General features: G+C 36.2%; 4 protein-coding genes across 5 annotated transcripts; 3 read left to right on the top strand and 1 right to left on the bottom strand.

Annotated features, from left to right (window-relative positions):
* Positions 1–38,901: 38,901 nt before the first annotated feature.
* Positions 38,902–43,428, bottom strand: LOC134743998 (C-type mannose receptor 2-like). The gene is made up of 7 exons (XM_063677630.1): positions 43,280–43,428; positions 42,779–42,892; positions 41,526–41,666; positions 41,204–41,398; positions 40,410–40,543; positions 39,921–40,041; positions 38,902–39,092 (listed from the first exon to the last, which is right to left on the bottom strand). Exons 1-7 carry the CDS (start codon positions 43,335–43,337, stop codon positions 38,902–38,904), a joined length of 954 nt encoding a protein of 317 aa, XP_063533700.1. The 5' UTR covers positions 43,338–43,428.
* A 716-nt stretch (positions 43,429–44,144) lies between these two features.
* On the top strand, positions 44,145–51,670 carry LOC134743905 (uncharacterized). Its single transcript, XM_063677540.1, has 4 exons — positions 44,145–44,222; positions 47,136–47,253; positions 49,691–49,859; positions 51,416–51,670. The coding sequence occupies exons 1-4, from the start codon at positions 44,167–44,169 to the stop codon at positions 51,595–51,597; spliced, it is 525 nt and encodes a 174-aa protein (XP_063533610.1). The 5' UTR covers positions 44,145–44,166; the 3' UTR covers positions 51,598–51,670.
* A 1,804-nt stretch (positions 51,671–53,474) lies between these two features.
* On the top strand, positions 53,475–57,075 carry LOC134743904 (hemolymph lipopolysaccharide-binding protein-like). Its single transcript, XM_063677539.1, has 6 exons — positions 53,475–53,593; positions 54,200–54,313; positions 54,656–54,793; positions 55,545–55,736; positions 56,181–56,435; positions 56,867–57,075. The coding sequence occupies exons 1-6, from the start codon at positions 53,539–53,541 to the stop codon at positions 57,061–57,063; spliced, it is 951 nt and encodes a 316-aa protein (XP_063533609.1). The 5' UTR covers positions 53,475–53,538; the 3' UTR covers positions 57,064–57,075.
* An 11,541-nt stretch (positions 57,076–68,616) lies between these two features.
* LOC134743903 (uncharacterized) lies at positions 68,617–71,282 on the top strand. Of its 2 annotated transcripts, none has more exons than XM_063677536.1 (6): positions 68,617–68,849; positions 69,058–69,240; positions 69,755–69,793; positions 69,871–70,227; positions 70,516–70,659; positions 71,096–71,282. In XM_063677536.1, exons 1-6 carry the CDS (start codon positions 68,813–68,815, stop codon positions 71,239–71,241), a joined length of 906 nt encoding a protein of 301 aa, XP_063533606.1. In that variant the 5' UTR covers positions 68,617–68,812; the 3' UTR covers positions 71,242–71,282. The 2 variants fall into 2 exon arrangements, with proteins under 2 accessions (XP_063533606.1, XP_063533607.1); XM_063677537.1 differs by having other exon boundaries at positions 68,619–68,849; positions 69,871–70,200.
* Positions 71,283–72,089: the final 807 nt, after the last annotated feature.

Raw genomic sequence — 72,089 nt, 5'->3', positions numbered from 1 at the left:
TTAAATTACGCCGCTAAACTTGGCTATTAATATTCACCTTATAAAATAAAGTTATTAAGAACCTCAGACTACTAACGAGACAAAATCACTTCAGAGGAAAAAAGCTTATGCGACATAGTAACTTGTATTAAGATATCTCTTTCGTTATAAATATCGCGGGTGCAAAGCTTCAAAGACTTGGGAAGCTTGATTGAATGCTAGTCCATCATGGCATCTGTTCAATAAGTAAACCTCTAAAGGAGTTAAGTTATTGATTATTTATATTATGAGCTAAATGAAGCGGTGATAATGTATTTTAGATGACGACACACGGCTGTCAATTGCGCCCAGCAGTTTGTATATCGTGGGCAGTTCCCAATCCCTTGAACCGTGGATTTCAAGGGATTGGGGCAATTACCTATTATCAATACCCCAGGACAATGATAATTCACCGTACATTGGTCTAACAAGTAAACATTAACGATATGTACCGTCGCTACCTACCGATTCAGAAATGTACAGGAAATTATCAGTGCCAAGTGTCGATTGTTAAGTTCGTGGAATAGGCCATAAAGCAGGCTTATTTCCCGGCCAAAGCAGGCATCGAAATCCAGCGGGGAAATGTAGGCACTGGCAGTTATGGGTTTCCTTCCGCGCGAGTGATTTATCACACTGACGCTGCATCCGGAAACCGCATCAATGTGATACCGCATCGCCTACGTAGTACGCTGCGTAACCGCCTAACGCAGCGTACTACGTAGGCGAACAACACGCGAACGCGAAGCGGCACGGCGCGGAGCGAGGTGAATCAATCCTTTGATATCTAATAGAAGTGTCTTACGTGGACGATCTCGTTGCGAATGCGAACGCCTTGGGCCCGCCGCGCCGCTTCGCTTCTTGAGTGTTCGCCTAAGTACGTAAGCAATATTTGGGATCTGGAGGCTGATTGTGTGTGCTGACTGTGCTGGGTGTAATGTATCAAATGTATGAGGTAGTTTTAAGTTACTTGTGAAAATAGGTGGAGGGTACTTCATTCATCGGTCTTGTCGAACTAACTTTTTAGTACGGACGTGATGTTTCGCTGTTACTCCTGAAACAGGATTTCCCACATCTGAGGTAGGTACGGACTTTTCAGTGGCGAATATAAAGGAATTTACTTGCGAGTGTAACAATTAATCAGTATTATTTATTATTAAGTTGTTTTTAATCTTTCATGTTAATTATTTATTTTATTTAAATAAAATTTTTGTATGTTTCCATTATAATGTGTTTCACGTTCACGTAGGTATAGTAAGAATATAATAATTTATGATAATATTACACATATCTTCTATCACATATCTTCACAAGTAAATGGGAACAAGGCCTAGCAGCAGGATGATGAATATTGCACGTATCTTGAAATAAATATAAAGAGCACTAAATTAAGTGTAATAATATTGAAATACCTATTGACATTTTACTTACTTATTTACTTTAGAATAATTCCAAATATGCTCACAGCATCAACCGCCCCCTGTTTTCGCTCAGAATGATTGATTACTGGAAAGGTGCAAAGCCTTAACAGCACAGCCCGCCGAACAACCACTATGCCGGGCAAATCGGGCAACCATTCAACAATCATTTGCGTTAGGACTGAAGATGTTTTCAGGTAATTTAGTGCAGGACTCGAGCTTGGCTTACTGCAATACCTTCAGATAGTGTAGTCACCACTGTCACCAGTTATAGTTTAACTAAATATCTAACCGTATTGAACTTTTCTACATAGGTATATTTCGTTCATGAAATTACATTATTAATTTATTATTTGTAACATTATTTACTAGATGTATAGTTGTGTACTGAATAACCATTCAATAGTCACTTGCGTTAGGATTGGTGATGACGAACGGTGATTTAGTAAAAAAAATAGTTGAGCTTGGCTTACTGCACTACCTACCGCTACAGTGTTACTAAGCACTGGGGGCCTAGTCACGATGACATTCGAGATCTATAAACGCTAATTAAAAAGTAAAAATTATAACTTGTGATATTATTTAGATACTGAATTTTTCTACATAAGTTTCCTTCATGACATTATATTATATTACAACTATTTATGAAATAATTTAATCTATAAATACAATAATAAGATTTATAAACTATTAATATATTATTATTCAAATATATTGTTTGTTGTATGTATGCTAGTTTTAAGGTATTTATCTATGAGCCACTAGTTGCCAAAATAAAGTTTATTTTATTTATTTCCAAATATGCAAGTTTACAGCTCTAAACCAGCACTTACATACTACAATAAATCATATTATTAAATTACATTATATTAATTCACGCGTGTCAAACTATAATTTAAATCGTTTCTTAAACTACCAATTGTACTCAGTCATATTATTAAATTACATTATAAATAATTCAAATTGTAGATTAAACCTTATTCCTAAAATTATCAAGTTTATATAAATCAATCATTGTTAATGGGATTATTTTTGTTCGATATGTTAAATTACGTGCACTGTATTTTAATAATTTTTTAAGACGAGAAACGAGAAGTTCTATCGCGAAACTTAGAGGATAGGCTGGTTCAACTGTTAGAAGCACTCACCTTGCTGAGCTGTAGATGATGGATCAGCTCTCGGCGATGACTGGCTTAGGATCCTCAGACTCGCGGCTTGCCCGGACTTACCTTGAACCCGAGTTACCTTCACCAGCGTCGACGCCGCAATAAGCAGGATCAGCACTTCTCCAATTGAGCAGCCTTCCACAATGTTCCCACACGATTTGCACATAAAAATTAACCTTTTACGTAAACGATACTATATTATTCCACGAGATAATTTAGCGCTGCAAAATGCGCGATCCGACATGACACGTTAACAAACGAGAAGGGAGGAAATCCTTTTTTTTTTAGTTTAAAACGATAGAGTACACATGTATAAATCAAATGAAATTAAAATTAATTTCATTTCATTTCATTTTCATTATTTAATCTCTAAAGATCTGTTTAGGGACCGGTGGGAGCGTTTAGCTCTTTTTACAAATACATACAAACCATTTAGGTATTCAAATTAATATTTATTTACAATCAACGTAAATAAATATTAATATATATGCTACTTGTGGGACGCTGCGCCGGTCGTCAGAAAGATCACCATCATAAAGTCATTAAATTTATCGCATTTTTGATGATACTTACCTACAACAAATCACAAATGTCAACAGTATCAAAAACCGAGCTTGAATACCGCCCCACCGCCCCAGGCTAAAAATAAATCACTCTGACACGTCAAAAGCAGAGCAAATCACTATACGAGTAATCCATTCTTTCATTCAAAAAGCATTGTGTTCTTTTATATTGTCACGTACAGTCGCACGTTTTAGCCGTGTTATTTTTATCCAGACTACCTCTCATACGTTTACTTAGACTTTACTAAGCTTTTCATGCCAGGATCCACACTTCTCATTTGCTTTCTATGCCGTTTTATACCAAAATAACCGATCTTTTACTTCTGGAACTCAGCTTTTATATAATATTAAATACCTGCCCTTTCATGAAATATTTAACGACTATCTTGCTCTGAATATCTGACGCTTATGCCGATTATTCTTGATGATACATCGTAAAACTATTGTTTGAGAGGAACGGTATACGGCAAGGCGAAGTATTGAGCTAGCTGCCAGTTGTTGTAAACTTTTTATAAATAGGTACTTAGGTATCTATATTCCTTCACTACTATTAGAAGTGTTAGAAAAAAAATATTTTTAGAAAATTGTTTTTATTTCAAGTAGAAACAGTACTATATAAATTATAAACTGAAATAAATGACATATACTAAGAAAAAGTGACCAAGGCTGGAATCGAACCAGCGTCTTCTGCTCAGCGTCTTCATCGTCAAGTATATGCATTTCTTACTGAAGGCTTATCGCGCTCGCATGGTCGTCTGAAACCGCCCGCATGGTTATATGAAAATATTTAATGCCCTTCCTGAAAATATACAACCCCTGCCTCTAAATAAATTCAAAGCCCAAATATATACATGGCTAAAAAATCAGGTGTTTTACTCTTTAAATGAGTTCCTCCAAATGTAGTAATATTAACTTAACTAACTTAGCGGTTTCACTCACGTGTATTTAGTCACTTGCGCGACATGTTTCGGAGAGCCTAGGTCTCCATTTTCAAGCACTAACAGTGCCTGAGTAGCGGTCATGACGGATTAGTGTTAGCGGTTAGTGTAGCGGTCACGTACGTGACGCCCATCCGTCGTGACCGCTACTCACTCAGGCACTGTTAGTGCTTAAACATGTCGCGCGAGTGACTAAATACACGTGAGTGAAACCGCGAAGTTAGTTAAGTTAATATGTCTCACGATAGTTTAAATTCGAGTAGTAATATTAAGTAGAAATTATAGTTTTAAGTAAACAATGTAATAGATTAAGACCACCTACTACTAAAGGGCTACACTGACTATCAGTCCGCCGGACGATATCGGTCTGTCTGTTGTTCGAAACTGTCAAATTTTTGTCAGGCCGATATCGTCCGGCGGACTGATAGTCAGTGGGCCCCTTTATAGCTTTAAGATAACATGTCCAATATCACATGTAAAGTTTGTAATTTTATGAATCAATAAATTATCATATCACATTGTTGTACCATATTTTATGCAAATAAAAGAATTTTATTTATTTTTACTGGCCTGGTTTTTGCCCTTGTTCTGATCATTATATTTTAAAAAATTAATGCTTGGCAAGGACTCGAATAAGTTACAGAAAGCTCGGTGCGGCTCGGTGAGTACTCGGCTTGGGTCGGACCCGAACCTACGTAGACTAGCGTGAGTAAAATTTTAGACTCGTTGATATTTCTTTCACGAGCGAGCGATTCAACTTGAACGTTTGGTTGGAAAACTTTCTTTAAATTATACCTACGGAAAAGTAAAGTGATATTATTAAAAAGGGCCTGAGCGGGATAAGAATATTTTTCATACAGCTATATAATAATATTACATGCTGCAGCCAACTGATTTAAGTATAGGACATTACTATTTATAACCTGGATATGTTCGAGTGAAAAATTGGTGATAAATATGATGAGTGATTATTTAATTTTGGGTTGCTTACCTAGTGCCCACGCCGGCTGCTAAGCCCACGTCACATTACGAATTCATGTCAGTTTGACTGTACATTTTTGTTATCTAATGGATAGGTACATTAATCCTTACCTACCCCCTATTTTGATCATCTCAATAACGAAATCCTGTACCTGTCAATTTTCTTGATAAAATAATTGACAGAATGAATGTGGCGGCGAACGCCACTCCATTTATCAAGGAAATCATAAGGAAATAGACATCTGATTGCAGTTCACATCTCAACATTTGACGGCGGTAACAGATAGCTGTATTTGCAAATTGAACTAAAACTTGACGATATAGTGTTATATATGGTTATGGTTATGGTTATGTAGGTAGATGCATAATGCTCCACTAAGGAAATTTTGAATATTTTTTACAGTTCATTATTAAATATTCAGACGAATTGAATATTAAGAAGAACATCTTATCTGAAGTAACATATTTTATCGGTAAAACAACTTTATGAAATGTTGTTTTATATAAAACGAAGTTATGAATAAGGAGCATAAGATATTTATTGTTTGGGGTATTTTTGCCCCTACCTATAGTTTACTTAGGGGTGCAAAGTTACCCCATTGTGCGCCAAATTAATAGGCCCTGCCAAAAAAGATAGATTAATTTTATGACTAACGTAGCAATTCAAATACAATTTTGTTTATCTGCGTATACAGGGTGATCAATCACAATGAGTCAGTATGGAGAAGTCAGAAACTATTAGAGATAGCGAAATCTGTTCTTAGGAACCATGGCGTCGATTTTAGATTTAATAATAATGACATTCAAACTTTTTTTTAACTCTCATACATAACCGGGATTCGAACCTGGTCAATATTCTTTATGTAATCGGGTGTAGTATTTGTTTGTATAATTGATCCTGAAATGTAGAAAAAATTGAATGCCAAGGGATAACGCGAGAGGGATAGTAACTTTATTGCATGCAAAGTTTGGGCTGCACTACTCATTACTTTATTATTAATTTGTCTATACATATGTCGGTATTTCATGGGCCTGAATAGCCCCACAGACTTTGACAGTCATTTCCGATTTTAAACTGTAGTAAAATAGTATAAGTAACGTTAACTTACGTACGTTTTTCAAGATAAACATGTCAAAATCAATTGAATGTTGTACCTGACTACCTAGCCAGTATTAGATTATTTTAAACCAGGTCACTCACGTATAAAAATAATCTAATATGTTTGAGTCTCACGGGAGTTTTATAGTTAAAATTGCAAGGCAGTATTATACCGAATGACCTCTTGTCAGGGTTTCGTTCCCTCTGACCACTTCGAAAAGCACGTTCACTGGCGTCACCTAACTCAGGGAAACGTGGGGTCATCCTATCAGAAACCCGTCTTGACTGACAGCTAGTTTACTCGACGCCGAGATCCGTAGGAAAGACGCCTAATCAGAGACCCTGCTTATAGTGGTTCGTCTACGGCGATATGTTAGGTAATCGTTATGAATGAATGCTGTCTACTCCTATTGCTCGCGCGAATTGAGTTATCGGATAAACTAGCTTAAAGTTGAATATTCATAGCAATAGTATACTTGTCTCTTGTGTAACCCTTTGATTCGCCCTAGTTATTTACGCTGTAGGAATGTAACCCAGAGCATAGGTATCGTACCTCCATCACTAGCGGACGTATTCACCGCACGGACTCCCAATTTAAAAGGGTTCAAAAAGCGTTTTTCATGCCTATATTTTATGGAACAAGGCGAGAGCAACGCGAACGCGACTGCATTTACAATTTGTGAATTCTTTTGCTCCGTACCTATTATTTTAATAAATATATTAAATATTTTAGATCTCTTATTTTTTACTCATGTTTTACGCTTCGTATTTTAAAAATGATTTGTCCCTAATTTAATTAAATACACGTCCACAATCAGTTTATCTAATTCTGCCCATTGTAGCTCTAATGCCTGTCAGCTAAACGTCACCAAACACCCGTCTAACATTATATTCCATACATTTTACTCACTCCGGTCTGGAGTCCATATCCACCGTAAGATAACATGAAAAGGGCTCTTATGCCCCCGAGAATTATAATAATTATCTCTCTCATACGTTTTGTTACAGATTTCCAGCTCCAGGCAAACAGACATTTGTAATTCCCTAATTCACGTTCCTGAATTTAAGAGGGCTTTGATGAAAATTAACTTTAATGGTTGGTATTAAGACGGTTTTTACTTTAGCAAGCGTGAGATAGAGAATAACTAGACGATTTACCAGATCGTTTCATCTTTAAATCCACCCTTCTACTATTCGGTAATATATCATGCAATTGCCTTCGAATTAAGGCTTGGATTATTATAAATCCTAATACAGTGTTATTGTTAGTAGTAGGTACAAAGTTTAGCCAGACTCTGTGTGATAAATAAATTGGTCATACTAAACGAGTTTTATTTGGACCAATCCCCAAGCCACAAAAAAGTAAAAATATCGAAAATATCGACATCTTAGCGACATTAGCGGTAATTAATTAATTATGCAATTGAGTGCTTTCCACGAAGTCAAGGGCTTTATTCATATAATATATAGGTATAATGTACCTATATATTATATGAATACGTGTTATACTGGTTAGTATAGGAGTCCCATACAACAGTGATACTGGGGCGATCCACGGGTTAGAAATTCATTTGCTTTGACTGGAGTCGGGTAGCAGTGTCACTTTCTAGTTTATTATTATGCATAGCATTGCATGCTGAAGTTGAATAAGTAGGTATGACCTGGATACTTCATAGGAGAACAATTCCCTAAAAAGTATCCAAGAGATTAACCCTTTTAACGGATTTTTAAGCCTATAGTTTTTTCGGGTCCGAAACAATCTGTAAGTGTTCTGTAAGTAAGGTACTTGGACGTATCCTATATAGTAGTATTTAAGAGCGCTATTACATTTCGGCGTTGATCGAGTTTAGGTATTTTACGCGCGAGCTCAGTATGACGATCCCTTCTACCACGTTTTCCCTCTCGCTCGCACTACAATCATGGATGAAACAATCTTGATCCTTCGTGAAGCATATTGAAAACAATTATAACGACACTAACTGTACTTAAATTTTAAAATCCTAATTATTGTTATTTGGTACGAAAATACTAAATCCAGTGCAAATGTACTTACTTTTGTATTATAAAATAATTATTTTATACTAGAAAGAAATTATACTCGCTTGTTTACATGTTTCGTCATTTGGTACAGGGTAACCGTACAGCTTGGAGCTTGGGTAGCGATTTTAGCTATATGTAGCAGTGTTGGCCGTAATTGTTAATTTTAATTAACCATTGATCAATTGCATTAACCATTAGTTCCGCCATTAACCAATTGCATTACGCACCAATTGCATTAAAGTTAATTCAAATTAAATTTTTGAGATGTTAATGGCCATTAAAGTTTAAAAAAAATTAATTAGAATTACTCTCAATTGCATTAACGTTTAATAAAATTAAATTCGTGATATTTAAACATGAGACAGCAAAATGACCCTGACTGAACCCTGGCAGTTGTAGCAGTACCTACTACCTAGTGGAATTCAGGTTTGGTGCAACCATGGTGCAATATAGACATACGGGGTTTTGGTCATTTGAATCGTCTTGATGAGCACTTCGGAGAGCCGTACCCATGATATAGCTGATGCTGAACCCTGGCAGTACATAGTGGAACTAAGGTTTGGTGCAACATAGGCATGCTTTAGGTACAAACAATATTTTTCCTTTTTTAATTGGTAACGCATTGGACCGGCAATCCAAGGATGTGGGTTCGAGTCCCACGTTGACCAGAGTTGATCATTGTTGATTTTTTCATTGTGATTGACATCTGTATATACAATTTATACAAACAATATATGTATGCCCGCGGTTAATAATTTGCTTGTCCCTCACACTGCTACGCTCGGCGAAAGGCTCCACACATAAAACTCAGATAGGACTTAGCTACGCGTAGGTAACCAGAAAGCAAACAAATGGGAGTAACTTTTCTTTTAAGGCGTGAAATACGCCTTTACAATTCTATCTTCCATATATTTCACGAGATTACTAACAAAACACTGACGACAAAAATGCTGCCTAAAATATCGCCGTTGTAAGGCTGAAGGGTGAGATTGGGATAAATAATAGGTCTAAATTTCAGTCTCGGTATTCTTATGCAGTGTCTCTAACATGGGGACCCAAGGACCGATTTTGCTTTCATTTCATTACAATCGAACTTTATATAAAATCAGAACTAGCGACACCATTATGTGCCCTAAATAGTTATACATATGTAGTTTAATTGAAAAAAAAAAACAAATTAAATGCCACAATTTTGACCTGAGCTTGTTTGGCCTTAGGTACAGTCACTATCAAAAGTAGCGTATGAAAAAACGCGCCAAAAATATCTGCTAACCTCGAATACTTTACGAAATAAAGATATATTTCTACAGTTCGCGTTCAAAATGGTAATGGAATGGATGGTATGGTTATTAATGGTATGCTTAGTATAATCTAATGGCGTTATTCATAAACGCACCACATGCCTCGATTAAATTACCTAATCGTTTGTCATCTGTAATTTTGAGTTATGCTTTTGTAAGTAAGTGACAACACATAAATTTAATTAATAACTGAGGCTTGTAAAGTTTTATGAATAAGCGGGTAATTGTTCTACATATCTCTTTTTGCTAAGCTGCATGCATCAAATAAAGGAAAAACTCAACGTCGTGTCGTATCAGGCTGTCAAAGAGAAGGCAGAGGACCGCGAAACATGGAAATTGCTCCACCGACAAACTTACTCTTGATGATCATATGCAATGTATATGTCTAAGCATAGTCTGATACGCTACTTTTGATGTTGACTGTACGACCAATAAATATATTAATATATTAATTATAATATATTTATTAGATGTAAAAGTTAGTTATCTTTGATTTCCCACTCCAGGCACTTAGAATATAAGCTATAACTTAAAAGAAAGACGTCGATGTAATTGAGTTAAAAAGAGCACAATAGTAATTTTCTCATTTTCTGAATTAGTGCACAGAGTAGAAACGAGACGCTGAAGCTCTAGCTTTTATTTAAAACTTCTGCATTATATTTTTGAAGAATATTAGCATACAATACTTTTAGTACCGTGTTCAGTTTAGTACCGTAACGTAAGCAATACAACTATCTTCTTTGGGTTTTTTTCAGTTTGTACGTAACCCTTGATGCGTCAGTTAAACGAACTTGCACTTGTTTTTGTTAGTTTTGTATTTACCTAATACAGACCTACTAAGAAAAGGGATGCAATACTTAATTTGTATTGCCGGGAAAGTACAGACTAGTAAATTTTCGTAACTGTAGTCTGAAATTAGGCTATAGATATTGCCACGGTATTGCCCACAAATTAAGTTTACAACCGCTTGTCAAGCAACATTTTATAAGATTGGTAATGTGTGAAATCAACAAAAGAAATAACCAAGTGGGCTATTCATCATGTTGGACGCCTCGCTTCGACTGGGCAATAAACTGTAATTTTTGGGTAAAGATCACAGAGAAGAAACGTAGTTTCGTAGTCTTACAAAAATTTGCTTCTTGCCAAATTACTGAATACATTTTTCTATTGTTCGTTTGATATGTTTACTTAAATTACTTACGTATCTTACATACACAGGATACATATACTGTATGTATTGTGGATTATTTTTAATGGTTCTACAGTATCCAAAATCAGTCATTTTTATTTATTGACAAAACAAAAAAGATGAAATAACAGTAAAAATAGCCCGAAACCTAACTGAGACTCGTGCCCTCCGAGGAATTTCATCTAACAACATAAGTACATACTTACTCGGGACTTTGAGGTATTTTAGGGATTACTTGGGAACGCTTACTTTTGTAAGTATTACCTGAAATATCCATTAAAACTTTCTCTTTGTGATATATTGCTGTTGCATTTGATTACGTGACGTGACAAATACTTAAGTCTAAACAATTACAAACCGACTGGTTTTTAAAATTTTTATACGAAAATAAAATTATTTCTTGAGCAACACAGTCTTTTCGTTAATTATAAGTTTTCATGTCCCACTTTCCGGCTCCAAGACCATGAGGAATACGCGATTGCTTCCCATTGAAGATGAGCCTACAACTATAAAGCTAGGTTTAGACGAAGCTAGTGCTAGCAGCTTTGTGATTGGCCTCGTAAACAGTTTTTTAAGACAAGCCAGCGCTGGCTGCCAGTACTAGCGGCAATATAAGTAGAGCGCTTGTCTATTCGTGCCAGTACTGGCTTGTGTGAGGACTGGCGCCAGTGTTACTGCATTCGTCTAAACGTAGCTTTACGCCCAGAACATGAGACTTCTTGGGCAGCATACCCTCCTTAGATATTTTAGAATAGCTTACAGTTTTTATCGAACATGATACGTGAAGTCTTCTTATGAATAAAGAGGAGTTTTAACTTTGATGATTGTCACCTTACAATTGTAACCTGAGAATTGACAATGACAATGCGCCATACATTTCTGGCCCAACAAGTAAATATGTATTGACGCTAAACGTGCTGTCCTCACATGTCGACCCGGAAATGTACAGAAAATTGACAGTGTTCTGATACTGACAATTTTCTGTCAAGGGTTGCATAATGCATATATGGTATTTAGGCCACTAATCTCAACATGACGACCATGACTAGCTACACTGGCAACTCTGTAACATAAATAATAAGGAAAAAAAAAACTGAATTTTTCATAATGTCATTGTTTGGTCACATGTGGCAGTGAGTCTTGAAGATTCCTGTGAAGTTCTCATGTTAGTTTTTGTTAAGAACTAGGTACCTATTAAAAGGTTTTATTATTATTTTTGTATATCTTAATGACAGACAACAAGGAAGTAGTAAAACTATTGGTAACAATATTCGTGTATCGCAAACGTACATGTACCGTAATCACAAACGGTTCTAATTAGCAAACTTTCCCCTTACAGATCAGTGTTATTTTATCCCATCTGCCTCGCATTATCTTCTGCTTTATTCTATATAAACCAGAAATGTATCATATTCCATATCTATTGAAAACGTGACTTGAGAGCAAAGGGTTAGGTGTAGAACATACGGAGGGACGCGATGTCGGGCTGGGCGGCGTAAGACGAGCAGTGTTTCTTACCCGAGCGCCACGAAAAAAACGTTCAGAGCAAATTTGCTCGACGACGAAGTTTGCAGGTACTTTGTTAGGCTGTTCTGTTCTCTATCTTATATTATTGAGCGTTAGCAAAGGTCATTCTTTCAGCTTGGGCAAACATGCTTTCGTATGTCCAGATTTTCTCCTCTGTAGGTCGCATTTCTCAACCGACTCGTGAAATTTTGTGAGCAAGATAGATTATTTCTGTCGTTTCGTTTTTTTGGAAAATGTTTTGGCGGAAATTAGCCTAAAGGACTTAAATGTCAGTAGGGTCTATATATGCCACTTAAGACCATTGTGAGTTCGCTGTGATAATGACTCAACGTATTTTTTATTGTTTCATTTTTTAAGCTTATGAAGCATATCGCGAGGTCTACAGCTCACATAGCCACTAATACTAAGTGGGTAGATAAGATAAAATTAATTAAAGTAGCGCGGCGTCACAGCGCATCGTGTATTCTGCGCCTTTTATATGTATGATTTACGATGGGACGACGCGGGAAGGACAAAATCTTATTCTAAATTAATAGGATTGAACATCGCTTGGATCCTGTTGGCGTATAGGACGTTTAGATTGTATAGAAGCTAATTTATTGGCCTTGTTGTATGAGGAAATAAGCTGTATGACATGTATAGTATTAGATTTATCGGTTATAAGGGTATCTGAGACCGCAGTATTACTTCCCACCAGTGATGTAAGGGGTTACTTAGGGTATGTCCTTACAGAAGCGACAACGCAACGCGACAAAGTCATAGTGACAATAAATATCAGCTGTCACTGTCATTATCCTATGTATTTACATGGATATGTTCGTAAAAATATAGATATACTATTGCATGTACCTTTTCATATAATCTATGTATTACGTCTACTCTCGAACGCATTTTTTAACCAATTGAAGCGTAAAGAACAAACTCCAAGGGGCATAAAATGGCTCAAATAGGCCACAAGCTCTTATAAACAGAAGTTCGGATTGTTTAGACTAACTTCTAAGACCGCTTACATAATTCAGAAAATTTAGGTTGTTTGAAAAAAAAATATGTGCATTCCCGTTGCCAGGGAGATTTTGGGATTATACTGAGCAACCTTTACCACGAAACCAACCCCGATATCGCGAAAAAAAATTTGGCTGTTTCATACATTTTGGCTTGTCCATTTTCTATGGGAGGGTCAAATATTTTTTCGCGATTTCGTGGTTGGTCCCATAGTAAAAGTTGCTCAGTATAATCCCAAAACTTCCCTGGCAACGGGAATGCACATATTTTTTGGCCATTTGGTGGTCTGTGATCTAGGGTTTTGTATAGTCTTAGAACAGCGTTCAAAACATATAGCTTTCGCACTGTCATGTGATCACTCATCTTGTACAGTTCACTTGTGGGAAATCTGTAAGGCTTTGAGTACATCACTTTCAACAGACGGCGTTGTCCCCGTTCCACTTCCAGGAACTTCGTTGTGGTTGCCCAGACAGTTGTGCAATAGCAGATAATAGACTGATATATATTTGGTTAAGTATTTTTTGATTGCTAATATTTCTAAGAATTCTAAATATCCAGGTGTTTCCTTATTCTGTTGTTAATATAATCAATGTGGGTATTCCATGAGTCTTTGGTCCAACTTAATGCCCAGATATTTACTTAATTGAGCTCACTTTTGCAATTTCTTGGCAATTACACGGTAGACCACGCTCGATTACAGGAGTGGATTTTAAACATTAGGTTACTGTCTGGCTGGGTACTGTTATATGTTAGTGAAACACATATAATTAGTTCTACTGACATTGAGCGTAAGAAGATTCGTTCTTAGCCAGGGTGAAACCAGGGTAATTCTGCACTCTCGAGCACTGATTTTCATGTGATCCCTTCGAAAATTATTACAGTGTTATCTGCGTAAGAAACAATATGGCCATGTTGAATTTTGAGATTTGTCAAATAATTTATATAAAACAGAACAGCGTTGGCCCCAAAATGCTCCCTTGGGGGACACCGAAAGTGATGGCAGTTTCGCGGCTAGTAAAGTCCCCTATTCAAACTTTTCGTGTTCGCCCATGTAGATAGTCACTTAGCAATTTTAATGGGTGTCCTCTGATTCCGATACGTTCCATTTTTCGTACAAGAGTGGGGAGAGAAACCGCATCAAACGCTTTTTTAAGGCCTAAAAACAGCTAAACATTTTTTTTCGAATATCAATTTTATCAGTTATCAGAGTAGAAAGTGAGAGTATCACATCTTCATTATTAAATTTAATATTTTAATACCTATTATGAGTTAGGTATATAGTATTCTAATTATACATAAAAGTTAAAGTATTTTCATCACACTTGCTCGAAAAATATCTTATTTCATGCAGGTGTACTGAAGGGTAAAGATCTATATTGTTCCCGCGGGAGTTATGGATTGTGAAAAAAAAAGCTATAACTCCCTAGGGAGCTACAGCTTTCTTTTTTAATATGTCACTAATTCATACGAACCAAGTAGGTTGAAGAAGAGGGTTTTCGATGGCTTTAGAAAAGGTGGACAAATTAATGAGAAACACCACCACCACACTCCACACCACCACCAGACCACCAGATTTTACCACCAATTGTACCACATTTTAATGCGAACTAACGTAAAACGGATAAATAAACAAACATGCATGCTATGCATTTAAATATGGAATAGAAAAAGAACTTAAACTAAAACATAGACTTAAACTAAAATGATATCAAAACTATATACAGATATATACGACCTTAACATAGATTATAAGTAAAATGCTTTGTTTAAAGTCAAGGTATAAGGGAGTATTATTTTTAAAATACTGACGTTTATAATTTAACATTTTTGGTTGTGTTTAAAAATATTTAATTTGATTAATGTAATAGCCGTTTAAAATATTTTTACACAAATCGTGGCTGAATGCCGAAGGTCTGCCTTCGATGCCTAAACTGTCAAGAAATGATAATATGGCGGACGAATGTTTGAGAAGTCACCGTATTTAATCATTATTTCTCTTAAAAATTAAGTTTTTTCTTCGCAAGTGTGATGAAAAACATTTTGTTTAACCCCGGAGTAGAGATATAGTAAACTCGAGTCTTTAATTCCTTCTAGCCTGCGGCTGTCAAGAATTATAGACCTCGTTTACAAAATCTCGATTACCCCCCTCGTTGCACAATTGTATCGATATGATAGCTGTCACCATATCCAAGTTATGTGATAAATATTAACTGTTTACATAAGATACAAGTTGCTACGTTACCAACCATTTATTCCATATATTATATATTATAACCTATATTATAGGTTTTAAGTAATACTACTGTTATCTAGTTTGCTTCGGGAACAGCGACATCTTTGAAGTAATTTGAACAACAAAGTAAACATATATCGGCTCGAACATTATGTCATATGTGTTTAAGTCATAATCGTATCTTACGCACCTCATGTCTTCCTTAAGAATGACGCAGCTCAGTTTAAAAATCAGTTCCAGTGTTCAAATTAACAGCAACATTCATAAATCTAATCATTGTTATCTTTGCGATAAGATCTACTACGTATTTGTCATTTAACAGTATGGTCGAAAGAATAGTAACAATATGAAATCTGAGTATCTAAAAGACCAAGGGTTTCTAAGATACAATAATCCTAAAAAATACAACCAAAGCCTATTTTGTTGTGCCTACCTGTTTGACAAAATTAAACAGATTAGCTATAAAATACAGTACCATCGCCATTTGCAGTTCCTTGGGCGAAGCGGTCCACACCAAAAGAGAGTAGGTTCGTAGTAATTTTGTTAATACAATACGCCTTTTTGATTACAGCTTCGTTTTATGGGACCATCACTCAGGGTGACTTAAATTAATTAACACTGGATTACTATAGACTTTGAACGACAGGGCGGCCACTCTTGTGGAATGAAACATTTGATGCTGAAATAAATTTTGTCGCGTACGGATTAAATATCCTGTCGCTCTAATTTAATAAAATTTCTTTGAAAGTTTGACGGCACTTGCACACTTTGCACAGAGCTAGCTTAGAAGAACTCATTACCTGATCCTAAATTAAAGTGACAAGTGAATCTGTAAAAGTGCAGTCGCAATAATAAAGTCCCGGAAAGCTTGAGTTTGAAATTAATTCGCACTGGATTAGTGCTTTTATTATTCCCTGTTGTTTAAGTTTTATTTAGTTGCTGGCTCTAATAACCTCTTTTTTAAATGACGGTGGATGACAAGCGTACGATCATCGATCATTTATGGTTATACCCTGCGTTAGGGTTTAGTGTAGAACAGCATGATTCGTGGCCTTTCAGCTCTCAAACATAGGTTATGGTTAAAACGAAAATATCACTTTTCTAACCCGCGAAATAACAGTACTAGTTAAAATAACAAAACTAACTTAATTAAGTTTTGTACTTTTTGTGGTTTGTTATATTTATTTGCGTGATATAGTGATAGAAGTTACAAGAGATGGGATAAGATTGAAAATGGTCGAGTAAGTGACGATAATACCACCAGTGTAATATTTTTCTCATTGCACGCGACTTTGCGGTTCAAGTATGGAATTATGGATTGACTACTGAGAGACTGAAAACAACTAAATGGCAGTTGAAATAATATTACCAGCCCTAAAAATATTACACACATGATTTGGAATAACTGAGGAGTTTTGTCACCCCTGTTTTCAACATACCCCAAAGCACTAACATATTCCGTGTTGTATTTATATAGTCTAGTCTGCTTTGATATTGCCTGTTCCTTAATGATTGTGTTAATAAAGAAATTAACGACTTAATTTCCATATTCCTAAGAAGCCATTTGTTAAAAAAATAGTGCCGCTTGGAATCTTATTAGGTAATTTTCCCCGTGAGAGTTTAAAACGCAATAAATTGCACGCTTAGTGTGTCCTATTCTAAAAACAGTGAAAAATGTCCATAACATGGTTGTGATTGTTTCATTTCTGTAATCGCCCAAAATAAAACCGGCATTCTAAACTTGTTAAATTTATTTAAAACTCATAATTTAGGTCGATTTTCCTCGACATGTTTTGATCCGTTACACGGTTACAGGATCCTAGACAAGAACACAAACGGTAGCAAAGATGCGATGAAGACTTATTACGTGAGTCGCCCGGTATACTTCCTACACATATTTATACCTTTAAACGAGAAATTCTTATATATATGTAAGTAAGTATATATATATATGCGCGTTTTCCGAGGGATAAGCCCTAGCTAGATCGATTTTTCGCCCCCGAAACCACCCATATAGCAAATTTCATCGAAATCGTTAGAGCCGTTTCCGAGACCCCCGAAATATATAAATATGGGTGGGTATATGGATGGTTTCGGGCTCCTAGATATACTTAAATTGATAAACAGATACAAAGCAAGGAAATCACTGATTTAAACTTTCACGATTTTTACTCATTATTATTCACAACGACGGGACTTAATCGCGTAAAATAAGTTTTAAATTTACCTTCGACGTTTCGAGGACGGCGTTGTCCCCGTGGTCTCGGAGAAGACTGGCTAAAGTTGACATCAACATCTTCTAGGCGCGCGAGTTTTTCGAACTACCCGCACTTGGTATTGTTTATTAACTTGAACGTTTTGCGCACTAGGGATGTCACCGGGTCGACACACAACACTCACAATATTCGATTTTTCAACTTTCGATATTTGTTTTCGCTTACACTTACTAATGACTGGGTTCCATGTGGATGAGATCCTAAATTTTCGACTCGATTGAAATTTCTATGTTTTTTTATTTCAATGGCTTCACAGATTTTCCTACTATAAAACCAACGATCTGTAGAAAGTATTCTAGGGTTGTGAAGCTCAATCCAGTGGTTTGGCCCTGACTCTAGTAAATGCTCAGCAACGGCAGACTTCCGCCGTCCTCGAAACGTCGGAGGTAAATTTAAAACTTATTTTACGCGATTAAGTCCCGTCGTTGTGAATAATAAAAGCAAGGAAATGTTTAAACATTCGTAATTTGGTACTAATTCAGTAAATGAATAATAAAAAGGAAATGTCTCGATAGCGCTAAACAGCAAGCTTCACATAATAAAAATAATTGCTTTTGCATTTTAGGTGATAACGATTTTATATTTTTTTTTGGCATTGCTTCGAGAATAACCCCCAACATGATAAGTGCAGCGAAAAGAAATTCATTTTTGCTCAACGTTGTTCACTTAGCTGGTGTACCTTTTACGCTTAAAAGCTTGTTTTACAACTTCAGAAGCTGTTCTGTTAACAATATCTTAGGTGATGTTTGAAAGGTTAAAAGGGAAGGATATCGTTTTACATTACGGTGCATTAAAGAATTTCGTTCGAATTCAATAATTTTTTCACGCCAACGTTCCGAAATATAAACTGAAACTACTTAAAAAACACAATTTCATAAAATAATTTGATTAGGGAACAAATCAAATTATAGTTGTTCCGAAGTAAGGATGACTCACGTTAGACCGGGCCATGTCCGGGCCGGAGTGGTGCTTTTCATAGAAAACGAAGCGCCGGAAACTCCGGCCCGGGCACGGCCCGGTCTAACGTGAGTCATCCTTTATGGTAAGTAATAATCAAATAACTAAGTTGTACAGTCAATTATGATTTATTTCCTCGCGGTAGGCATGTAAAGGATTATAAATTATGAAACAAAGAGCAATATGAGGACTTATGTCTCTAAATGTGTCTCAAACTAACTTACCTATATATATATTGCTTACTTTCCAACTTCTTCAACAATAGGTAATTAATAAATGAATATTTGGGGACAATCTTAAGCCCGGTTTACAAGTCTGACGTGCCGTGTTGTGTTAGAGAACTTATAAATCTTTTTAAAACACACTTGATTTGAGAATCCCTCTTGTGACCAATTTAACCCTTAAGGCTTATTCCACGCGAAAAAATAATTTAAACTGAATATTTATTTTAAATATTTCTAATGTTTGTTTTGCTTGTGCTTTTCTTTTGTTGCCAGGTTGTTCATGGCTCGAACAAATGATTTGATGGTTTTTTATCAGATAATTAGGACGTTTGATTATGCTATGTTAATAACCATAAGAAAACAGATTGAAACTTGTAGAAATACTTAGGTATGTCTAAAATAAAGTATAGACAGCAATAATATCAAAGACGGCTACCATTGCAAATACGAGTAGGTATACACACTTTCTTGTCCTATTCGTACTCAGAAGAGTATTAACTGACCGACCACGTGACAATCAAATGCTAAAAGCATCCCTCTACCATGTGAATAGTGTTTTTATAGATTTGCATAACTACTTGCATAAGCTTCTTTGTAGAATTGCTTTAGAACGGGTGAAAATCGTGTGTCGTATCCTTTACGGGGTGGGTCGCTAGACGATCCCGCGGGACGTGAATTTTGGATAAAACCACATGAAACTCACACAAACTCCGCGCAAGTTTACATTTTGTTAACATTCAAAAACACCCGGAAAGTTGTTGGAAAATCATCAAACGTTATTCAGCCGTATCGATCGGTAAATTGAGATGTTTGCAGTCGACTTTATTCTTGATTTGAACTTGATTGAAGCATTGTAATTCACAAATCGGGGTATATTTTGATTGTGCTTCTCTTTTTTCTTTAAAAATAACTGTGCTAAATTTTTGTTATAGTTATTAAATATTAAGCATGTTAATTAATTAATTCCTTTCGCGCTAGGGGGCTTGTTAAGTTGGCAAAGAATAGGTACAATCTTGGCATTACTTACTCATTATGACATCATATCGCTTTGTTTAGTCCGGGCAGAGTGCGTTGATTTCAAGTTAATAGACAATTTGTTAAATCCCAATGTATCGTAAAAATTGACGGTAACATCGTCCGTTTCGCACTATTGCAACGCTGAAGTTTTACTTTAACACATTCACTGCCATCGACCCGCTAGGCGGGTTCTCTGCTCGTAGGCGCCGCTTTTTGCTACATAGTATGGGTTCCCTGTTATATACGAACGTAGCGCGTAGCTCGCCCTTGCAGTGAATGGGTTAATTTATCTAGGCATTTGATCTATTATTAAATTTGTTCGGTAGGCCCAGCGAATTATAAACTTTTCTTTTTATAATTTGACTGTATATTTTAGTGACAAATAATGTGGTATAATAATAATAAAATAAAAATAATAATAAAAATAATATAAAGCTTTTAAAAATCTGAGCCAAATTGCAGACCAGTAAACAGGAAAAGCGGTTTAAACTTGATGAAATTCGTACAGCGTAAATGACTCATTTGTCTTTAATGGTTGGTCGTTAGCAAGAGTGCCGAAAAATAAATGTTTTAATAGCGGCAAAATGTCACACCGCTCACAAATAGGAGATTTTTTAAGGGACAGTAATAAAAACAAAATTCCCATTTATCCTCCTATTGTTATCTACTGTTGTACGTAAAGTCAGCGCGGTAGTCTAAAGGACCATGGTAGAATATACTTAAATATCAGTATATTAGCTTTGTTTTGGTTTTAGTTTAAATGTTGCGTCTATCATTTCATTTAGAACACCCGACAAGTCAATGGCCTTGTCAGCGGACGTGCGAGTCAGTTAATACACTAAAGCCCCTAACCCGGGGTTAAGCGGTTAAACCTGAAGTTACCATGGTTACCAGTACAATTTGACACTGGGTTGACAGTTTAACCGCTTAAACTCGGGTTAGTGGGATAGTGCAAGTAGCCTTAATAAGATGTTTGTAGTTACTTAGGTAATAATACATATAATCTGTGAAAGGGCACAACATGAAGATAATATTTCCCTTATCCCATTTACTTTCATTCCTCAAAGGTCAGCTATAGAAAAAAAAACCTTAATTCCTGGCCCCAATGCCATATAAAGTTCACTACTCCCATAAACTCAAATATTTTACACACTAATTAACAAACAGAAAAAAAACATTAAGCGAAAACTGCAAATGGGCACTGGAAGTTAAACATAAATGCAAAAACGTTATAGTCTCTACCTATCGTTTATTTTTATTCCAAGTAAAAACCTGTTTGAAAACAATTTTACCTAATATATAGGTAGATCTTAACTTAATACTTACATAAATAGTTTAAATATGAATATTAATGTCAATGACCAGTAAGCTACAAATAAACTAAAATGTATACAGTAATAACATTTTTCTCCAAACAGATCCTTGATCCTACAATCAAAAGAAGTCTGTGAGTTGCTGCTTGCTTACTTGCCCACTATGATGTATTTCGCCAAATTATCTATGGCTGGGGTCAATAGGGACAAGACTTAAGATGTGATTTACCTGACAATTTCTTAAAAAAAATACATACACAAATTGTAACATAGGGCGGTCGCGGGTACACCTAGTACAAAACATATAAAATTCGATCTTACAAGTATGATGTCATTTACAAGAGTGGTGTCTTTATATGGAGACCAGCCATAATTATTATTACCTTGTCTCTAGTGGAAAATAAGTGAATCTAATTACAGCTTGCCCGAAGATGCACGGTCGACATAGTACAAGCTAAATTGCCTCTATAAATAAAGTAAATTCACTTCTTGTGTCTCAGGTGAGGACACTACCTTAGGTCAAAAATAACTAAAAATATATATACCATGGTATGTAATATTCTTTTTAAAACTTTATTGCACAGAAAAAATATACAGTGACAAAAGGCGGACTTAATGCTACATGGCATTCTCTACCAGTCAACCTTTAGGACAAACAGAGAAGCATAGTTGGTGCGGGGTATGTAAATAACACTAAAACTAGATGCTTTAAATTAATAGGCACAAATATAAATGTGAAAAGATAAAATAAAATAAAAAATATATATATTAGTATGTACTTGTATTATTTTATTCCCCGAATTAAATATTTTTTGTGCTCTTCTTTTTATCCTGTTACCCTCTGCTGGGCTGTATTTTTTTGCAACCGTATTAAAAATATTAAGTAATAATTAATTTTAACTAACACATAATTTTATAACGTCCTCCACATCATTGGGCTCTGCCCAAATTGTATTATAAATTTGACCAAGCCTAACAACATTTTCGTAAGTAGGAGTTTGAAGCAAATATGAAAAGGTTACATCAACAGTTTCCTTATTTATCTCCCTTATGGAAATATCTTTTAAATTTTTTATCGCAACCTCTCATCCGAAATTCACTAAAATATTCAACTAAAGTGTTTATTTAATACTTTTTGTCCCACCCGCATCGTTTTTCCCGTTCGTTATGTGTTCCTTTGAGCACATGCTCGCAAAGTGCTTTTCCAGCGTGTAACAAGTAAAATTGAATACAGATAGGTAATGCTCATACCATGTTCTGTGACGGGAGAACTCGATTTGAGATACTTTATGCAACGTCGACAATGTTTTCGTGAACATCGCTTAAGCGAAATGTTAATAATTCACGATAAAATTGCATAGCACTACAGTACACACCTACTTACTAGCTATGTACTTGGTAGCTTGGTACACCTCTTCATTTAAGAAAGATGGACTTGACCCACAGGCCCCGCGCTAGGCCAGGGAGAGTTGTGGAACTTTTTCAAATATACATGTACGAGTTAGCAAGGGTCAGTAATATATACCAACTTTTTATATAAAATTCTCAAGATATACGCACACTGTAAAATTTTGATTAATATATGTTTTGCATTGTACAAAATCTGAATTATATAATGATAAAATGTATAATTTGTTTTTAAATAACGCTCAATGTTCATAATTTCATGAGGTGTAAAAGTTAAATGTCATAAAATTAGATAATCGAACGCTCAAAAACCATTATTATCAGTAATGATAATGTTCGAAACGCCTAGCATTATTTTATTATTTGATGTTTAGCTAGAGTTACTATAAGTAGTAATATAGTACTTATACTATGCAATAATTTTTGTCATTGAGAAACTATTTTTTTTAATTTTATTTATTTATTTCAACCACTAAAAATAAAAAAAATAAAGTTAGTTAACCGTTGAACAATATCATTCTATATAACTGTTTATTCGCAATTCAACCTAAGACACACACTCAGTACACAGTTATTCAATAAATATTATCTTATCTTATCTTAAGACTCCTCCTCGCTTCGCTCGTCGTCGTACCTTACGGGGGCCTTAAGTTTACAATGTAATACTTAAATATAAATTTGTCCTTTAGGTAAAATATATATAAACATCGCTATTAAAATGATGCGCTACCGTGGAGTCACGGGACAGGCCTAGCCTAGTGTGATCCACTAAATCGATGTAAATGTAACTGATTTTAAAAATAAAATTTTACTTTACTTTACTTTACCTGCATTAGCATAGAACAACCGGCAGAAGGTACTTATTTAGTTTGTTACTTGTACGAGTATGATCATAATATGTTGATCTGGAAGGTATTTCTGTCTTGTAATTATAATGTTATATATATGTAAGATATTTTAAATATTTTTATTTGTAATAATTACTGTTATGTATGTTATATAAAAGATAATTAGCCAATACAAACTTAATGTGATATATTAATATTGTATACAAAGTATGTTAGATAATTTCTACCATATATATTATATATATATTTTTTTTCTTTGGTATTCCTACCGTGTGTTATATGTTGTGAATGATATTAAAATTAGATTATATCAAATGTTAGTATATTTTATAAGACGCACCCAGTTAGCAAATAAGCAGTTAAACGATTTCTAATAACAAATAATCAAACCCTACCTAAAATAGTTTACCTATAATTCAATAAGTTTTTTATTAAATTACGTAGAATATTACTCAAACTACGCAGAAGATTCTTTAATCAACGATAATTGAGTCAAAGCTAAATTTTCCTTTAATGCTTGCAGCCGAGCGTGCAGCGTTGAACGGTGAATATAGCTGGTCGAGGATTTTCATGAAAGGAATAAGATAACTGAGTGTTTTTGCTGATTCCTTGATTAAGCTGACGCTAGACTTTCATGCGAATGTAAATATTCCCAGAATTTTAATACTATGGCGCATGGCACACTGCGTCCGATTCGCACGTCGCTCCGACGCCGTTTATGAGTTATCGCTAAAAGTCTTCCCTTCTTATTTTATTTTAAAGCCTGGCAACCCTTATTTGTGACCGAATTGTCGCAGGCAACCCTATACTACTATATTCGCAGTAAAATTAACATCATTTTGATATATAATTCAAGCGTCAGACAGATGAGTGCAATTATCGATATAAACTTTCCTGTTTAAACACGGCAACCATATAATAGTGACCGTAAAAAGAAAGGCAACCTAATTGATTCATGTTGTACAAGTTGTATACTTTTCATTGGAATTTATTTCGTTCGTCAGACAAGTCGGTGAAATTTGAAGATGTTTTTTTCAAAAATTTATTAAAAAATTAGCCTAGACCATATTTCTTTAGGCAAGGCAAATTTATTTATGTTCAGGAACATATTTTCTTCCGTAAAATATAAGTTTCATCCGTCAGACGTATCGGTGGAGGTCGACCACGTATCTTAGGCTACGAGATAAAGGGTCTTGACGGAGGTCAGACGGACGGACGAACGGACAACAATACTGATCCTATAAGGATCCTTTTTTTCTTTTGAGGTACGGAATGACGATGACTTTCGCTACCTAGAACTAGTAGGTAAATAATTAACTCTTGTAGGCGCATGGCATACTCACTGCATCCGATTCGCACAGCGCTCCGCATATTCTCCGCACATATAACGTATCTCCTACTATCGAGAACGCGTGGAGATATCGAGTTGAAATTAAAACCATATACTCAGGTCTACAGTCCCTTAAAGCTGTAAAAAAATCAAACTTCTAAGATAGCGTGAAAAAAATAAGGCCGTATACGCCGCAAAACACGTATTGTTTTGTTTTTCGATTTTCACTTTATTATAAGAGTTAGGAGCTTTTAAACATTTGTGTGAAACCTGTTTTTCGCTCCAACTTATAATAATTAAAAAAATCGAAAAAAAAAACATACGGTCGGGCATATGATTAAAATACATCAAATTGTGTAACATGTTAAATAAAAATATTTTCAATAACGTTAATATCCAGAGAGAGAAATGGGGAATACGTTTGTATGGAAAACCAATTTTGAGGTGGTCGTCCCCTTTCATCTTAAAGGTCCTAATTCTAACATCCATTAGTATAAAAGTAATTAACGAGTTCGTTGTGACAAAGCATATTTAATTGTAATTGATTAAAATTCTGTATGTAGGTACATACTACAATGTGAAGCATTTTTAGGGTTCCGTACCCAAAGGAGGAGTTCTGTTTGTCTGTCTGTCTGTCTGTCTGTCCGTCTGTCTGTCACGTTTTTTGCGTAATGGTACGGAACCCTTCGTGCGCGAGTCCGACTCGCACTTGGCCGGTTTTATACTATGTTTTCAATCCTACCTTTATGTACCAGTATACCAATCATTTTATAAAAAGGCCAATTATATTGCCATAAAATTTCCAACAAAGGAGACTGAATACTGTAGGTAATTCGGTTTTGTATCTCAATGGGATTAATTTACATTAATGATAAAATTTTCAAGAAGTATTGGCAAAGGTTTTATAAATAATATGATATAAAAATTCCGTGGACGGGTTTATTTATTTGAATATCTGAAATAAGCAAAATATTGATGAACGTAGGTATAACCGTCCTGTAAAATAAAAAATATATTTAAATGTTTAATCGTGTCTAAGTTATGTATAATTTTCTCATCACGTCTAAGATTTCATCTTGAAAAATATACGTTGTACTTAAGTATCTTTGATTTATGAAAGTTAAACGAAATCTCACCCCTCCGTCATTACGATTTTAATGTGTCCCAAATTGCGTAAAACTCCTCGCCCGCATGTTACCATGAGAGATAATATTTCGTTCGTCATGGCTTCGGTTATGAGATGTTTTTTGAGGCCTACCTACGTGATTTTATTAGAAAAGCGCAGCTATGATTCTTATTTCGAATAAAGCCTTTCTAAAAGATAGATTAGATGTAATCTTTCCTCTGGGAAACAAGCAGTTTGAAACTTAGGAGCAAGCTCTTGGCAAGATTACATCACCGTTGATGTACCTTGGGTGCCTAGCCAAGGTGACAATCACTTGAGCTACGACAAGGAAACGCTTGGGGTCTCTATCAGTCTTCCATATTAGCGCGACAGTGACAGATGCGTTTCATTCGCTATACGGAGCGTAAATGATTGGCATGTTGGCTACGCACTCTGTGTGTATTGTACAGCATCTCCTTTTGCTCTAGATATTTTTTATACCTTTTGTACAATAACCACTTAAAAAATGTCTACGTATCATGTAGACGGAGAGTCAGAAAGCTTCTAACGAGGTGGATCGACGATCTTATCAAAATCATAGGCAAAATCAAAATCAAAGGAAACCTTAGAATGGAATGAGCCAATTTAGGATCGGTTGAGATACTTTGTTATTATTTATTATTAAACGTAACCATTACCATTATATTAGCTATTTGTAGCTAATATAATGGTTAATGGTTACTGCTGTGAATTCTGAATTTTTAAACAGTTATTTATTTTGTTATAGGTAATTTAAACCAAACAGTTACCTACTAATAATGGTAATAAGATTTGATCCCGAATTATATTTTGATTTATCTTTTCTTGTAACAACTAACATATCTATTTATATAGGTATATTATGTATATTTTTTGAAATAAATAAATAAAATTAATTTAATAAATAAATATCAATTAAAAAATAACATTTCAAATGGCTCCAGAGAAAACATATAATTATAGCTGGACTCTAAGTGGACACTTACCTACTGCTAGCCGCCGATCCTTTTTCAACATCAACATATTCTTCATATTCGCCTTTTGTATATTAAGTTGTTCTTTTGTGCAATAAAGTTTAAATAAATAAATATCTGTTTCAATAATGGTATCGGTGAAAATTAAGTTGTGAATTAAACAGATACAGTCTACATTAGTTTAATCAAGAAAATTGTTTTATAATCCGACATAAAGGAAGCAAAAGAGTTGTAGCACTACTTAAAGTAAGGCTTTTGTGTATCGTCAAAAGATTCGAATTCGCTTGAGCCCGTGTTACTTTGGAATTGAGATAATTAAGACGACAACTTAGGTTAAAATTTGACAAAGGTCCCCGGGGTTGAGGGATAAGGGCGCTAAACTGTATGTAATCGTTTTTTTAAATGTTTTGCTCTTGTTTCGTTTTGTTATTTCAAAAGGGTTTTCACTTTATAGGGTAGGTAATGAAGGCAATCACAGTACTTATTGAGATTTTTAATTTTCTGATAGAATCGCTCTTGTATTCGACAAATGGGGTAGGGAATTATTCTGCTAAGCAAATTGTTTTTATTTTTATATTTGTTACCGTAATAACCCGTTTTTAGTGAAAACGCGTTTTCCCTAGTTAAAACAAGTTTTTTTCGTATCGCCTCAGTGATAACGCGTTTTCACTAATTGAAACTAGTTTTCCATAAGGCCTCGGTAAAATCTAGTTTTTAAGTGAGATTTTTTAGTCAAAACTAGTTTTCGCAAAGTCCCTCGGTATATACTAGTCTATTCACTAGCTAACTAGTTTTGTCCAGAGAAAACGCGTTTTCACTAGTTAAAACTAGTTTTCACGGTATTCTGCCAAAGTCAAGAGATAGGTGTGACAACTATTTGGTTACAGTTAACCTAACACGCTCCTCCTTGCTTCGCTCGTCGTAAAAACGCATTTTCCCTAGTCAACACTGGTTTTAACTAAAATTAATTTTTAATAATTAGTGAATAGTAGTTTTCATTAAGGACTGACACACGCAGCGTCCCATAAAAGTAGTTTTCATTAAGGACTGACTAACGCAGTGTCCCATAAAAGACACCGACCTTTTTGCAACTAACCTATTTTTGATAAAAAAAAAATAATCTTTTTGACATTTCTATACGGCTTATACACATATCAAGTTGCACTTTTGGACCATGGTTATAGGTATATATCTTTTTAATGATATCCTACATTTCCTATTGCATTAACGTATTTAAAGTAAGCGGCAAGAGAAATACATACATTATTGCGATTGCAACTTTTTATTTATATAAAATATTCCTTGCAGTAGCTAAACGCAGCCGTCGGGCTCGGTTAGTATTTGGAGGCTTTTTTAAAGCACCAATAGGAGCGCTCCACATAGTTTGTATCGCGGCCAATAGAGGCACCTAAATTTAAACCACCTTTTTGCTGTTCAATTTTGCTAAATCACTCTTTCATCAGCCTCCATACCATAACCACCACTTTTTGCATTTAACCGTTAGTCAAAAAACCCTTTGTAACCAGTACCTATTGATCAGTTTACTTCAAATCAAAGTCTTTTTATTTGAGTCGTCGAGACCTGCACGGCGGCTACTTACATATGGTCCTTCGAACCAGAGCCGGCTACAAACATCATCTGTGGAAATTTCAACTTTCTAGCTATCACGGTTCATGAGACGAACAGTGGAGTCTTAGTCTGTAGTTATAGGGAACCGTAACAGAATAAACGTGTTATAACGGGTCAAGGTTGTATTTCAACAGACAGTTAACTAATGTAAAAAGGACGACGTGACAAAGGATTTAATAAAAGTTACGAAGGCATTGGCATAACTCTTATTGTAAACATGATAAGGTCGAATTTCAAAATTTTTTGTGGGTGACATATTTATAAATGAACTTAGGAAGACATTGAGGAATCCCTTATGAGATTATGGTAAAGCTGATTTATACTTAAAATAATTGGAAACTGTCTTGATCCTTTGTACCTAGCTTTGTTGCTGTGAGAGTCCTGTACCTTTGAAGTCATGTTAAAGGAAATTATTCAGCCCTTTAGTATCCTTTTAATTTTAAAAGATATTCTCGAAACGAGTGTCGTTCTTTTGGTCATTGCAAAAAATCTTTTGTGGCAAAAAAATTCCTTACATTTTATAGATAAATTAAACACCAAAAGGCGTGTTCCCGGAAAAAATCTACAGAATAAATAAATTAGGTTTCAAGTAAAAATACTGTTTTAAAGATTTACATTATGTATTGAGATAGGTGCTCTTCTCTTAGCGAATTTTGTTTTTATCTGGTTTTGAAATATTTATCAGCTACAGCAACTTAAATTCGTATCAATGTTTACGAGTAGTTGTTATTTTTTACCCTATTTTATTGTTAGGTATGAGAGTTTTTAATACCAAGTTGGTGACAAACAAGCCCACAACCTGTTTAGTGGAAAGCGGTCACCGCGTACCTACCTACTATGGATGCCTGCAATCTCAGAAGAAGTGATGCATGTATAGTCCTTTTGCGGTGAACCCAGTTCATTCCACAACTAAACGTGCTGCCGACTTGAACGGTGCGGTGGTGACTAGAAAGCTGCCGTAAGCATCTTGTCAAACATATTTTCTGGGAAAAATAATGCATTGTAGTAGTGATAGAATACGCATATGGAGCCAAAATCTCTCCAAACTAATGGTGGTGGTAATGGTTCTTTTGAAACATAGATCTGAGTACAGATTCAAGTTTTTTTCTTACTTTGTTTAACCGATAATTATCTACAAATATTTTAGATATGGTGAGAATACGGCTGAGATCTAAAGGATTCTTGACTTATCATAATGTAGTTGACAGTGTTCATAAACTACGGTTGAGAATAATATTAAATAGTCGCTTAAAGGTATATACTCATCATATCATCGGTAAAATCTTGTAACAATCACAGTTAAGTACTTATAACGATATATAGATGGCAGCACCAGTCTCTCTTGCTACTACTTATAACGACTTGAAATGTGGCGAACGACGCGCGGAGACGTGAGATCTTGAAGACATTTTACGTTTAATCCACTCAGATTGACATAGGTAACGTGATACCAGTAGGCTTAGTTCAGTATCCTTTAGGTGTGGTGAGGGTTGGCCTGAGCTAGTCATGAGTATGACCAACGTTATGGTGGGACGTCAGAAGAGGACTAATCAGGCAGAAATAGCACTAGTGTCAAACTAAATGGTTAGGTGATATTGGAGTGCATATAAAATAAATATTTTGATTTTGGTTCCGGACTTCCCCTACGCTTTATGCGTATGTGGCGTCGTGGTATAATGGTTAATACCTAAATACCGAATTGAGAGTACCTACTGGCCTTTCACAACAGCTGTAGGCACATGTAGAAATGATATCTTCACAATTTACAATCACACAGGCGCATATTTACATCTTGGAATATCTCGTGTGATTTCGATCGCATCTCGAAGGGCGATTAATAGCAACGCTTTCGATTACTTGAAAATCTTCGTTTAAAAGTGAATGAGAGTGCTACATGCAAGATACCTATTTTGTCGTATTTAATACCTACTAGGCTACCCATTGCTAGGCGAATATCCAATATTAATAATATTTTTTATATTTATGCGAAAAATAATTTCACAACAGACGATTATAACATACGGAGTGCTTTATTATTTAGGAATCATTTAGACGGCGCGAGAACTCGCATGCGAGTTTCATTACCTTCCTACATTGCGCTATTTGATCGGTCGGCGAAATTGGATGTTACCTCATTAGTTCACGCGCCGTCTAAATGAGCCTTTACGATATCTGTATCTCGCATACGACTCTCGAATTCAATGAGCATTAGGTACACGAAGTGAGGCAGTTATAATCCTTTCGAGATGCGATGTCGCACGTGTAGTTTACATGATAATATTCCTATTTTGGTATTCCGAGGCGAGACATTCGTACCGTGGAAATGGCCGTTAAGATAAAAGCGCTTTTTTTTCCCATGCGGGCACTTAGTGCACAGAATAAGTAATAGTACCTATTAATAGTATTATCATACAGAACGGTCACGCACCGCCCCGCCCCGACTCGAATTACCTCGCCCCGCGACACCAGATTGCTGGCTTTTCGCCGGCCGCTCAGTTCGGTTAGCGTGGCGGTCACGCGATGACGGAATGTTCAAAATGCCGATGTATTGTGCGATGTATGGGTGCCTATCAAATTGGAGAACTAAAGAAGTTTTTTTTTAAATATGTACTTAATAATACTTATACCTATGTGTAGTGTACCTAATACGTTTTCTACAATCACATTCATTCAAACTACAATTTGTCGAAAACGCAAATGTACGTCAATATAACAAAGTGTAAAAGGTGTGATAATATTTCTACCTAGTACCTACCTACCGATTTCAACAACCTGTTCGTTGAACTTGTGAATGTTAGCTAACCGTCAACTACCTATAGGTAGTTACATAGATATTATTCCTTCATAAATATTTTGTTTTTTGTGTTACACTTTTATCATATCTAAAAAAATAGAATATCTATATATAATCGTTTAAATTAATAAAAACAATAATGCAAACACCTATTTATAATAATTCTGCTTTCAAAGTAGATACAGTCTCAGAATAATAACTAAAGCAAGCTTTAGTTATTATTCTGAGGATACAGTTGAGTGTAAGATTATAAACCGACCAAGGGCCAATTGCTCCGTGAACGGTAGATTGCCCATACAATTTCGTTTGTTTACGCATAGAGTAACTTATACTAGAGCGGTACTGTCATAGTAAATTTTGTAACCCCAGTAAATTCACTGCCATCTGTCGACACACTTTAAAACTAAAAATGAAGATTTATAAAAATACGATAGAATGTATTTAAATATAGATAAATGATTTTTTTTATTTGCATTAATTATTTTTATGATTTTGACCCATGTTCTTTCACTGATATGCGTTAAAATTGTTAAATAACAAACGAAACCGTCAACGCCATCTATTCGACTGTAGGCCAAAACTAGTAGCGCCCTCTGAACGAGAATCAAATTTTCTTGATTTTCGAGGCACGTTTTTTCCTTAGACTGTATCTATCTATTACGGAGTTATATCTATCATTGGTTTACGTTTCGGTCGGGTTATCCTGCGTGTGCACGGCCGGCCGCGGCCCGCTCGTGTCACTTCGGCAGGCCCCGAGAATGTTCGGCTCCGCCTGTGCCGTATGTCAGCGCCGCACGAGGGCTGTGTGTGTTGTATTTGAAACTTTAATAGTGTTTGATGTTGTTACTTCTTGGAAAAAGATAAACTAATTAAATGTTACACTTTTAGTTTTCAATTAAGAGCATTGTCCTGCAAATTACAACATGTAGGTACATTTCTTTCACATTTTGTGCAAATAATCCGAGGAACTCAAACCATGATTGGAAATATGAACGCTGCGCTGTATTCTCATAAATATGACGGGCATAAATGGGAAGAATAGAACCGCGTAATGTAAATTTTGCGAACTTAAAAATGGTTTCTTTAACTAAATAAACTAAACTAATAAAAATATTTCTATTCCTTAGTTAGATATTTACATTACGAGTATTATGACAACGCTCCGTGAACTCAAAAACATAGATAAGTGGCAGCCCTAAGCAGCTTACGCACACAAAGACGCGTGTACAAACGTGCCGTTCACACATATAAACGCAAGCGAGTTTTGATGTATGGCGTGTCCGCCCTGCTTAGTGCCAAAATTACATGGAACTTATTGTCGTGCCGTGTCGTATCTATTGAAATAAAGTAAACATAGAAATATATTTTAATTCCTCTTATAATATGTCTCTAGTAATATATGTATGAGTTTAAATTCACTCTGACTAAAAATATGAATATCTCAGTTCTGCAGTGGAATTCGACTTGGTGCCTATATAATTAAATGAAGTAGATTTGAAGACCTATTTAAATTTTTGTTGGTTTTGGGGCCATTTTGACGCATGGTCATTATCGAAATTTGACGAAAAAAAATCGACAACTCAATAAATGTCGGCCCAATTATAACTAACAAGAAATTTTTTATAACAGAAATTAGCTTCTTGAAAGAAATATGGTATAGTTCTATTTGAAGAGGACTTGATCATTAACGCTATGGTAGAGTGGTACGTTATTTATACTACGTAACAATTTCATAAAAGTTTGCAGTTTAAAAGAACACGTGGATGCAGTCCAACTAGTTGGCTTGACGAAATCCGCATACTTTGAACATTATGTAGCAAATCGCACTTAACGATGCCAAAAACGGGGACAAATGGTGGGACACCGCCAGACGAAAGATCATGCAATGTCAGGGGAATCACAATTCTCATCAATGAGTATAACGACGCGAGGCAGAGGAATTTTGATAAAGTACCGCCGTGAGACCTTTTGGGCATTAACGCAAAACATAGATCTTACTTACTTACTAGATAGGTAAACCGCACATATCTACTCACGGTTACCACAAATTGGCGCGCGATTTCTAATTTAGTTTATGAGAGGATTTGGTTTCAGTTGCGTTCATTTCTAGGAGACATATATATCTCAATTCTAGGATGAAATTTCTAAGACAAGATAGGATTTCTAGCTTGTAACTGTGTAAATATGGTTCGCGGCGTAGTATTTTACAAATTGATGAGCGTATGACTGGTGACTGTGAGTTTCCGTATATACTTTTAAAGGTTTATTCAAAGCCTCGACCTCTACCCGAAGAAATAGCTGTGGTTAGGGTGTCCCATCGACTATTGAAACTTGCAATGTTTGCAAAACAATAAGGTTCAAATTTGCCTGTCACTAGAAGCTGAATCAATCACTGTCAACCCTTCTGTGACATGTTAATGCACTGTCCTCGGGCATTGACAGCTTGCCATTTGTTATCTGGCCCGTGAGTGCCCTTTTAGTTGCTAATCAAGCCATTTTCAGCTTACTATGAACATTGAACTATTATTACTAAAATATAGAACCGGCACAGAGAACCAGTATTTTGCGCCATAAGTTGCTGCTTTTTTGGCATCAAACCATAGAAGCGGAGCGTGAATCTCGCGACCTAAACGCGTAAGCGCCATGAATTTTACGGCGCTTACGACGTTTCGGTCGCGTGGTTGTGATTGCGACAATTTTATTGCTTGGTATGACGTCTCTATAGTAATAATAACCCAGTGACCACGAACCATGGAATTTATTCAGTGAATTTTTATTATCAATTAGGTACCTACGTCGTGAAATTATTTATATCAATGATCACTTCAAATGATCTTCTTTATTACCGTCAACCCTAATAAAATTGATAAATGCGATATCTCTCTTTGATCGTAGATACAGCGCGGTTATCCTCAAAATCCTGTGTTTGAAATTAATTGCGATCTTTTTGTACGTAAAATTTATGCAGGGGTCCGGACATTAGACCACACTTATAATTTGTTGCTATCGGTACCACTGAGCTTAAGAGGAAAGTGGACCGCTTCTCCATACAAATGGTGACCCAATTTCCTGTCCTTTAAAAACCGGCCAAGTGCGAGTCGGACTTGCGCACTAAGGGTTCCGTACCATAAAGTACAATTACACAAAAAACGGCAAAAAAATCACGTTTGTTGTATGGGAGCCCCACATAAATATTTATTTAATTCTGTTTTTAGTATTTGTTGTTATAGCGGCAACAGAAATACATCGTCTGTGAAAATTTCAACTGTCTATTATCACGGTTCATGAAATACAGCCTGGTGACAGACAGAAGGACGTCTGTCACAGGACAGACACAGACAGACAGACATACAGACAGACTGACAGACAGATAGACAGACAGGCAAACAGACGGATAGTGGAGTCTTAGTATTAGGGTCCCGTTTTTACCCGTTGGGTACGGAACCCTAAAAAGGACTGTCTACTTTTTTACGGAGAAGCGGTGTGATCCATTATCCTTTTAACCAATTCACCTATAACCCTATACAAATCCAACTCTTTACTGTCGTTATATTACTTATATATCAGGGGCTGTAACCGCTGTTTTCCATAACCCTCTTTTTCATTTTCTTGCATTCGTTTTATACACTATACATAGGTGTGTACATAGGTATGTGTCGCCGATCGTATCCTACCGGCTTGTTCGCCCGTTCGTCTATACATAGCTAATTAACCTACAATTCCTAATTACCCAGTCTCTATTTGTATAACATTAGCGGGGCACATTGCTCGTAGGACCGATGGCCGATGGGGCAGAAAGGTTATTTCTGAGTGGCGACAGCGAACTGGAAAGCGCAGCAGGAAAAGACCCACAACAATATGGTCCAACGATCTGGTTAAGGTCGCAGGGACCCGATGGATGAAAGCAGCGCAAGGCCGGTCGTTGTGGAGATCCCCATACCTAAGTTTCCGGGCGTCTATAAAACGGCTCACTGAAAGTGACTGTAAATAATGTAGTATTTAAAATGCTTCACATGAGATAATTTGCTCGGCAAGGGTATGAATAATGTAATAATGTCCCTGTTCTGTTGTATTTAGGACCACGAGCGTAAACTTACGGGCAGGATATACGAATGAGCTTTCTACGTGTTCTTTGATGTTGGAAAGTAATACTGTTCTTTCATTATGTTAGGTAGACCATAAATGGACTGGGTATATACAAAGCGACCTCAATAAAATATAAGATGAAGATGGAGGTACTTATATTACTTTGACTTTATAAGAGCCAAACTAAAATAGTATTTAAAAGGGTAAATCAATAAATTACATTATAGGTAGGCACTCGTATTTATGTTGAAAAAAATAAGGACAAGGGTAAGGGCGTTTCTTTGTGTGTTTATCACGAATATTTGTTCCTGATTCCTGAGCTATGGATATTATCTATGTATGTATTTATATCTATCTATGAAAGTATGTTTATCATAAGTAATAATTATGTACATCAACTAGTACCCATAGGCATTGCTAGGTCAATCTGTGTAACATTACTTTAATCTAATTTTATGTTTTCTTTTGTATTATGTAATGTCTTGTTTGTTTGTGCTTACGAATAAAATCTCATTCTATTCTATTCTATTCTATTGTCCCCAAATATTTATTACTATTTATTAATTAATAATTTTTATTCAATACTCGGACCCAGAAAAAGTATTAATAGAGTTGTAAATGGGCGTTGATATTTGATATTTAAATGAAACCAGGCTAAAACCAGGTATAAAATACTAATCCATATTCTGATGGTGCCATTACTGTGTAGGTATGGTAACTTACTTCTTGCCAGCGTCCCGCGAATGGTTGAAGATGGACCTTGTTAAAATCTACTTTGCTTTAAAATGTTCCCATTTTTCAAAGTTGAACAAAACTTTCTATCGTAAAACATTGCCATTATTAATGTATCAGATTGAAGAAACTTTTTTGCAGGCAATCCCGTTTTATCTATTAAATTTTACCCATTTATTTTGCATAAACCTCAAAACTGACTGACAATGTGCGTAGGTGTTATAAAGGTTACTCTTGTCATTGCTGGAAAGGTGAACAAAACAGGCTAGAAGTTATTTTTTTTAAATCTCGTAATAATAAAAGCCTAAAAATAGGTACCTAAGTAAAACCGTTGTAAAAGTACTGGTGGCTGTAGGTGTAGACCTTGCTAGTCTGTCTTTGCATTTGAGCTTATAACTGAATAAATGTGTGGCATCCGCACTATTGAAATTTTTTCAAAAACTGGAAAAAAAACAACATTCAACGTTCACAAAATTTTACGAAGATCGGTTGCAAAATGCGACCGGGGAAGAGAACTGCCAAACTTAAGAAAACATTTGTGGTATTTTCTATAAAAAGGGACCTTATTGTCGATGGCGCTTACGCCATTATTAACGATGCTCCGTTATAAATACAATGCCGCGCGACGCTGTGCTGCGTAAGAGCCATCGACAATAAGGTCCCTTTTCATAGAAAATGCCCCATTTTTGCCCAAACTGAACCGGACACTTCGCTGGCGCTTCACGCATGCTCGGTCGATTATACCTTGTTTTTTTGCCCGTTTTGTTACTTACGAGTACAACTAACAAACACAAACAAACAAAACTATTTATTACCTATGGTGTAACATGTGTGTGTGCGTGACGCAGTAACATTAAAATTAAACTGATGCCTTTTACATTTATGTATTCTAAAAATGCTTCCTACTTTAACTTGTGAGAGTAAACTGCTACAAAATGAGCTGTAAAGCGAAACCGTAAATTGCTGTCAGTACTTCATTCATGCATTATTCACATTATCCTGTTTTCAAACTTTTAGGAAAACCTTTTTTACGCCTCGTAACCTACAACAGTTCAAAGTAATACAGTGGTTCCACTTGATTGTGTATTTTTCTGTTAATATTACATTTTAATAATGTTATAATTTAATTCAGCATAATTTTCACATTTGAAGGAAAAACTTTATCAGTAAGTATCACGTCCTAATTTTGCTCCAGATGACGATTTAAAGTGTCTTATCCTTATATGTATAATAATAGTGGACTGTTAAAATAATAAGCTCTAGACATAAAAGGAGCGTTTTCCCTTGTAAGTATTATCCAATGCAAATTTTCCTATTCTTCGAATTAATTTGGAAAAGGATTTCTGTTCCCATTGAGTGGTACATCTGTGTTACCACTATGTTGTAAGCCAAACTTTTAATTGCTCACGGCCCTGCGCGTGAAGCCATCCAGTTAATAAATCGAAAAAAAAAAACCTGTTTAGCTTCATCATATCGTACTATGAAATTTTCAAGCAAAAAAACTCTCGCAATTTTTTGTTAGAGTGACATCGCTGCAGCTGCGGTGTGCAACATCGAGATGCAATGTAAGTGACACCAAAACAAATGTATTCGTATAGGTACTACGTGCTGCTAATGAAATCTATGGTATAATTTGAATTTGAAAAAAAAAAACTAACCAATACTTTATTCTATCAAAATATACAACAGCATCAAAGCCGGATTAAGCTTGTCGAGGCCCCTACTAGGCAGTGCAAAGCTCGGGGGCAACAACCGTTTCAAGATGATCAAGTATTATTAATTGAAGAAATATGAGGAAAAATAAACATTCACAAATTTTATCGACTTTATGTGCTTTTAGTTCGATAAATGCAGTAATATAGCAACATCACAAGCACGACAAAGGTAACTGGGTAAAGGTATTCCGGGTTGTTAAAGACTTAAGAAATAGATAACTGATAATATAGGTTTCATTATATGCTGTTACAGCATATATTAATTGCGCGTGGTTTAAATTTTAGTGTTCATATTTATCTATATCACGAACACTACGGAAGTTTTAGTGAGATGATAAAACAATGTTGACAACAGGAAGCAAGGTTGATTCATGCTAATGTAATATTGTAGGTAATGAATGAGAAGTTTTATCATTTATTTTTGCAGATTAGTTAACATACATATAATTGCTCATTTCCGTTCACCAGTTTAATCTAGCTTCGAGTAAATAATATAAATATTTGATGTTGTAGAGTTGGACCAACCTAACTCTGCACGGACTTTGCAATGACCAAGTCATGGCATTTACACACTTTGTTTTTTATGTCAGTACAGTTTAGGTGCAGTAGCTTCAGAGAACGGAGTTTTTGAAAAGTCGTTTTTTTTAATTATCAATCTTTAGGCCTTTCGCTTGATAGAAATAACGAACATAAGTCTAAAAATGCACTTTATAAAATTATAATAAATATTGCAAAAAACTAAAAATACGAAAATTATTTCTAAAAATGAGCAATAATATGCTTGAGGGAACTCAGTGATTACTTTTATTATTACTAACACACACAAAAAATTAACATTCAAAAACATCACATTTACGCTCAGTGAGTGAGATAAGAACACGAACCTACTGGGCCTAAACATACTCTCTTTCAATACCTAATAGAGGATTATTATACTCGGTTCCAATAAATAATAACTAAGAATAAAATAATTCTGTTCATATTTAAAAACCATCATCACTATCATCAGCCAGTAAGCTGCCCGGTTTCTTCTCGCAGATGAAGGGACACGGCCGTTCACACCAAATGTCGTCGAGCTGGCCATTGTTGAACATGGCTCCGCAAAACTGGGAGCTGTAGTTGTCCGGCTGACCGCCTGCCCACTTATCGTAGCCCGCCTCTTTTAAAGTTTGTCCTAGAAATTAACCAGCATTATAGAGGCTGAGCACTAAGTGGTCACCGCTGACAAACAATGTAGCAGAGTGTAAGCAGACGAATATCCAAATTATGATACGCTTGTCTGTCAGAATGTTTCAAGCAGATAATTAGCCAAAATTGTGTAGGTATCTCGTTGTCACGCCGCATTAAAAGATCAAAAGTAATGAATCATATTACGCGCCAAATATATCTACCATTCTCTGATAGCTTAACAAAAAGGTTGTATGTAAAACAAGAAGGCTGTTTAGGCGGGTATACTTTACAATGCGAACTGTAGGGATATATCTCTATTTGGAAACATTGAACTATTATTACTAACGTATAGAACCGACACAGAGAACCAGTATTTTTCGCTATGAGTTGCTGCCGTTTTGGCATCAAACCATAGAAGCGGAGCGTGAATCTAGCGATCTAAACGCGTAAGCGCCATGAATTTTACTGCGCTTACGACGTTTTGGTCGCATGGTACAGGTTGTGATTGCGACAATTTCATTGTTTGGTATGTCGTCTCTGTAATTAACTCAGTGTTTGGAAAATAATTTCAGGATAGTTTTGGAGTGTTGTTTCATCCGCTACTATTGATGCTGACTGTACAAATTTGGAAACTTTAAACAACGACAAAGCACACCTCCAAACCGGGAAGCAATTCTCGAATTGTTTTTCTATCAAACACAAAGATGGCTAAATATCGGACTAACAACTGTGCGATTCATTTTTTTACCAAATAATGCGTGTTGTTCGTTGGAAGTGAATGATATTCATTCTGTCATTGACATTTGACTAACAATTAGTAGACCTTACTAACCGTGAATAGTCATCCACATCCCGTGTTCTTCCCAATCAGTATGGCCTATGTGAACCACGTTCTTGACGAAGTTACCAGGCATGGTCCCGGGCGGGTACTGTGCATATTTTTCCCTGAGGACCTGAACACGGTTAAATACATATGTATAAGTACAAAAAATATCTTCAGAAAATTCTGACCTTTTGCATATAACTTTGGTAGGTACCTACTAACTGGATCACTACAGCTGCCACACGCAAGTAAACACACTAAAGAAACTTTTATTAGATGATGATGTGTGAGTGATGACAATACTAGCGACCCAAAAGTGACATATTGTACTTCTAAAGCACAAAAATATAACTTTTTTTTTAATACTTTGTCAGTATAAAAATGAGTTCTATTTTTCGTGCCGACAATTTTTCTAAGTGACACAAATCTTTCTTTTTGGTAGAAAGTGAATATTCTGTATTCTAGACCTTTATAAATATATACATTATAAGATCTAACCTGAGCCTCGGTCTCGCTGTTAATAATGGCAAGATGGCCGCCTTCCCCAGAGCACGCCGAAAACGCGCGCGGCCAAGTTTGAGGCTCTGTATGAAACTTGTAGCAGCTGCCTGTACGGGTGTCCAAGGCGTAACCTGCAAAAATATTGAATATATAGGTACTTTGTCTCATATTTCGCCTTCCCTGGACCCATGGAAGCTATAGCCCATTATGAAAAATTACTTTTCACGAAAATTACAATTAGGTTATCTAAAGTGAACAATGTTCACACGCGGACCGATATGAGTAAAGTCTAGTGCCCTAATAACAACAGTCTATAAAATCAAACAATGTTATTCCTGGTTTCATTCATTAAAATTCCGAGAAAGTTATTATGTAAGTATATACTAGTTATTAGAACCATCTATTATTTGAACTTTCGTTTCAAACCTTTATAATATCATTGCTATAATCGTATATCACTATGAAATAAAAACTAATAACAACCGGAGCGAATAACAGACCGGATTTGAAATAAAATGAATAGACGGTATTTTTAAACTTTGAGAATGTCCATTGTTAAAATCGCAGACAGTTTAAGAAAGATCCTGTCTTCTTTAAATCTTTCTATAGGAAATAAATTTGTTTTGTGGCCTAATAGAAGTTAGAGAATGAAGTCATTCTCTAACTTTTTACCTTGGATGAATTAAATAGATTGGAATTTAAAAATATAAGCTGGATACTTCTGTCAAATCTTGTAAGTTGTACCTACGAAAGTAAAATTAGATGAACCTACAACATTATGGTTAACTCACTGTTATCAATAGTCCCACAGTTGTTAACCGCCATGTTGGGCAGCTTCTTCTTGTAGCAAACATATGGGAAGACGTCTGAACAGTTAACGTCCGCCATGGTGCCGTTGGGCAGCATGAGGAGACAGTCTTCATTGTTATCTGCGTTGTCTGGCTCATCGGGTGCCCAGTTGATTGCGATCCGATTCAATGGGGTACCTTAGAATATAATATAATGATTGATCAAGTTAGGTATAGATAAAAGATACTAATTAAATAGCTCAATCGTCCTCTGACACTCGTGTCTGAAAAAAGCAATGAAAAATAGAAATACTCGTAAGTTTACCGTCAATTGAATTGTAATCTCCTTTAGAGTACGTAGCATGTATCCCAGTAAACACTCCACAAGTTACTACTTGGTTGTTCATTAATATGTTCTGCATGGCATGATGGAGGTTTTCCGTTTCTGGTGAAGCTAGCGCGGCACCTGATGACAAAATACAGTAGACATCACAGCCTAGCTATCACAAAGTAATATGGCGATGAACGCAACGCGCGAAAAGGACTACCCTAACTTTTTTAAGATGTTCGTTTAGCTATCGAGTTGATTCGGCTTTCTGCAAGCTTGCTTAAGAGTCACACGAAGTCGCCACTAAAAAGCCTAGTACCAGACATATGTTACTTGATATTCATGTTAAATTTTATGTTATTTCAGAATTTAGTTTTAAAATGAGAGCGTAACTTGGATGGTCGATACGTTGTACGGCACAGCGAAAGTGGTAAGCTTTGAAAAAGGGGGTTTGAAGAGAAGGTAGTTTATCTTTTACGCGACTTGTATGATTTGTACCAGAAATACCGATCGGTGAATCGGTAGGTACTCAACAGCCAAGCGTCGATCTTATCCGTGGATAAGCCGAGCGAATTGGAGGATAAGACGCGGAAAGTATGGCAAGCCAGTGGTAATCGAATGCTGTGAACGCCACGTTCCGAGTAAAATAGATGGACTAATTCTTGTATTATATTTTTTTCATTTGACCGTCACGATAAGTCGACGACAAGTTTTTAGAAGAAATGAAAGTAAAGTACTTAGTTAATTTTACGAAAATATAAATAAATAAATAAATATTATAGGACATTATTACACAAATTAACTAAGCCCCACAGTAAGCTCAATAAGGCTTGTGTTGTGGATACAGACAACGATATATATAATATATAAATATTCATAAATACCTACTCAAATACATAGAAAACACCCACACTCACAACAAATACACTCGGGTACAAATATCTGTACTCCTCACGCAAATAAATACCCTTACCGCGATACCATCGGCATCATTAAGACAGGGTCACTGTCCCTACCCACTAGGCCAGAGCAGAGCGGTCGTCAAAAGTCAAAATAATTTACTACCATATTGTTTGCATTTAAAAGAATGGTGGAGTAGCTAAAATTTACATTATTATTTGAGTAATACGAGTAGGACAGGTACTACATATATTATGCAAACTATAACTGTATTCAACTGTATTTAGACTGTTTAGTCTAGGGATTATTAGAGTGGGTGGAAGAAAGCAAAAATTAGATTGTGGGCGTACCTTCTCTAAAGCATCTTAGTCTGGCATCCCGCCACGTTGCTGGTATTTGGTGAAGCTTCATCCAGCCTTCTGCCTCCTGGTAGAAGTCGTAGTCAAACCGGAATAAGTTGCCATCTGTCAAAATAAGATTACTTAATGTTTATGCGACCTACCAGAAACAGAATACCAGACAAAATTGATTATCACCACAAAGTCTGGAGCCACTTGCAAAGTGCTCAGGCGAAAGGGGTTAATAAGGGTAACTACCCATTAAATATAACTACTACTGCTTATTCTCTATGTTCTATTGTTATAAGAAATATGGTCCAATTTTCGCATTTTTATTTCAGCTGATCACCCAAATCAGAACACAATTCCACGAACATAGGTACGTAATTGACGCTTGAATATTTTAATTATTTAGTTGATAAATTGCACCTCATTGTGTTTCTATCATTTTACTGCATACATTTCAAACTTCATCCACACTTCATTATATTGTATGAAAAAAAAAATACTTACGCGCTACAACTACTACGGACAAACAAAAAGCTAGGGAAATAACACTAAACAAAATCATTTTGTACTGTATGACTTCACCAATTTTATTATGTTGTTTTAATTAATTAAAAATATTATGTTATTGATAAAGTTATGATTGTAAGTTTTTTATTCCAGGTTTAATGTCACGATCTTTTCAAGCCGACACATGCACGGTTAGTGAAATATTTTATATAGCGCAAATATTTACGACTATTCATTTAACAGGATGCTGCTTATCCTCCTTATCTCGTTATTTTTTCAGCATTTTGTGGACTTAAATACCTATGTGCGTTGACTATGCATAGCCCACACCAGAAAAATATAACCTATATCATAGAGTAACCTATACTAGAGCGGTACTGTCATAGTAAATTTTGTAACCCCAGTAAATTCACTGCCATCTGTCGACACACTTTAAAACTAAAAATGAATATTTATAAAAATACGATAGAATGTATTTAAATATAGATAAATGATTTTTTTTATTTGCATTAATTATTTTTATGATTTTGACCCATGTTCTTTCACTGATATGCGTTAAAATTGTTAAATAACAAACGAAACCGTCAACGACATCTATACGACTGTAGGCCAAAACTAGTAGCGCCCTCTGAACGAGAATCAAATTTTCTTGATTTTCGAGGCACGTTTTTTCCTTAGACTGTATCCATCTATTACGGAGTTATATCTATCTTTGCCTATATCTTTTTAACGTAATTTATACCTAACGTTTAGTGATATCTAAGTTACTCTATGGTTTAGTGTCATTTTGACATTACATAAAAAATGCATTGTCAAAGTGCAATATTATTACAAAATCATGACTGTTAGTAATACCTATTAAATGTGAGAATACGCTAAACAAAATGATTACATTGCCAAAAACCAAGAGGGATCCGAAAAAGGTCGAGGGTCTTTGCAAGTACGCACCTAATCAATTTTAAATAGAAATAGAAATAGTTTATTCGTGGCACATTATAACACAAGAAGAACCAAAAGCAAACTTACACATAACATCTTAATTACAACACACACATCATCACATCATTACATCTTAATCATAACATTTTAATTTATCTCGTGTGCTTTGGAGTATAGTAAATGACGCGCAATTCCGGAAATGTATCTAAAAATAATAACAATATGAAGGTAAGTATTTCATAAGGTAAAAGCAGACTTCTTCCAATTAATCCAAAGAGAATTATTTATAATCATGAATCCATTAGGTTCGTACAGTCGCAGCAAAGATATCTTACAGAACAAAACTAATACCTTCTAACAAATATTTGCACTAGTCAAAAGAATCAACAAGGATTTTAAAATAAATAAAATAAATAAATAAATAAAAAGGCATTTATTGTCGCAGTAAAAAAAAACCGTAGTAGGCTTAAATTACAGCAGTAAGTATACAAGTATTTTACGTACTTTTACTAACTTTTTTCCCAAAATTTTGGTCACATCTTTGCTCCCAAGCATGACGTGAAGTGTACTAATTAAAAACCGGACAAGTGCGAGTCGGACTCGCGCACGAAGGGTTCCGTACCATTACGGAAAAAACAGCAAAAAAATCACGTTTGTTGTATGGGAGCCCCATTTAAATATTTATATTATTCTGTTTTTAGTATTTGTTGTTATAGCGGCAACAGAAATACATCATCTGCGAAAATTTCAACTGTCTAGCTATCACGGTTCAAGAGATACAGCCTGGTGACAGACGGACAGACAGACGGACAGACGGACGGACAGACAGACAGCGGAGTCTTAGTAATAGGGTCCTGTTTTTATCCTTTGGGTACGGAACCCTAAAAACTAGTGACATCTAGTCATCAGAACCATGAAATATTTCGGTGGGCCATCTCGCTCATATGGCCATCTACCCCGGAATTACCCTACCCAATCACCAACAGATTTTGTATGACCAAGTTCGTCTGAGGCGATAACTCTTAGAGTGGTTAAGGGAGATGATCGTGAAGCACCATGAACGTTAGGTGCCGTTCCGTTGGTGGAATTAGTTTCTTGTTTACATTACTGTAAGGTCCCTATGTGGAAGATCAAAGTTCATTAGTCGTTACAAAGGTTAAAACTTATGTCAACATAAAAATACTTATATTTGTTATCTTATCATTACTAAACCGATGTAAAATGGTCAAAATTACTAATTTAAATGGAAATCGGTACCTATTTCATTAAGTCGGTACTTTGACCAAAAACAACTTTTAAGGCAAGAAGTTGATTTAAGCGTTACACTTCTTTGTGTAAGATATTATTTATGGCAGTACTAGTACTTATACCGGAACAGACTTGGCTGGTTTTTATTCATATTGACTTAATTTTCCTGTAAGTGCATTAGTAGGTAATATCCGTTGCCGACATCATAGAGTCGCATCCTTTATGTTAAAATATTACGATAGGAAATCGCGACCCCTTTTGGCCCTTTTATATGAAGAGATACATACAATACAAGTACAGGTTCTACGAAAAGGAAAGGTTAACCCTCAATGTCATTTATTGTCAAAAAATGCTATTTCAATTCTGTCTGATATTTAATGAATATGGATAAAGTTTTAGGATATATTTTCACACATAAAAAAAATATCTAAAAAAAATGTAAAAATATTACTATCAGTAAGTATCTATCATTGTTGACTGTACTCGGCCACATACTGTCTTCTTCTTCTTCTCAAGAGTTTCAAGACAAATCCAACGAGCACAAACTCAATGAGGTAGTTAGCGATGATTAATTACTGCGTACAGCTGGACGAGAAAACGTGGAAATAAAATAAAATGGAACACTAGTTGTCTTGCTACAAGTGCTACAACAATCAAATTAAATGAGTTTTCGTTACAAAATTAGAAATAAGAGTCAAAATAAATAAACAAAAACATAGTTCTAGGTTGATGTTGAACGCAAACACGCGCATAAATAAGCGGGTTTGTAGGATAGAAATGTTATAATTTCAGCTGTCACTTAAGCCTTAGGCCTTAAGGTGACCTGAGAGTTCATTGATTCATTTGTTTATTGATTTCAGTGGTTGCCTATATTATTGCCTTACGAATAATAATCGTACACTTAATTCTCAGTAACGGATTAATGCTGAGCAAATTTGAAACCTTTGTAGGCGCGAGACTTAAAAATAATAATAATAGTTCTAACTCTAACTCTATTCGGAAAGGAATTTTGGTGGGTTCGGGTGAACGAATTCAGTAGGTCAATTACGGACGCTCGGCATTGCCCCATATAGTACAAAAATCGGGCCTTTAATTTGTTAATTAAAATTAAACTATTTTACGTTTGTTTAAAATGGACCTAATTTTTGCCGCGCAGTATGTACGTTTTTAAAATTTAAGTTTAATCCTGGTTCAATTAAATACATACATACATACATATAATCACGCCTATTTCCCGGAGGGGTAGGCAGAGACTACGGATTTCCACTTGCTACGATCCTGACATACCTCTTTCGCTTCCTTCACTTTCATAACATTCCTCATACACGTGTATGAGGAATGTTCAATTAAATAAAGAGAAATTATTAATCTTGATTGTTGTAGTTTAAAGTACGATAATTTACCTTTCAGAAGAAGATAATACAGTTAACCTACAAATATGTACTATCTTTTGATTTATTCCAAAATCCTTATTAGGTGTTCGTAATTACCCCTTTGATACGTACGGTTTTTGGACGTCACTTACTGCTGTGTGTGCATGGTGAGCTGGTGAGGCCAATTTGTACTCGCAAGTATTAAATCTGCTTACATGGATAGATATATATATATAGTATATACCCTATCCATATAGTATTATTATTAGAGTATCTATATATTCCTTTCACAGGTGCCGTCCCATATGCAAGAGTAGAAGACGAGAATGGAAGGGTCAAGTCCAGTTGACTTCGGAAGAACTTCTCCTGGAGAGGAAGCCGATTCCTGAATGCTTCCGGCGACGTCCTAGAGTGAGGACCAATCATGCATCCTTCATTAGGGTTTCGTACCCAAAGGGTAAAAACGGGACCCTATTACTAAGACTCCACTGTCTCTCTGTCTGTCTGGCACCAGGCTGTATCTCATGAACCGTGATAGCTAGACAGTTGAAATTTTCACAGATGATGTATTTCTGTTGCCACTATAACAACAGGTACGGAACCGTCGGTGGGCGAGTCCGACTTGCACTTGTCCGCTTTTTTTAGAATTCAAAATTTTCGACCGATATCAAAAAAAGGAGACAATTTTTTTTCTCGAAGATGGCTAGACCGAAATAAAAAATCATTTTTTGTTTAAAAGGGTCGTATAGTACATATAGTTCTTCACAGTGGGCCCATTGTCATTAGGTGCTGGCGTCCTGGATGGGAGATTTGATGATAGGATTTCGGAGAATGTGCCTAAGGGATCCCTTCAAATATTATAGCCACATAACAGCTATATACGCCTACTATTCGGGGCATCGTAGGCGTATATAGCTGTTATCTTAGGGAAATTTGGAATCCCTAGCAACCTTACTCACCACATCAATCACCATACACGTAAGGTCCATTAATCGCCTTCTGTAACCTAAAAGCCTGTAGTTATAAATGATTATAACTATACAAAATTATACATAAAAAATATTATTTTCAGAATGAATTAAGGAAATTTATACACGATAAATTACCAATTAATATACTAACAAAATAGAAATTATACATTAGATCGATTCCGATCCCACAACACCTTCTCTTCAATCATGTATGAGCGACATTATATTTTATTGCACCTCTACAAATTTTCCACTGATTTCTAAATTGTTTCATCCTATTAAGTATCTTAGACGTTCGACAAGCCTGGGGTCAGGGGTTACCAAATGTTTGCCATAGTTTGTTCAAAATTAATAAATAAAACTGTATGTAGGCCTCACAAGTTTCACGTGTCAATATAAGATTTACAGTGACATCACATAGTGACAAGAACAACATACACGACAACACATACATAATTACAACATACTGTTAAAGTAATACACCAATCATCATCAAATAAAGGATTTAATACAATAAAACAGACATAACTTGGAAAACTCTACCAGGCGACGCCATTACGGCGATGGCTATCTGTCAAGTCCTTGCCGCGCTATAGTGATGTATCCATTTCGAATACCGATTGTATAGCTTCATTCGCGAAAGCCTCATATCGGTTATTAGTTCGGCCTCCTGATAAAGAAAACCTTCGCCCCCGAAGGTCAGCAATCAGCACCACAGAACTTTAGCCTCGTACGACTTGCACCGAGAGACTCGTGGGCATCGTGACGTAGGTAGCCAGTTTTGCTCAACGACTTCGTTGGACTCGATGTTAACTGTGTGCTGAAAATAAGAAAACAAAACCAACCGACTTGGTCAGTTCTACAATTCATCTTCTGATGTTTAGGCTCTTTATGCTACATCAGAATGTCTTTTCTTGGTGTAAAAATCGTAAAGGTAAATACGCCACATTATTCAGTGAAATTTGTTAGATCATTGCGACTATTACGAGCGGTAAATCAATCTTAATCGTCAGCTCTCTCTCAGTAGTTCCGTAATGGTTCAATTAACCAGGTTTATATTGTAAATTTCCAGTTTTCTTGAATAAACATCATGTTCTCCAATCGTCAAATGTCAATTTATTACAGAAAATTCTTATCTGATGGACTAGCTCTTTAAGCATAATTATAATTATCATCTTCCAATCCTTTCTATTTTAACTAGTACTTAGCTTCGTTGATCTGTACTGTAAATTCGCTAAACCAATTCTTAAACTGATCTTGCAAGAGTGATCATATTCTTGAGCTCGTTAAGCGTACATATAATTCAGGCATTAATTCATTACAAAAATCTTCTGCAAGTAATACTCGCTAAGCACCAGGCATGGGGTTCTCAAAATTATTCGCTGTCACATTCATAAGCTAATAAAATATTATCTCATTTGGGTGAGCCCTTTCAGGCGATTATGTGCGCTCATTATAACGTTGGTTCAGTTGTGTAAGACACTTCTGGCGATAATGTGAGCCCTTGAGGCGATCTAGTATGTAAGCCCCTGAGGCGTTTGTGTATGTGAGCCTGAGCCCCAAGGCGATCATGTATGTGAGCCCCTAAGGCGATCATGTACGTGAGCCCCCAAGGCGACCATGTATCTGAGCCCCCAAGGCGATGGTGTATGTGAGCCCCTTAGACGATCATGTATGTGAGCCCTTCAATACATAGCAAGATTTATAAATACAACAGCCAATATTTGGGCATTCTAATAATGTTACGATACATTACTGCTAGAATATAGCACTTATAAATACAATAAGGGGTGAATAATACATTAAATTTGGAGATGTAAAAGGTCCCCAATGCCAGAAATTAGATGTTATTGATTATGATTTATTCTAATTAACAGGAAGTTTTCCCAAACGGCCCGTGCCCTCTCCACGGTCGAAGCAAACATCTCAATATTAAGGAGCGCTATGCAGAACGTAAACCCCATGTCGTGCGCATCTGCCAGGCCCCACTGGACGTTGCTGTGGAGACACCTTATTTGGACCTTGTCGCGCAAGCTACTGAACTTGGTTAGAATCAAATACTAATTAGACGTATAAATAATATTGTCTTCGGTTACCGCGATAGTTACTCATGAAACAAAACTATGGAAACCGATTAACGTCGGGATTTTTTTTATACTACGCCGGTGGCAAAGAAGCATACGGCCCGCCTGATGTTAAGCAATCTCCGTAGCCTATGTACGCCTGCAACTCCAGAGGAGCTACATGCGCGTTGCCGGTCCTAACACTCCTCTCCCTCGTTGAGCTCTGGCAACCTTACTCACCGGCAGGAACATAACACTATGAGTAGGGTCTAGTGTTATTTGGCTGCGGTTTTCTGTATGAATGTACTCGTAGTATAAGTTCAATATACGCGATATAATCCGCGTTTTCATAGTTTTAGACGTATAAAGTTCATAAGTGATATGAATTTGACACCTAATCTAGATGGCGCTGTTTGGCTCCGTGCAATTACGCGGTAACTGGTTGTCAAAACTTTTTAGAACGTTGATTACGATAGTTTTTTGTTATACAAGGGTGCAAAGTTGTATTTTACCCGCGAGTGTGGAATTGAAACACGAGCAAGCGAAAGGATTCTATAGTTGAACCACGAGCGAAGCAAGTGGTTCTAAAATAGAATCCTGAGCGTAGCGAGTGTTTTAACACACGAGAAGTAAAATACATTTGCACCCGTGTGTAACACAAAACTTTTCCCCTCTCTATAGCGAGGAAAGTGCAACATCCACAGGCGTTAAGATCATCTTCATCAACTGGAATCACTAATTTTTTTTACGATATTATAACAAAAAACTCTGGAAATTCTGTACTTTTACGTGAGAAGTTATTAAGTAAAATTTTTGTTGACAATGTTGACATTTCTGACGTATGAAATGTCAATCATGCGTTTTGAAATTGCATCGACTTAACTTGTGCGTTCAGGGGTCGTAGCACGGTACGCTTATCACACGCTTATCACCATGCCTGTCACGTTCTAACAAGTATGTGAGTGCGAAAGTGACGGATTTCGTGATAGGGGAACCATGCTGCGCGGGCAGAATTATATTTAACATAATTATTAAAAAACAAACGTTTATTATGGAATTTTAAGGTTTATGACTTAAAATCATTAAATAAAGCTAAATCTGGTATTTTCTATTAGATTCTCAAACCATTTATTTAATGATAATTAATATCGAACGAACCATTATTATGAGCGTTTTACGTTTTGTTATCTGTCAAGCTACTTAAACACGCTCCATCCAAGGTCAAATTACTTTCCCCACTAGTGGATAAAATGTGTTTTTCCCCGCTTGTTTTAAAGGATAAAAGACGGCTTTCCGAGCTAGTGAGGGGAAAAAACTTTTCGTGTGGTGGTATAAAGGAGCTGAAGTTAAGAACCCGATTATTATTTTTTATGACAGGTGTGAAGGCCGAATACCCCTCCTGTATGTAGCCCAAAACGCTCTTAAGATTTAGCATATGAAACTTGAGAATAATCGCTTTTGGACTGGCAATATTTGTCATACCGCCATGACTTCTACTGGAATTAGTAAAAAAGTAATTGTGTCTTAACTTTTTCACAGGCGCCCTGCCATTGATAGGTAAAACTTGTTGCGCGTTCTGCAACTGCGGAGCGTGTTGTGACTGCAGCGGCTCAAACTACGAGCCGAAAGACGCGGAACGCGCTGCTTGCCGTCGCGCGCACATGCGCGAGTTCGATCGGCGCGTACGCGGGCTGCAAGAGTCGCGCATCATGTATGACTGATGAACGTACAAAGTGGGCATTTTCTTACGCATCTCTCTATGATAGCCAACAAGGCTGTCACCATATTTAATTGCTGCCGAATATGGATGCCTAGCCAATAGGCAATCGAAAAGTTCAATCGAAACTTATATTTATGTAATTGTAAAAATGATCATGTAATTTTTCTTTTCATCTGTACGATCAATATAAACGATTGCAATCTTGGTTACAGCCCTGGCAGTTACATTATAAGCCATATTTATCAACTTGGAAACAAAGCTAGCTCTAACTATGACATATTAGACACTGACATATACACACAATTTTTTCAGTCCATTTTAAGTCAATGTAGCAAATTCAGTGACACTAAACAAAAATACTTCAATAATACAGACTGATTTCCGACGTAAATATATTTGCACTTTTGATTTTATGTCTACGTCAATGACGCCTTGTACGGAGATACTTAGGAGCCCTAATTTTTTTACTTTTCTTTCGTTACATTCAAGTACAAACAAAGAATAAACGCCTTATCTTATCGTTATAATCCGTAAACACGGGCAATCGACAGTTATCCATCCGTTATTTAACTACGGTTCACTTTGTCATACGTAAAGAATATACCTACCTAAGACGTGTGCATTTTGCAAGAATAAAATTGCTGCAATATTATAACTTAAAATTTGCTCAGTGGAACAAGTACTTAACAGTAGGAATTAATTTTGTACTAAGCAGAAAGAAACAACGGGTCGGCAACGCGCATGTAACATCTCTGGTGTTGCAGGTGTCCATAGGCTACGGTGACTGCTTACCATCAGGCGGGCCGTATGCTTGTTTGCCACCGTCGTGGTAAAAAAAAAACCAAGAAATTTTGAACTACCTATTGCAAATTTAGGCCGCATACATAACAGCGGCAGACGCTTAAGGAAATCAATAAGCGATTCATAATTTACTTCTAGCTTTCACTCAGTTACCACGGAAACTTAAATTCAAACACGAATCAGCAATTCATTTCTTACCATTTTGTACTGATTTTTAATTTTGGACTTATTGAAATATTAATTTGCAAAATTAAGTAAGAATAATACGTTAACACAATGTAGTCATACTTATATAGAAAAACAATTACATAATAATAATATCACAAATCATAATATTCCTTAAGAGTCACACGAACCCATTCGCCGCCATACAATTGAGGTCTCATTTTAAAACAACATGCTGAAATATTATGAAACTTCAAGTAATATATATCTATTTTATCTGGTACTAGTTTCCATTGCTAGAAATTCATTCAATTTTTTTATATTTTCTTTGTATTACAATTTTAATTGGCGTATTATCTATACTGACTTAGACCTGCGATCAAAATCTCGCTCGTACTCTTGCACTGATAGAGGCGCCGGTGGTGAACTACATACAATTTGTACATAGCTAAGGAGTAGGACCTGTAATTAGTCTAAAGTTAATTGGGTCGATCAACTTTTTTATGTCATCGAGAAAGATTTGTATAAAAAAAATGCGCTGAATTTGTATGTGTTTTTGTATATTTCACGTAGAACTATAATCAAAGTTTTATATGCGAATACGAGCCGCGCACAAATTTCATATTTCTAATAAACGGAAAATATACCTTTTATAAATGACTATCACAAAAGTATGAAATAAGTATCCCAATTAAGTATCGACAAATTGAACTTGAACTTGCAGTCTCTTAAGTGGCCAGTTACCGGAGAGTTTACCCAACTTCCAAATGTCATCTGTATCAACCTTGAAATGAGTAAGTATAAACAGTCAGTCTTAATGATAAGGGGAAATACTTCTCCCAAACGCATCAGTATATAACGGACATCGTGGCCACATTTATCAAAATTATCAGTTAGATTTCAAAAAGTTTCTGTAAAAGGGTCAGTTTGTGTCTTTATTTTATGTCAACACCAATCAGTTAGGTCAGTAGTAAATATGAAAGTGTTTATTATTGTCAACTTGTGTTTGCTATTTTTGCTGCATGGAACCGGTGAGTGAATTGGTTTATTTTAAAATAATATTTTAAGTAATAATAATTTATTTTATCATAATTTGGAATCTAAGCCCAATTTCTTCAGATCGATACCAAAGTTATAATATATGGTGCAAACACCGTTTTAGGTTGGTTACCTGTGTAGGTACAGTCGAAGGAAAAAATATCGATCCAGACAAATGGCTCAAAAATATGTGAACACGACTTTATTGTTTAAGGTGTAAGAGCGTACACATATTTTTGAAACTATGGGAATGTATATATATTTATGCCCTTGACTGTACATACTTAATGACGTTATATTGAAAGACAATTTTATAATATATATATATATATATAATTATTTCTATAAAAGCCGCCCTTAAGAGACACACGGATCTGCCCCCATACAATTAAAGTTACGGTCTAATTTAAAACGACATTCTGAAATATGATATAAACATTCAAATAATATATATCTATTCCTGGCACTAGTTTTCGTTGTTAGATAATTGTAAAAAAAGAAATTAGGGAGTAAAAATTTTACATACAAAACGCTTCGCTCTATTTTCGGCGGCGGCGTGACTCTTAATGACGTAATGACTATTCTTTCTCTATTTCTAGATAGCAGAAAGTTTCGCAATGACTATTCTTACTACCCGGAGGCAGCGGGGTGGCTCAAGCTGCATGAGGTGCCTGCTACTTGGAATAATGCATGGTTAAAATGCTATCGTGAAGGTTAGTACTACTGAATTGAACAAGTTCCATTTATTTAATCGCCTAAATTTAGGCAAAATGTGGTTTGCAAGACTTGATTAAATAGTAATTAATACCGGTTATAAGGCTGGTAAAGGTCTAGATGGTCTAGACAAAGAAAACATATTTAATTTTTCATGAGTTAACAGCTTTCTCTCAAAAGTGTGCTTTACATTCAATTTTACGTCTTAATTTTAAAAAACGCAGTCATCTGACAATTTACCAAAATTTTGTAGTCTTTATTTAAGTTTTTTTATAATAAATATTCGTTCAAAACCTGGGTTATTAAAAAAAAGTAGTTTCAAGAATGCTTAATGATTTTAGGTGCCGTCCTCGCTTCTCCCGAAACCGAGAACCTTAACAATACGATGAAGTCACTGTCAGCCAGTTTGCAAAATTCCTTGGCCATATACACAGGAATCCATGCTACATTTTCTAAAGGAGACTATTACACCATTGAAGGTTCGTATAGTATAAATTAGAAATGGTTATTTTCCCTCCTTGTCTTCTGCGGACCGCGGTTACATACGATATTCCCAATGGGCATGGTCATATGCCGTGAATCGTACGAAAATAATGCTGCCAACCTGCCAAAATTTTCAATTTTTGATCAACTAACTTGAAGACAAAAAGGCTTGTAATTTGAGCATGAATGCCATCGTTGGCATGAAATGATTGATGTCAAAGGCAGAAGTCATATTATTTACTCTAGATTATGTTAATTTCGACGCAGATAAGTCGTTATATCTGCAGAGATTTCCAGGCGGAATCCCCGATAACAGAGTACACCGATTTCACGAAATCGTCTCAATGTGAATACTCAGAATGATTTAATATTGTAAGAAATTAACTACCACTAAACAATGTGACATTTTTAGACTTAGTTCTTGTAAGAATAAGACAAATTGTCGGAATGGAAAGTGGAACGAAACATATTATAGTAAGACCAAAATAAGTCTGCAACGATTTTGATAGCACACGTAGTGTAAGTGTTATTTATACGTTATAATTTCATAGACGTTTGACGTTTAAAATAACACTTGCACTGCGTGTGCTATCAAAATCGTTGCAGACTTGTCTTGGTCTAACTATTTATTTTATTTTCTGCCGGGTAATCAGAAGAGAAGAGGGCCCTAATAATAAATAAATAGAGGCAATTATTATGGTTCGATTGTTGTTACGGGCTGCTGTATTAACTAGATTACACTTTCAGGTACTCCCCTCTCGAAAATCAACGTGACTTGGGCTCCTGGGGAACCTGACAATTTTGGGGACAAAGAGGACTGCCTCGCTATGTTTCACAACAGCACCCTTGCGGATGTCGACTGTAATGGCATCTACCCTTTCCTTTGCTACAAGAAAAAAACTAAGCTGTTTACTAATGCCTGCGGGACAATTGATTCTGGTATTATTTTATTTTATTATTTACACATTTTGTAACTGCTACTCGTACTTCTTCAAAGTTGTCAAAGTGTTTTAAATCGGCACGAGTTGCAAATTACCTATTCGCACATGTATCATACAACTTTTACAGTACATATGATCCTTTAAATTTTCGACATAGTTACGTAATGTGCTTATTATCGCACTAGTGCGGTAAAGTAGCACCATATGTACTGTAAACTGATTTCTAGCACAGTAAAAATATTCATAGGATTTATAGTACTTATTTGAAACAATGTAAATAATTGTCATTGTTTTTTTAGTCCATTGCCCAACATATCTCACTTTCATCGAACCCATTTGTCTTTTGCCAGATACATTGTGGAGATCGTTTTTTCATATTAGTCGTGAGCGTAATTCATTTTTTGTATATTTTGCCATTTTAATCTGATTTAACATTACACAGATTACACCTTGAATTTAAAAACTGGCAGCTGCTACAAGTTCCACCGCTTCCCCCAAAACTGGACTCAGGCCTTCGCTGCTTGCTCCGGGGAGGGTGGATACCTTGCTATCATTAATAGCAACGTGGAAGCTTCAGTAATTAGGGATTTGTACGGCAAAAATCCTGACAGCGCCATGCCAGGGAACTTTGAAAAGTCTATGGCGCATATTGGAGTATCTGATTGGGGCCGGCGAGGATTATGGCTTACTATTCACGGTAAGATATTTTGATTACTTTAAAAAAACAGTGCGACTGCAATATTTTTTACTAAATTATTCACAGTATTATTTATTTTAGATCTTCTTCTTTTTAAACTTGTATAGTGCTGTATGTAGATTTTTACAATAAACGTTTTCTATTCTATTCTATTCTGCCAGTTGAAAAATACTTCCCCACATGGAGGCATGCGTACTCTATGCCAGGTGCATACCAAATAAACGTGTTCGCTGTAACCTTCACTTTAAGAAGGAGGGGCAAGAAGAGCACTGGGATAAGTCATGTTATTTCTCTTGGCCTTGGAAAAATAATAACCATGTCTCTCTTATTCTTCTTAATAAGATTTAGTAGCAATAATTGTGAATTTAAAATTTGAATATTTTTGTTCCATGTTTATTCCTCAACAGGCTAACATTGTATGTTGCTTACAGGAGAAACACTCAATGCCGCAGGTTACGATAGGTGGGTAAACGGCTACCCATCAGCAGACACGACGGCAAATTTAAACCGACCCTGTGGAACTGTGTTTAGGGATGGGCTTCTGGCTAACACGAAGTGTGAAATGGTTAGACCTTTTATATGCGAAAAAACATCTGATAGCCAGGAAGACTACGAATATTATAAGTAAGCATTGGAAAAAATAAAATATATAATTAAAACTTTATGTGCCCAAGGCTCTAATAGATTTTCTTCAAGACTAAACTAAACACAGGTGTTGTAATATTATAAAAATATGGTTGATACAATAAAATTACAACTTTAATAAATATGCTAAAAACCTAATGTATTTTCATTATACTTAATCTAGGTCACCGCTTAAAATGCAGTCAGGGTGAAATCATTCGGCTAAATATCGACGAATAACATAATAATCATTAAGTAAATATTTTGTACAATGATTTATTAAATGTACCTATATTTCATTCTGTCAAATTATAATCACATTGCGTGGACTTTAGCAATTGTAGCAGCGTGTGTTTAGCAAACGCACGCACGCACGCATGCACACGCACACGCGCAACACACACACAAACCACACATTCCTTAATAAAACTGCACGGGCCGAAAGATACAAAAAACACCCGATATTTTCCACCATTATTTAGAAAAAATAAATACAAATACATGACGGATAAAAAACGTGTACTTACGGCAATTTGAATGCTCCCGTCGAAATTCATAATGTCCCTCCGTGCTCAGCATTTTGATGCGAAACGGGCGGCATATTGCACTAGATTTATCAAAAAAAGTTATGCACACATTTTAGGGAGCACGTCCGTAAACAAATCAGGGAAATGCCACACACCAGACCTTATTCGAAACGCGCTATCTCATAGACGTCATCATCATATCAGCCGAAAATCGTTCACTGATAGACAAATTCCTCTTCCGATGTGTTATACAACGATAGGCCGAGCGCTGTCTGTATCTACATATGTGACGTTTTCAACCAAAAGGTACCACATTGTCGCTTGTCAATAAGGTTGATTTCAAATTGAAGCTATATGGAAATAGCGCCTTATTGACAACCGACAATAAGTACCCTTTTGGTTGAGAATGGCAAATATATCTAATAGTTTCCCTTGATCCAGATCTAGGATCTTCCCACGCTGTGATTATAATTGGTAAAGGTATTAATCAATTCAGATTAGGTATTTTGTAGTTATAAATTGTAACAGGCGAACCTGTATAAATGCGCTTTGTAATTTACGCATATTTCTTTCTTAAACAACCAAAAGTGCGGAAAGACTAGGTTACGCAGGCACTTTCCTGATTTGTCTGTGTGGTCTGTTATTTTTGCAGTGTTGCACTGAGGCGCGAGTGTAAAGTTATTCCACTCGCCTGTACTCGTCAAGCAATGGAAATACACAACGACTTGTGCAAGGGATTGAATTATAGCTTTTCATTGAGACACTCGTAGCAACTACTTGACAACGTTTAAACGAGCAAACTACGTACCAAACCGTTTTAGTTTCTAACTGTTGACGCTTAGCTCTGTCCTATACAAATATCGTGTGTTTCGCCTAGAATTTATGGGCCAATTTACATGAGCTACTGCTGAACTAATGTGTCAATATTTTGATAGACATCCTGCGCCGGCTCTTGTTCGAGCTTTGAGCGCAAAGCGAGCATTAACCTATAAATATTATAACGAACCAGAATACCTAAAGGGAATATTGCAATGAACAGTGCAACGTTCCTGCAGATTGCATTGCTGCAATAAATAGACTGCAGAGCCTTGAACACCGTAGATACGTAGCTTGTTTATCGGTATTCTACAGGATACATTTCGGGGAGTGTGCGATGGGATTACATAATCTAATCCCCCCATCTCCATTCTGCCACCGTGGGACTAGACGCGGACTTGCGTTTCACCCTTACGTCGTTACTCTGCCACTGATTCGTACTAAGCGCTATGCATCCAGCTTTATCATGCGAACGGCTAAGGAGTGGAATTCACTTCCTGCAAATCTATTCCCAGTCCACTATAACTTGGATATTTTTAAATCGAGAGTGAATAGACATCTTTTAGGTAAGCATGATCCACCCTAGACTGCATCGGCACTTACCATCAGGTGAGATTGCGGTCAAATGTTTGCCTTTTTGTAATAAAAAAAAAAACATTAAATGTCAAAAATACAGTCGGCAGTAATGCTGCATTTCACAGCATTGCTGCGCTGCAAGACTGCCAGAATTGGAATTTGACCTTAAGCGTAACGTACAATTACGCATAATTTGATCTAACCAATGCTTGAGAAGGTATAACATTTTTTTAATTTATTCTTATCAAAACCTAGGTCTTATATAGGTATTCTATTACTTACAATTTTGTGCTTCAAATGCCTCTCCATACTGATTTAATTTTTCTTGCCAAATATTTTCCAAAAATATATTTTCGCCAGGTCCGAGGAGTTATTACAAATTTTTCATAAAACCAATCGTTGGGCTTTTTGATTATCCGTGGCTGGGCTGGAATACAAGAAGGTAAGCATTTTCAAATCAAATTATGCTGGTTCGTTGAAAACGTCGTTCGTTTGTCATCAGTAAGTGGTTCAAACAACGCTATGCAAGTATGCAGACCTGAGGTTGCTAACAATAGTAGATTGTTAACCAAGGAATAAAATGGTGCCTTTCACCCAAGTTAAACACACTACTTTTTATTTCGAATACGGGGAAAGTATAATACATGTGCATTTAAAAAACATGTCTAAGTATACCTAAATTTCAGTAGTTTTTCTTGAGGGTACTTTCTATTAACAATTTAGTTAAAAATATCGTTATTTATGAAATGGGAGCTAATTATCAGAATGGAAATTGTACAACAAATCCATTTAAACCCCAATTTTTTATTGCTTATCGTAAAAAAAACGTAGGTACTTAGAAAGTACAGTGCTCTAGAGCAGAAACGTATCATTTTCTGCACACTTTTTAGAACAACAACTACCAACTCAGAGCATGAGCAATGAAAAGAGAATATTATAACCACTACGTTTTAAGAGACGGACGGGACCTTCTTACTGGCCCATGAGATCAATCGAAACGAATAGTGCTGTACGCATGCGTTCCCAGCGTTTATCGATAAATTATCTGTGGTACCTTTCGGTAATACATAATAAGATCATATTTATCGATAAAAATACAATAAAAAACCTTGCAGTCAAGTATTTTATTTAGAACTAGCTGTGCCCGCGGCTTCGCCTGCGTGGAATTCGGTCCGTGTCAGTAAGCGGCTAATTCACCCCTAATTTATCTCCCTGTCCCTTGGAGACGGAACTTAAAGTTGACAGATGGATACGCTAGAGGACTGTAGTCCAGATAAAATATTTTACAATTAGGTACCTACCACCAAAGATAGATATAACTCCGTAATAGATGGATACAGTCTAAGGAAAAAACGTGCCTCGAAAATCACGAAAATTTGATTCTCGATCAGATGTCGCTACTACCTTTTGCCTACTCTCGTATAGAGGGCGTTAACGGTTTCGTTAGTTATTATTTAACAATTTTAACGCATATCAGTGAAAGAACATGGGTCAAAATAATAAAAATAATTAATGCAATAAAAAAAAAACATTTATCCATATTTAAATTTACTATGACAGTACCGCTCTATAATATTATATCCTCTTTGCTACCACAAAATAAAATTACACTCCAAAATGTTTTTTTTTTGCCCTTATTCAAATATTTGACGTGATTTAAACGGCATGGAGTAGTAGGTGTATATCGAACGATACAGTACCATTTTTGTATTTTTACGTCCTTGACTGTACCTATCAAAATCGGGTACACTACATATTTCCGAAAGATTTTATTCCGAATTTTAGAATGTCGAATTTTATCATTCCGATTTTTAAATGCTCGACCCATCAAAATTCCGAGTGTCATAATTACGAATGATGAAAATCACGAAGATTTATATTTCCGAAAACCCAAAAAGCCGAATTTTGTAAATTCCGAACTACATAATTCCGACTATAACAATTCCGATGGTGGCAAACACCGAATTTAACATTTACGATTTTCAAAATCACGAATTCGGAATTGCCCTTATTCCGAATTAACGTGATTCCTATTTTAAATATCCCAATTTTTAAATTTCCACTTTTTTGGCAACAGTTCGTTTTCTTGGGGGTCACAGTTCTAACCTAACCAAACCCACTTCTGGCAACAGTTCGTTTTCTTGGGGGTCGCAGTTCTAACCTAACCTAACCCACTTCTAGCAACAGTTCGGGTTGGCTGTTCTGTCTAATTTATTTATGCCGAATTTTTATGCCAAAAATATTTTATGCCGAATTTAACATGACGCGGCACGACAGGTACCCGTAATAATTACTAAAATGTGAGTCTTCATTTGAATATCACGGACTTCATTTTTCCGTTCTTGTAAAAAACCGAATTTCTGAATACCGAATTATTTTATTTCTGATCGGACAATGATTTTTCGGAATTTAGGAATTCGGAAAATAAATATTTTCGGAAAAGTGTAAAATCGGAACTTTAAGCTTTCTGTCAAGTGACAATCGGATTTAAAGTTTTCGGAAATAGCACATTCGTGATTTTATTCCATCGTGTTTTTAAAAATCGTAATTTTGATATTTCGGACTTATAAATAATCGGGATTATGAAAGTCGTGGTTATAAAAATCGGAAAAACGTATTTCGGAATATTTGGGTGTTCCCTTCAAAATCATGTCATCTAAATCGGTCCTCCAGTCAAATCAGTCTAAGCATGACGCCGGCGGCGGGCAGCGTCTGCCCCTTTTTTTGTTTTCGGAGTGGGAAATGCAACTGCGTAGCGTCTGCCCCTACGACTTGTTGATGGTCATAGCGAAGCAGACGCTCACCCACCTGTAGGCGCTTGAAGCGGAACGGGAAGTTGCTCGGAATGAGGGGGATACGCAGGATGAACACGGCCTCTCCGGCGCCACACTCCATCAGGATCTGCGCCTACATATGTATTGCGTACGATGTATTTGGGATCACAATCGAGACTCGCGCTGGCTTGCCGTTTCAGCCGAAAGCGAAGCGACCTGCCTGGCTAGAGCGCCACTGAGTCTCTCACCGTGGTTTTTCTCAGACTCCTGAGATCGTGCCCCTTGTGGCCGCAATGCATTGCGAGACTTTCGCGAAAGATTCGATTTTTTTCGGAAAGGCATGGTAACGCGTATAAGTCCCAAATCGTTTGACATTTACTGAAAAATGTTTTTTTTTTAAGTACCCACCTTCGTGACCATTATTAAGAGGAAAGGGCACGGCCGCTTCTCCATGCAAACGCAGTCTCCATTTTTTGGATAAAAACTACCCTATGTTCTTCCACGGGACTCAAACTATCTCTATACCAAATTTTATCTAAATCGGTTTAGCGGTATAAGCGTAAAGAGAAATTAAAAAAGTTTTTTTTCATATTTTTTGTGTTTTCACTCGGGAATGGTGTCATTTTGATATCATAAATGAATTCGGCATACCCGATTTATACAAAAACGATACCTAACTTGGCATATTAGCTAAAATGATATAGTTATCAAGATAAAGTTTTTAACCCCTTTTTCACCACCATGGGGGATGAATTTTTAAAAACGCTGAATAAAATTTTCGTGCTTTTTAATATAATTAACGTTTTGAGAAGTTTTAAGTTCCTGGCTTAAAATAAAATTTTCACCCCAAGACAAAATTTTGATCCCCTTTTCAACCCCCTGAGGGGTTAAATTTCTAAAACCGTCAAAATTAGTTTTTTTGTAATCGTCTATCATACCTTTCTAAGAAGTTTGAAAGCATTTGTAATGGATTCAAACTTACAACCCCCTTTTAACCCTGTTAGGGGACGAATTCTTGAAAACGCTAAAATCACTTTTCCTGTATTATAATAATATGCCCATTATACAAAGTTTCAAGTAACGCACCCAAAAAAAAATTGAACTCCATACAAATTTTCAACCTCTATTTCACCTCCTTAGGGGATGAATTTTCAAAAACGCTAAAATTAGTTTTCTTGTATTTCAATAATATATCTTCTTACGAAGTTTCAAATTGCTAGCTTAAAATAAATCTTGAACTCCATACAAACTTTCATCCCCTTTTTAACCCCGTTAGGGGTAAAATTTCTCAAATTTTTATAGCCTATAACCTGGCCGTGGATTTTTTCGATAGATTAGTAAAGTTTGCATCAAAATCCGTTCAGCCGTTTTCATTTGTAGCGCGGTCAAATAAACAGACAAACAGATAAACAGATAAACAGACAAACAGATAAACAGACAAAAATTCTAAAAACTGTTGGAATGTGTTCTGTTATCGATTCTAAGTATCCCCAGCCAATTTTTTTTCGAATATCTTCCATGTACAGACTTTCGACCCTCTTCCGCTTTATTATATGTATAGAAGATTACAATCATTACAAAGCCTGTTTTACTTTGCCGCCTTGCTCGGACGTTTTTTTTAATAAATTGGCAGTATTATCTTCTCCAGAGAAAATGAGTCATTTTGTCTACTACATTCATTGCGTAATAGTAAAACAGAAACATAATATAATTTTTGTTCCACTCTCGCAGATTATATTTGTCGCCCTTTCTTGTCTGCTCATCGGCTTTAAATGCTGAACAGAATCTGCTGCAAGTGACGCACTGTCTGTAACTGAAAAATATCTAGTTATCGATAGTTGGGCAACTTCTAAAATAAATATTGAAAACCTGATTCTTTCAAATCTGGACATTCTTGGGCTCATTCTGCTCAGAATCGACAGCATTCTCCATCCTGCCATTACAAAAATATGTCCCAAAATGTCCATTCCACTACGTCACGTTTTAGTGTTTATTTTTTTTTACTTTCATTTGCGTGACCAAGTGGAATGTACAATTTTCATACAAATTTTTGGGACACTTTTTTATCATCATTTATGCTTGTGATTCTGAGTTGAAAAAACCCAAAAACACCAGGGTCTTTGAGAATCAGGTTTTCAATAACTATTTATTTTAGAAAACGCCCAGTTACCAAGAGCAGAGCACTAGTGTTACGAAGAACACATAAACAAATAAAGCATACAATCGTGCTTTTACGTTACACGGGACTAAATATTATCCAATTTCTTGCTTACCGGTCAGGATCCAAAGGAAACCTCGCCATAAACTTCCTTTCTTTATCTTCACAACGGTATTTGGAGAAACACTGGCACTTTTTGTAAATAAACAAAAATCTAATGTTCATTATATTATGATCTGCATAACAAATGAATATAATAATATCTAGTTTTCATAGCATAATCATTATACATTGGAGATCTAATCTTCAATGTATAGATGGGTGGGTCTCTTCGTTTGGTAAATAACGTATTAGTAATTTCAAACCCAGACATACAAAAACGTGTAATAAAGCTTTAAATCAAGTTTAATACAAATTCCAGTCTCAGGTGGTGCAATCATCCTACAATACAAGTTCGAAGGATTCAATAAATATCTGGAGACGATTGCAATTACAGAGTCGTGTTTCATTTTACACCTGAGCTCGTAATACTAGGTCTAGGCTACAGGAGGAAAACGTGAAATATCTGTAAAAACACATATTAGGTACTATAGGTTAATTTTTGACAAGCAGAATCGTCTGCGAAACGAGTTTTCCCAGAGATAAGACCTAGCTAGATCGATTTTTCGCCCCCGAAAAGCCCCATATAGCAAATTTCGTCAAAATCGTTAGAGCCGTTTCCGAGATCCCCGAAATATAGATAGATAGACATGTACAAGAATTGCTCGTTTAAAGGTATAAGATGTACAGTTAGCAACTATAGTATTGGATAAACAACACGCCAAAAGTATCTGCCACCCTCTAATACTTTTCTAAATAGAGATAAATGTCTATGTCGTCAGAAATGATGTCAGAAAGCTGATATTTCGCAGCCTATTATTTTAGTCTGCCTTTTGTACGATTGTATTTTCTTTTGTGCATTAAAGATGTGATGTGCTGCCGGAGCAGGGTTCACATTTCCTCCGGGCCGTAAGGGCTGGGGGAGGTTTACCGAGCTAGTCTCAGATTAGGGGAGAAAAGGGGTACTCACGGGAACAAATGCAAACACTGAACGTACCTTAAGATAGTCGGGGCTTTATGCCGTTTATTGAATATGCGCTCTTAACTAAATGCTTATAGCTACGTGCACCCGCCGGTCGGGACTGCGACCTCGGCTCGAGACGCGGCCGGGTTATCGAGGACACGCGTGCGCGGGTCTAGCTACGGTCTAGGTCGTCGGGCAGAGCGTGTTCGATGGGTCGGGTAAGGTGCTTAGGAAGATAGGGATGAGGCTGGCCGGCGGTGACCGCTCCGGGCCTGCCTACGAAAAGATTCGGAAAGTACGTCGGCCGGCGGTGACCGCTCCGGGCCTACATACAGGATAGGGATATACGCTGGCCGGCGGTGTCCGCTACGGGCCCACGTATAGGAGAGGGAAGTACGTCGGCCGGCGGTGACCGCTCCGGGCCTACATACGGGATAGGGATATACGCTGGCCGGCGGTGTCCGCTCCGGGCCCACGTATGGAGAGAAGTGTTGCCGTGAAGCGGCGGGGACGGAAAAAGGATCGACTGAGCGCTGCGCGCGGTTTTATAGTGTCGGTCGGCGCTCCCCTCCATCGCGCTCGCGGTGCGCCGTCGACTCGGTGTGGTCGATTCCGCTCCGGGCGCGTCGCTGCGGTGATATGGCGCGTTGGTGACATGACTATGTCACAAAGATTAAATAAATAAGTGAAATCTACCCTGATTTAGAGTACAAGGGAAAGTCAGCTGTTGATACGTCGTCGGGCATCATCAGAGGGCGTGCTTACTGTGGAGTGGCGATATTGTGGCGCAGGAGTCTGTTCGAGTCGGTATCTATGACTGATGAATGTACTACCAAAGATAGATATAACTTCAAAAATAATAATAATACAATAGGAAAATTTGATATCCATCAAGGGTTATGCGGTGTTTTTAAATCTGAAGTATGATAATAGCATATTATTATCATAATTGTGTATCTAAAACTTCATAATTCATAATGCGTGGCGAATGCTTCATTGTTTTCAAATGGCAAACTAATGTAACGTTTTCTAAGTAATTTATCCTACATCTATTGGCGGAATACATAACTACTATGCCTTTATTGATTTCGCAATATGAGTTAAAAGTTAGTGTGCATTTTCCTGAAGCGAGCAACTTTATATCAGACGTTAGGGGCGCCTATTTCTGAAATATTCGGTTCAAGTCAAAACATAATTATATCACAAGTAAATCCGATCGGAAGTTAGTAATAATTATTTATTTATATAATGTAATGATTAATTTTAATGAACATGTCGAAGGCAAAAATATCAATCCGGACAAATGGTTCAAAAATGTGTGACACGACATTTATTGTCTAAGGTGTAACGGTGTAAGAGCGTACACATAAATTTTGAAACTGGGAATGTATATATATTTATGCTCTTGGCTGTACTTCCCAACATGCGGCTATTATGATATGATATATGATACTAACAATGTGTTTTGGATTTTTTTTTATTCTGAAAAGTTGTCGATTTGAATATGTATACAAAGCCTGTATCTATATTTGTATCCAACTGGTCGTCAGTTGCACTGTGCCTATTTTCTTATCTTTGAAGGAAATAGGGAATAGGTATAAAAAAATATCGTTTAGCATCTCATCTTGTTGTTCATGACTTGCACCACCCGAAGTACTTATCATACAAACCACACAGACACCACTTGAGACCCGCAATTTATAAACACAATTCATTGTGAACGTACTTAAGCGCAGGTTAAAAACGACCTTTAAAATTATGGCCATACATTTCAACACCCAGTAAGCAGATGTGTAAATGCCGTACGCAAATCATACATTTCTCATGCTTTTGGGACTTTGTTTACCTTTCTTTATGTATGTGCCTTTTTAAGGTTCCGTACCAAAAAAGGAAAAAGAAACCCTTATGGTGCGACTCTGTCCGCCTGTCTGTCACATCGACATTTCAAAGTCTGGATTTCATGGGGTGGGGGTGAAAGAGATTCCAGAAATGTTACAGAAGTCTCGCTTGACCCTTTTACGTCCAAAATCTATTTTTAAGCTGTGCCTAACGGTTCAAAAACTAAAAAGTGCGAAAAGGTAAGCACATAGAAGATGGGATATAAAATCTTGACGCTAGGTCAGTCGACGTCAAAGATATGTTGACACTAGCACCTTACTACTTTGTAATAAGGTGAAAAATGTAAATATATCTTTGACGTCGACTGGTCCTAGGCACCCTAAAAGAATAGAAAATTCAAGATTGCGTCGTAATGATGTGCAGTCGTCGGTCTTCCTTCATTTGCCGAGCTATTTGCGCGGCTTCGCCTGCTCTGTTTTCAATTAAGTTGCGAAACTTGGTCGTGTATGAATGAAACTATTAAAATCGATGTTAAACGAATTCAGTAATCTCAGCAGTTCAGTTCGGGGAAATACAAAACTATAGAGTTACTATTTCGTGATAAAAAATAATATTTATTCCTGTGTCAATGTCAAATGCATAACTGGCACAATGCGCGTATAGCACTGCGGTATACTTGCGTCTGATGTATTACCTCGGCCATACTATGCTCATCGCGCTGCTCCTCGCTCTGCCGCTGCCGCGATGCTGCCCGCTCCGGCCACACACTGCCCTACTCGCGCCATTGGTCCTTTGACTCGCGTCAAAAAACCGACAAAATAGGGAGCGGTGGGCATAACGTCGAGTATCGCGACCACACTACGTCTCTGCCTACTTCCCTTGCTACTTCCCATACCACTCGTCGTGTATGTGGCCGGGGTAAATCACATCATGGTATATAATGAACGCAAATATTTTATTATACGTACATGCCTACCACCGTAAAGATTAGCAATTTTAATAACAAAACTTCCGTGAGACAGTTAGTTAAATATAATATAGTGACCCGTTATTAATATATTTAATATGCCTACCACCTGCGTTACGTGAGTTACGTACGTCGTATCAAAAAGGATAACAGAATGCGATTACTCAATCGACAAGTGGTGGGCTCTTAGAAATATGATGATGATGTATATCTATAAATACTAAGAGAACAGAAATTACTCAACTCAATTAAATGGCAGTACCACGCAGTTTGGGTTGGGCTTGGGACAAATATTTGATATGCAAACATTCATAACTTAGTTGACATTGGAAAGTTCGAATTGCAATTCGCTTTCGCATAGAAACTAAGATCATAAAAATTGTTATGCGCAGATTGTACTTTATTTTTTAATTAACGAGCAATCGGCCGCACACATTAATTATTCAAATAATTTTTGATCTACAGGTTGCGTTTTTTGTATATTTTTACGTCAAAATTTATTTGTACCTACTGATTGTCCCTGCCATTTCGGGTTTTTTTCCTAAACGATTGATTTGTATACTTAACCAAAAATTAAAAATGTTAAAACATTTTTTTTATCTCAATGGCTTTTAATTAAATATGTTATTAAAAATTTGATATGGTATATTTTTATGTTACATAACTTTATTATGTTAACTTTCAATGTCTTACCTAGACCAGCAGCATAAACGAATAACCTCTCGCAGCTTAAGTAAGAGGTATAAGCAGCATGCTTATCGCATTTTACATAAAATTTATAAATTGCCAATGTTAGCACTTTCTTCGCAGTATTAGGTACTTTGTAAAATTTATTCCCTATAGCACTTCACTAAAGATCCTTGGCTTAGACAGAAAAGGTCAAGGGCTATCCAATCTACTGGTTTTGCAACGGATTTAGTAAGCATCCTGTATCAAATGAATAGAGATAACAAAAGAAATATTTAAAGGAAACCTGCAAATGGTTACAGATAAGACGTTGCTTATACATTTTAATTAATAATTCATATAAAATATGAAATCATTTTCAAACACAATATACTTTTTTTCGAGTAAGTAGTTAAATGTCGAATTCCTAAGGTTAAAAATATGAGTTAGAATTAAATAATATTTTGTACTGTAACAATAAAACAGCAATAATGGGGATGTCTAAACGTAATAACAGTACACAGTAGTATTACTGAGTAATTATCTACTACTGTGTGTAATACTATTATATCTTCATATAATTCCAAACAAAAAAAGTCTTTTATTTTACAGTTTTTTGTATCAGCGTGATACTAGCGACTAATTTGCGGACTTTAAAACGAATAGAGAAGTGTTCTCAGATTAGATGTCCCTTGATAAAAGCCACGATTTGCGTGAAAGTAAAGGACCAAAATACTCCGAGGCGTTATGTCATGATGTCTAAATGCGAGCTGAAACTTATCAAATGTCATGGAGGTTAGTCTACCCTCTCAATCACAAAATGTTTTATATTTGCAAGTATGCTACCATAAAAAACCGTATTTTTGCATTTGTTGAAGTGTTGCATGTCAGTGAAGCACAAGTCACCTCGGACGCTACAAAGTTCCAGATTCGGACCGAGGTGTCCGACACTTTAGTTTTCTATCTATAGAAAACATAATTATGATAACCGATCACCCGTTATGAAAACGAAGTGTCGGAAGCCTCAGCCCGGACCCAGATCGTTCTAGCGTTAGTAATGCTTTACGTTACCAACCGTCTTGAGTTAAGTGGTGGATCTGTTTCTCCCCATTTTCTTTCTCTTTTTCTATTCATATAGATTAAAACAATTATAATGTAGGGCAGACAGGTGCATGTTCTTTATTCCCTTCATCATCATCATCCTGCCCTTTTCTTAACTTCATTTGGGGTCGGGCCTTCTTGAGCGTATGTTCGTTATTCCCTTGGAGTACCTATTATGTGTACCAATCGTCACGATTTTTTTTTTCAGATGTAAACACAACAGTAGTACCTGGAAAGTACTGCAATGGTAAAAAATATGATTCTTTTATTATTCAGTAGTAAACTATTTTTTTTATGAATTCGTTAAAGTAACTGTTTTTACAGCACTTAGGCAACGGGACATTTCACCTGAAAAGGAGGAAGACCCTGTTAACGATTCCAGCCCCTCCAAGATATTGCAAGAATATAGCCCTGTAGATCAGGAAGATCCTGTTAATGCGTCCGGTCCGAGAGACCGTGTAGATCAGGAAGATCCTGTTAACGATTCCAGCCCCCCCGAGATTCAGCAAGAAAAAAACCCTATAGATGATGAAGATCCAGGTAAAGATTCCGATACTTCTGGGATACTGAAAGAAGAAGACCATGTAGTTCAGGAAGAAGTTGCTGATAACGATGAGGTACCTCAAGTAGAAGGTGATAACGATAGTGAAAAAGGTAAGTTACAAGAAGAAAATCATTTGGGTATGTTTCTGGCCGTAATTATGATTAAAAATATCATTATGTGCTCCATTTACGCGACAATAACAGCATGGAATTCCATTTTTGGCCGAGGATTATTTAGCAAATCTACTTCATACTTGTATCAGATAACTAGATAAGGCTAGGCACCTCGCTTTCGATGAATCTCTAAGCGATTCGGATTTATTTATGCCAAACTGATTCTTATTTACTTTATTATATTTACTCCGTGTTTGATAATGTCGTGATGGAACTGGCAAAGTGGAATTAAGTCATGAAGTATGTTGACAGGGAATGACCAATCTGGAGCCAACTGTCCTCAGAAGTGCTTAAATCGCAGAGTGATGGTGTGTGCGCGCTGTCCTCACGGCATCTATCGGACGTTCATGAGCAGCTGCTTCATGAGGATGTATCAGTGCCAGCATCCTAATGAAAGTGAGTCCAGTGTACAATCGAGCTATTTGAATTTTAGGCCACTTTGGCACTCTGACTAGACACATTTCATCGGAATCATTGGAGCAGTGCAGCTATACAAATAAGTGTTATCCGTCTGTTGAATAGTTTAACATTACACAATATCATACGGTGTGTATAAATATTTACTATCATCATCATCATCATTTACTGTATTTAGTGCTCGACTATACCTAAGTGCAGAGGTTCTTAGTAAAACAATTAGGAGAAAAACTTATAATTTATGAGGTATTTTAGAAACCTGGATGAGGTGGGCCAGTTATAGGTAAGCATTAAATTTTCGAATAATCGAATAACCTCCAATAAGCCAATAAGTCAGCAGTCCACTGCTGTTAAAACCCCATAAAACGCCATGAGACTATAATATGCTGCGTATTAATTAAGTGATCACTTTCAGAGCTGGAACTGGTATCACGACACGCTTGCACAGGCTCAGCACCATATATGGGTGAGATGCCGAAGCCGTTTGGGGAAAAAGTGGAGCCTTTTGATGATGATCCCGTACTTAACCATATTTACCACAGATTGAGTGTACAAGATTGAGTCTGCTAACAGTCTTACGATATTAAATATTTAGATTTTGGCCATTTTTTTCATCTACAACCAAATTATGAATGGTTTCCACACAATGACGGCTCCTTTTATGGCATTGTTGTTACAAAAAAAACTACTAACATTCATTCGAATTGCGACTGCCAGAGTGATACTACAGACTGCATTGCTGCAGAAACAGTCAATTATCCAGTACGTCCTTCAACTTACTTCAAATAGGGATCTTGTAGTGCCTTTTGAGTTTATAAAGCTAAAACACAATGCAATTCCAAACTACTTGAGTAAGAAATCCTACTATTGCTCGAACAATTTCTTTGTTGTTTTAAAACTCAGGGTTTAAGTAACAAGATTTTGTCCAACTCTTGTAAAATAATTAAAGAAGGCGATAAATTAAATTCATTTATCAATCGAAACCCAGGAATGTGCCAACTAGTGGAAGCCGCTCAACCCCAATTACAAAGAAAAACCGCAAATCGATGTACAGGTTAGCCGTTTGGCACACGCATACTAGAGGTCAAAACAAAATTTTTGACCCGCAGTTCCTAAAAAAGTTCCCTGTGGGGGAGTGGTAAAACATTTTTTTTGTATGAAAAAAAAATCCAAAACCTATCGTGTGTGGTATCATACGAAAGGGCTTTTTGAGGCGATTCTAAAAATATATACATAAATATATATCATTACATTTCGGCCATTTTTCTTTAATTAAAACAAAAAGAATTTTCGAAACATACCAAGTTTGGGCTCCTCCAGATACGATATGGCTGATTTTTTTTGTACAATAGGTATACCACAAATGATACGTGATAGACTCATGTCTAACCCCAAGAAAGCAATTTTGA

The sequence above is a fragment of the Cydia strobilella genome, chromosome 9 (genome assembly GCF_947568885.1).
Source record: "Cydia strobilella chromosome 9, ilCydStro3.1, whole genome shotgun sequence".
In the NCBI taxonomy this organism is placed as follows: domain Eukaryota; kingdom Metazoa; phylum Arthropoda; class Insecta; order Lepidoptera; family Tortricidae; genus Cydia; species Cydia strobilella.
Note: the sequence above shows the minus strand (reverse complement) of the source record. Positions and strands in the feature narration are given on the sequence as shown.

Excerpts from the sequence above, each read along its gene's own strand:
- LOC134743998 (XM_063677630.1), bottom strand. The coding sequence starts at position 43,337 with ATGATTTTGTTTAGTGTTATTTCCCTAGCTTTTTGTTTGTCCGTAGTA. Across the intron at positions 42,893-43,279 it reads GTCCGTAGTAGTTGTAGCGC|ATGGCAACTTATTCCGGTTT; the intron begins GTAAGTATTTTT and ends TTATTTTGACAG. Across the intron at positions 41,667-42,778 it reads ACTAAGATGCTTTAGAGAAG|GTGCCGCGCTAGCTTCACCA; the intron begins GTACGCCCACAA and ends TTTTGTCATCAG.
- LOC134743903 (XM_063677536.1), top strand. The coding sequence starts at position 68,813 with ATGAAATCATTTTCAAACACAATATACTTTTTTTCGA. Across the intron at positions 70,228-70,515 it reads ACAAGAAGAAAATCATTTGG|GGAATGACCAATCTGGAGCC; the intron begins GTATGTTTCTGG and ends GTATGTTGACAG. Across the intron at positions 70,660-71,095 it reads GTGCCAGCATCCTAATGAAA|AGCTGGAACTGGTATCACGA; the intron begins GTGAGTCCAGTG and ends GATCACTTTCAG.
- LOC134743904 (XM_063677539.1), top strand. The coding sequence starts at position 53,539 with ATGAAAGTGTTTATTATTGTCAACTTGTGTTTGCTATTTTTGCTGCAT. Across the intron at positions 54,314-54,655 it reads GTTAAAATGCTATCGTGAAG|GTGCCGTCCTCGCTTCTCCC; the intron begins GTTAGTACTACT and ends TAATGATTTTAG. Across the intron at positions 54,794-55,544 it reads AGACTATTACACCATTGAAG|GTACTCCCCTCTCGAAAATC; the intron begins GTTCGTATAGTA and ends TTACACTTTCAG.
- LOC134743905 (XM_063677540.1), top strand. The coding sequence starts at position 44,167 with ATGATTACATTGCCAAAAACCAAGAGGGATCCGAAAAAGGTCGAGGGT. Across the intron at positions 47,254-49,690 it reads GCTTCCGGCGACGTCCTAGA|GAAGTTTTCCCAAACGGCCC; the intron begins GTGAGGACCAAT and ends TCTAATTAACAG. Across the intron at positions 49,860-51,415 it reads CGCGCAAGCTACTGAACTTG|GCGCCCTGCCATTGATAGGT; the intron begins GTTAGAATCAAA and ends ACTTTTTCACAG.